The sequence below is a fragment of the Harmonia axyridis genome, chromosome 5, assembly GCF_914767665.1.
Source record: "Harmonia axyridis chromosome 5, icHarAxyr1.1, whole genome shotgun sequence".
In the NCBI taxonomy this organism is placed as follows: domain Eukaryota; kingdom Metazoa; phylum Arthropoda; class Insecta; order Coleoptera; family Coccinellidae; genus Harmonia; species Harmonia axyridis.
This window is the reverse complement of record NC_059505.1, coordinates 29846586-29909219: the sequence shown is the minus strand read 5'-3', so window position 1 is coordinate 29909219 and position 62634 is coordinate 29846586. Positions and strand designations below refer to the sequence as shown.

At 34.6% G+C, this 62634-nt stretch overlaps 2 protein-coding genes across 3 annotated transcripts in view; both read right to left on the bottom strand.

Moving 5' to 3' along the window:
• Positions 1-12405: 12405 nt before the first annotated feature.
• LOC123681034 (lipase 1-like) lies at positions 12406-45544 on the bottom strand. Of its 2 annotated transcripts, none has more exons than XM_045619198.1 (7): positions 45011-45544; positions 28247-28433; positions 27967-28081; positions 21829-22081; positions 13315-13467; positions 12655-12885; positions 12406-12593 (listed from the first exon to the last, which is right to left on the bottom strand). In XM_045619198.1, exons 1-7 carry the CDS (start codon positions 45161-45163, stop codon positions 12411-12413), a joined length of 1275 nt encoding a protein of 424 aa, XP_045475154.1. In that variant the 5' UTR covers positions 45164-45544; the 3' UTR covers positions 12406-12410. The 2 variants fall into 2 exon arrangements, with proteins under 2 accessions (XP_045475154.1, XP_045475155.1); XM_045619199.1 differs by lacking the exon at positions 45011-45544 and adding an exon at positions 42417-42524.
• A 10900-nt stretch (positions 45545-56444) lies between these two features.
• LOC123680915 overlaps positions 56445-62634 on the bottom strand; it is an 11475-nt gene continuing 5285 nt past the window's right edge. Inside the window, exons 2-3 of the mRNA XM_045619037.1 lie at positions 60172-60684; positions 56445-56599 (exon numbers count right to left, since the gene is read on the bottom strand). Of these exons, the coding sequence (XP_045474993.1) occupies positions 56445-56599; positions 60172-60684 (668 nt within the window). The remainder of the gene's footprint in view (positions 56600-60171; positions 60685-62634) is intronic.

Sequence of the window (62634 nt, the reverse complement as noted above, 5' to 3'; positions counted from 1 at the left end):
CCTATCAATAAATCATAAGTTACAAACTTTTGCAGAAAATAGTCGATAACGTCATCTTTATGTTCACACCATACATAAAAAGAATATCACCGAATTCATAAGTTGTGGAATAAAAATTGTTCTTTCTGATTCTTTATACCATTTATCCTTTTTCATTTCCAACATTAAAAGTTGTTTCAAATCGTCACCATTCGATATAAAATAAATATATCCCTAGATCATCTCGTTATTAAAGAACTACCTCATATAAAGTTTTCTACTACGTAGAAAATTCAAATTTGACGCCACAATTTTAGTACAGTCTTGAATACTCATAACCGGATATGTAAAAGTAACTGCTTTCATATTTCACCAGCGCCACATAACGTTCGAAAATGAGACTATCTCGGTGAGCTTTCACGACTATGCGGGGGTTGAAAAAATTAGTTTACGAGCGGAGAATGCCAAATATATTGCTCGCAGCCAGGTGGATCTTCTATATGAAGGAATCAGAATGAATTCTCTTCCGCGATCATGAAGTGAGAGTGTTTGCTTGGCAGAGAAGATTCAATGGTGTGAATACCTTCTATCTACAGTTTCATCTATTGTTATTTCTCGCTGAAGAATATTTAATAAAGTATTTTTGTCTACAAATCATTCATTGAAATTTTTCATTTTTTTAGATATTTGTCATTTTGAATTTTTGTATTTTGATTATGTTATTTAGTAGAGGGCAATTCCACAGTTTTTGTTTCTCACTTTGTATTTTCATAATGTTTTTCAGCTTTAATCCCAAATATTTGGGGTCCATGCGAAGCGATCCTAGTACACCAGGAGTTTCGAAAAATTACTTGCAGTACTTAAATTTTTTACTTCAATTAAAAATTGCAGGGGTTTCTTAGGTCAAAACTGATTTTTATCAGTTTTGACCATTTGAAGAAGGATCACCACCAAAAATGGTGGTGATCCTTCTTCAAGAAATCCATACGTCAACTTGAGAACAACTCTGTGAAAGAGGATTGCTGGCAGGTTGAGTACTGATAGATAACCTATTCAAGTCTTCCTTATGATCTGGCTTGTTATTTTGAAGAATCATTAGTTAGTAATGTTGAATTGCCTAGGAATGAGAAGTTAAAAGAATAGTTATTGCTTTAAAATTTTGTAATGTTTTCGTTATTAATATATACAAACCCCTTAATACTCTTTGGCCTGTGAAATTCAATATAATTTTCTCTCATCCTTCAATTCATGAGATTGTGGTGATTCCAATTGCCATCATTCAATGGGGTACATAATGGAAACTACAATATTTATTGCACCCTTTGTTTGTTTTTTCAGATTTGAATAAAATATAGAGGTATGTCGTCAACTTTTGGTGAACAAAAAAAGGATAAGAAGAATTTGTTTGGATGAAGAAGAAGCCCCACAATATAAATATGTCAGCTACTCAGCTAATTCTGTAAACAAATACACAAACCACTCACTACACCTATATAGAGAGACAGAGTTTTGCTGAGATTTTTATCTGTGATCTATCTATTGAAATGTATTATTATCCCCGACTTTTGCCTATACGCGTAGAATTTCTCCTCGCCGTCGGCTTCTCACTCCTCGCTAAGAGGAACATTCACTCAGTCCCAGATATTTAAAATATCAGAAGGGTAGAGCTTGGTCGTGTCCGGTCCTTGTGGTCCCTCTGGTTCTCGTCGAACTTCTGGTCCTCTTACATGCGATCCTTGGACCTGTCCTTCGCATCCTAGGAATTTTCTCACCGTCCTAGCAGTACCTAAAAGAACAGCTTTTTGCATTATATTACATATATACTCACTAAGTCATAGTTGCTTGATATTTCTCTTGAGATTTTTGGGTACTATTCCTGTTGTTGAGATGATAATTGGAATAGTTCTCGTTGATATCATTCCCCAATGGCGCTTTATCTGAAATTCGAGGTCCCTATATTTTGAAATTTTTTCGACCTCTTTTTGACGCATGTTGTTGTTATTAGGTATTGCTACGTCGATGAGTATTGCTGCCTTTTGAGGTTTATCAACTAGCAATATATCTGGCCTGTTGTGAGGGACTGTTTTATCAGTCAAAACTGTACGATCCAGGTACAGTTTATAGCGTTCGTTTTCCAGGAAGGTTTCCGGTCGGTACTTGTAGTATGGCACTTTTTCAGAATGAATTAGTGTTAATTTAGTTGCCATTTCTTGGTGTAGTTATTATTATTATTATTATTTTAACATGAAATGAGAGCTGAGATTTGGAACCTATAAAAGCTCAGAAATGAAAAAAAATTAAATTAAACAGAAGTACATTACTAAACTAAACTAAAGTAAATCAAAAAGCACGAAGGTAAATATACAAAGTCACCACCGAATACACCATCCATCGTATCTTGACTTGAACGAGTTCACAGAAGGGGCCCCAACAATATCCGCTGGCAGATTGTTCCAGACGTTGAACCCTAGATTTGGCAAAAACTTCTGTCTAGTAGTTGTTCTGAAATTTTGTTTCAGGAGCTTGTATTCATGACCACGTGGATGGTTGAAATTGAGAAAAAGGTGTTGACATGATCGATTCCGTAGAGCATTTGGTGCGTGGCTCTATATGTAATTATTAGATCCCCTCTCAAGCGATGCTCCGCAAAGGATTATAGGTGGATTAGTTTGAGTCGTTCTTCATAGGTTGGTCTAGACTCTAGTACGACCATATGGGATCCTAGTAGCCCATCTCTGCACCCTCTCTAGTGCTTCGACATCCCGCATTAGGTGGGGGTTCCATACTGGACCGGAAAACTCCATAATAGGTCGAATGTAGGCTGAATAGATCTTCGCACAAATACCCGTTCAAATTTCCTCTATTGATACTGAGATTTTTCTACACTTGCAATGCACTCAAAAGAATATACAGGTTGGTGCAAAGAAAACTTGTCACCTCTCGATTTGAGGGGAAGCAACTTTTCCGCTTATGGACATTTAGGGATGAAATTGGCCAGTGATCTTGTATCCGTACGTTGCTAACAAACCATGGTGTATTCACAGCTAGTTTCAGGATTGTATTGTGCACGACTTTAAGTCTCTGCTGATGGGCCTTCACGGCGTATACCCTAGCCGGCGTGTACCCATTCGTGAGTGTGGATCGGACGAATGATGAGCTTCTTGTCAAGTATTATTCTCAGATACTCGACCTCGTTTTTCATTTTGATCCTACTAATGAACATTACGACATGTCCGTAAGGATCTTTCATCTTTCGGTTGAAGAGAACAGCATTAGCCTTCTCAGAAATCAATTCGATTCTACATCGAATGAACCATGCTGGATATCTTGAGATGACTTCTTGCAGGTACTTCGTTGCCATTTCGGGACAAAACTAACTGGCAAGAATGGCGGTATATCATCAGCAAAAAATGCCAAGGAAGCTTTCTCCTTTTTAGGCTTGTCAGATACATCTGAGTTTAATGATAACGATGACAGCTCTGAGAGCGCCCTTTATGAAAGCAGTACTCCTCCAATTTTATAATAATAATAATAACGGGTAACGGTAGGTGAATCCCTAGCGATTCACCTATCAGGAAAGTTGAATCGACTCCTGCCCACCGCAGTTTCCAGGAGCTCCCTGACCCGGGAAGCTGAAACCTGTCGAAGGGTCCCTGTCCAGGGTAACGGACGAAGCCGTGTGGAAAGCAGCTCAAGAATTCTCCCACCGTAGCTCTGCGGATCGTCAAAAGCGATCAAAGGCCGCCCCCCACGACACGGAGGAACCCATGAATGATGGTGAATTTGAGGAATAGGAATATAGAGCCGCTACCTGAGGTTCGTCAGGGCGTGTCTGGAGCCGGCGCTGGACATGACAGTATGCGGGACGTCGGTGACAGAGTGCTAAGGAGACGGGCGTCTGTCGAACAAAATGCTACGCCTCCACAATCTCAACATTCTAGGAGAAGAAAAACACGAGTTTCTCCGACCGCTGAAGGTGCTGCGCAGGATCCCCAACCAGCACTCACCCAAGCAGGTCTACCAAGAAGACGCATGAAATGGACAAGTTCGATAAATGAAACGATCATGCGCATATATTATGAAGTGACTAATATGGAAGTGGATAAAATAGGCTACCGGCAAAAATTATTTGCAGAATTCCACAGAAACTATCCCGAACTCCAAGTTTCTGAGCAAAGAGTAGCCGACCAATACCGGGTCATATTGAGAAATAAACTTGTACCCGATTGGAGACTTAACACCATAAAAAATGAAGTCCAACTGAGGCTACAGAATAGAGACCTCACTAACAACGAAACGACAATTGAAGAAAACTACGACTGTGCTGAAAACCAACACAACATTAATGCACAAATGAACACTGAGGAACAAAACAACGCAGATGTGATAGCAATAAGTGATGCTCAACGACGGAATATATATGCTGCACCCGTCGAAAATCCAGAGGAAGACCAAAGAGAACTACTGGAGCGATTATCTGCCACAATGAATAGATGCGTTATAGATTTTGAGGGCACAGATCCATTGAGACGACCGATTCTACCAAGATTGAGGACATAATAGGACTTTATTGATTTAAATTCTTTACAAATGAACAGAAAATCAAAACAATCCCAGGGCGAAGTTCAGATGGCATTCGATGATGCCTCTGTTCTTCCACTCAAACCCTGATTATAACTTAAACATAAAATTGATACATCCAAAAAATAAAAAAAAAACTATGCAAATAGCCTTATAATAAAAGAGAGACACCTTTGTCTCTGAAATATCGATAATGAAAGTAATAATCATGAGTGAGAAACTGACCGCAAGCAGTTTGTACAGCATTACCATACTTTATCGAATCCAAGAATACATCACCTGTGACTTGTTTCCAGTTGAATCTATCTGTAATTTGTCCCACTAGTCGGAGGGCTTGTTGCATTGTGCAGTGGCCAGTGTTGGCTTTAACCAAACTGTTCCAGCTGTATGATCTTTTTCTGAATGACTATTTTCATTACCTTTTCTATACATGAGACAATACTGATCAGCCTATAGTAGAAGCAATATGAAACTACTGAAAGAACTAATAGGTCAGTGGTTAGATAAGCTATTAGACTAAAATTCTTCAGGCATCTGCATCTACCTCGGTTGGATTCTTCTTCGAATTAAATTTATTTCAGTACGTACCTTCTTATTACTTGAATAGCAAATATTTTGCCTTCATGAGTACTTCATTTTCTCCTCAATTGCAGCTTTATGACACTACCGAAAATATTTACAGCTCCATTGCTCCATTCACTATCGGGCTGTTGAGAGTAAATATTACTCAGAATTTCACAAAGTTAGCAAATCTTCTTTCTAATTCTGATTCAAGATCACTGATGAAAGTCTTGCATTGAACAACCTCAATCTCATTACAACTGATAACAGGGTCGACGTTAGGGGTGAAACAGTGAAGCTACCGTTTCAGACTCCTCTATTTGAAGGGCGGCGAATCGGCCCAGTTTGCTGATTGCCTTTTCATTTTTAATCCATGATTATCAAAAAATATAAGTTCATTTCGCTCCACTGCGTTTGTCAATATTCCCGCCAATAAAAACCCAACTTTACTAAGCTAGTCTTTTGGGTACAGGGTATAAAGAAATACAGATCAATAACGGCAATTTCACAACGTAGAGCGTTAATGGAGCATTTAAGAAACGGGGTAGTACACAACCCTTTATTAAAGGGCAATTTAAATTCCGCAATTTTTCAGCTGCCTCAACGACCATCAGCAGATTTCAATTAAAAGAGTACTATCATAAAATTTCACCCTGACCCCATAAAATTCTCTACATCAAATTAATCCCCTTTTCAACTTTTATACAACCCGGTATAGCATTCGTAATGGAAATTGATTCGCTTGAAAATAATAGGCAGCAACCCTCTACATATTCATGAAAGTAGAGGTTGTCATTTCGGGTAATCAGATTCTGCACTAATTGATCGGAATTTCATTTGTGCTTTGTTTTTATCGAAAGTCGTTTGTGAATTCGTGTTGTACCAAAGAGATATGGCAAACTTATTATAAGCCAGAATTGCCAATCTGTATTCATCAAGGTTTATGCGCTTTGTTATCAAATGAATACGAATTGCATTTTCAATTTTGTACCGTTTGCCAATTAAGGGGATGAAAGGTTTTATTTAGTACAAACAAATAATGGATATCGTGATTATTTGAATTAGAAATAATTGTTTCAGCGAACTCCGAAATTACTGTACAAAATCTGCCGTGCTCTGATTTTCATGGAACTCATTTAAAAATTCAATCGGTTCAAAAAATGTTCCATATGGATTTCATTAAATATGTTTTGTGTACGGATTTAGGAGCAGGATAGTCACTAGTGTCAATTTGCACCAACATCACCTGGATAGCTAATATGATTAGTTATTAGTTAGAGCAAAGACACTACAGATATAAATGGAATGAACACCAAATTTATCAAAGCGTTATGCAATGAAATAGCTCAACCACTCACAATGATTTTCAATGAATGTCTGGCTAAAGGTGTCTTTCCGTATGAACTGAAAAAAGCAAAAATCATACCAATACATAAGAGAGGAGAAGAATGTGACCCATCAAACTATCGACCTATATCCATTTTACCTGTCATATCAAAAATTTCCGAAGAGATTATAAAAACGAGACTTCTTAAACACTTTGAAAGCAATGAAATTTTGAGCAACCAACAGCATGGATTCAGAAATGCCAAATCGACTTCGACAATGCTCCTTAAGCTGATGCACCTAATTATCGAAGCTATGGATGAAAAATCGATCTCACAAATACTTTCCAAAGACCTAACAAAAGCTTTTGATACGGTAAATAATGGCATTCTGATCAGTAAGATGCGGTACTATGGTATGGATGGTACAGCTTTGAAGTTGATTTGCTCTTTCCTATCAAACAGAAAACAGCAAGTACAATGGAATGATCTCCTCTCGGAGGTAAAGAGCATATCAGCGGGGGTTCCTCAGGGATCAATTCTTGGACCTCTGCTCTTTATTATTTACATGAATGATCTCAACCTAAGTATGGAAACATCCAAAAGAACATTAAGAACCCTTCTTTTTGCAGACGACACCTCCTTTTTTATGAGGGATACTAGTGTTGAGCAGCTACAGCTGTTGGAGAGATATGTGCACTCGACTTCAGGCTAATGGTTCCACTCCAACTGTCTATCCATCAACGAATCCAAGACTCAACAATTACAGATAAGAAGTAAGAAGGAGAACACTATCAAACTCCTCGGAATAACTGTGGACGGAGTTTTGTCATGGGAGCCACATATTGAGGAAATGAAGAAGAAGAAGCTGTCCGTATCTATATATTCAATATCAACAGTGAATAAAATATCCTCCAGGCAAGCAGCTCTGATAACATATTTTGCCAACTTCCATTCTGCGGCAACATATGGAATACTCCTATGGGGTACCTCACCACTAGTCCATGACCTCCTGATTCTCCAAAAAAAAGCTATAAGGATAATCATGAATCTCAAACAGACACACAGCTGCAGGGCTCCTTTCCAAAAGTTGGGGATTCTAACCATACCAGCAGTATATATTCTTGAATGCGCTACATATGTTCATAAAAATCTGGACCATTTTCCATCCAATGGCCTATATCATCTTTTCAATACTAGAGGAAGAGATGAGCTCAGCATTCCATACCACAGACGGAAATTTTCCCAACAGGGTGTTGACTTCTGGGGTCCAAAAATCTACAATAAGCTGCCTGAATCAATAAAGCAATTATCAGAGAAGAAGTTTAGGAATAAACTGAAGCAGATCCTCTCAGAGAATACAATATATTCATTGGAAGAATTCTTCAAAAACTGAAATGTGTTTTTTTTTTCTTTTTTGACCTGGCATGTAATTCTTTGATGCTGTTGTTTATTATATTATTATTATTATTAGTTTTAAAGAAGGTAGGGGAGGCTGGGGACGGTTGATACATTTTTTTCAAAATTGTTAATGAAAATTTTGTGTTTAACATTTACCAATCCATTTATGTCAGAGTGAAATTTAAGGACTTCGCTTAACCTTTAGCAGTATTTAATAACTGAAAATGGGAATTTCAACCTTGATTATGAGTTCTTGAAATTGTCGATGTAAAGTGTCTCAAACCTCCCTAAACATGTGAGGCTTGAAACACATAAAGGGAGGTTTGATACAATAAAAAAGAAGGTACAAGAAATAAGAAGAAATCAATCTTTCATTATCATAACACTACCTAATTCCTGTATAATTCGCAAGTAGGTATAGTTATTTATAATACAAGTGCAGAAGGCATTGATATTCTTCCACGAGTTCAAAATTCAAAAACGAGCCACGAAGTGGCGAGTTTTGGAATGAACGAGTGGTAGAATGAGCCTTCTGTACGAGTATTATACATTATTTTCTCTAATTCATTGCATTTTCATTGAAATTAATGAAATATTTCCATAAATATAATTTAGTGATTTTTGCATTGACAAATGTTGGTTGGCAGAACTGATTTCTTCAAGGCAAATTAATGAATTGACAGATAAAGCCTTGGCGGAAAGTTCGGAGTACCAACATAGAATAATAAAATATAACCATGAAAACTGTGCGTTTCTGATATATTCTCGCACGATTTTGTTCTACAAGATGTGGAAGAATGAACGGAATAACCACAGAATTAGAGAAAACATTTTTATTTTACTACTGACACTTGCACAGGCTGAATGGCACTCCTTTTTCTGATGAAAATGACGATCCAGCTTGCATTTACTGCAATTCATTGTTTTCGGCGTTCATCGGAAAATTGATCTTTTCCAGTTTCGTCCTCAGGATCCAAGTCATCAAACACACTTCTTTTTGTTTTTGCATTTCTGTTTAAAACTTTTCTTATGTGAGGTTTACTGTATCAAACCTCCCTAGAAGACAAATATACAAAATATAGGACGTGAACACATAATAATATTCGATTGAAGATCTGTACTACTGCCGTCTATGTTCTAAATGAAATGCTCATCAAAAATGGAGTCATGAATTTCGTTAGTTTTTGTTGATAAAGAGATAAAGCCTTACGTTTGTTATGCAAATTTTTATATCGAATATGTAGAAAACACACTTTATGCTTAAAAACTCTTGTTCGTGACGCGATCGTTGCCAGTTTTGAACAGACACCATTTCCACACTCACGTGATTATGCCATCCTTGAAGAACCGAGGCAGGAAATTTCAACGTGCATCAAACCACCTCTTGTATCAACCCTCCCCAGTGTTCCCTACTCCTAAATTGGAGGTTCAAAAATTGTATCAATATAGGACGCTTTGTTTTCGGGATATAGGCTGTTTTTTTGTTCCTACTTTTTTGTCTTGATTATAGGAGTTCATCGTATTTTCATGAATCATTGCTACATATTATGAAAATAATCTTCAAAACCGATAGTTTTACAATATATCATGTCTGGAACTTGGAACTTCTTCCTCTTTTGCAGTCAGGCTATTAGCCTTTTACTGCTCAATCTCAATATAATTCACCTCTGGTGAGCTATTTTGATCTGCTCTATGCCAATATGCCACTCAGAAGGTTTGTGTAATCATTACACAATCTCTGTGCCAGTAAGAGTTTGGCTTTAAGACACACTTTCTAGAGAAGTGCCATCTTCGGTCTTTTTTGTTTCCTAGGGGCTTTTTCATTATAGTCGCAAGCCTTCCTTGCGGGTTTGCATGATTTTCCATTTTACCAAAGGTCTTCACGCTCAGATCTTTTAGATGGTAGTCTAGAAATGGTATTGGCAGGTCTTCATGTATCCGTACGTTGCTGACAAACCATGGTGCATTTACGGCTCATCTCAGGATCGTATCCCGCACGACTTGAAGTCTCTGCAGATGCATATTTGCTGCGTATCCCCAAGCCGGTCATGCGTAAGACATTATCGGCCGAATGATGGACTTACAGAGAAGAAGCTTGTTGGAAAGAGACATTTTGCTGCTTTAGCAAAGTAGCGGTTGCAACGCTGCCGCTGTTGTCTTTCCCTTCATCACAGCTGATGTGACGTGTTGTTTCCAAGTGAGCTTCTTATCAAGTATCACTCCCAAATACTTGGCCTCGTTTTTCCATTCGATCCTCTTACCGAACATTATCACGTGTCGTTGGGATATTTTTTCTTTCGGCTGAAAAGAACGGCTTCGCTCTTCTCAGGGTTTACTTCAATTCTTCATCGAGCAAACCACGGTTGAAGTCTGTTGATGGCTTCTTGTAGGTACTTCGTTGCCATTTAGGACACCAAGAATTGGCAAGCGTCTGCGTACACCATGGAGGTTCTCTCCGCTGTTATGTTATATCTGTCTGATATTTTCAATATTTATAATTTTTTGACAAGCTCGAATTGAAAAAATTTTGATTTTCCTATCTTGAAAGAGTCCAGATTAGCAACATATGATGCTGTGCTTTCTATTGCTATGTCCCTGATGGAAACATATATGTTGTCCCTTACACGGGACCTAATATATCTTATCAAAATAGGATATCCACCTGCATCCATCAGAATACTGAAGAGGATATCTTCAAGTTTCCACAAACTAGAATTATTTGATCCAACTTTACGCTTCATTACCTCACACCGCTTCGTTGAAACAACTGCCAAACTTTGTTCTTGCTTCGCTGTCTCTAACATGATTCGTCAAATTGGTAATTGCAATCAAAGTTTTACACAATCAAGAGATTCATTTGATGCGGTTATCGAACAGAATCAAGTCATGCATGCACTTACCTTATCTTACCTGGATGATGAGTTTTGCCTCTACTTAAGATTAATTGGACAGCTGATATTAAACCGCAGTATGGTTGTCGGAGTTCATTTCTTATTGTTGAAGATGTTGTATTTCAAGGAGATCAATCAAAATAATGGATTAATTAAATTTATTATAATTTTCGAATTTAATATTCACAACAAAGATATTAAAGTACACAACAAAGAACCCTGCGGTATTCCAAGTATCATTTATTTCTAGTTAGAGTATTAATATTTACCAGTATAAACTCCAAAGAGATCTCTAAAGCAGCGAGTTATTGGAATCCTCAGGCTTAAATAATTACATTGAGGGTAGGATTAATTCATTTCATTTATATTTGGCCTATTTAAAGGACGAATTCCTTTGTCGGTTATCTTAATGTCACAAATATATCAAGTCGTGTTCAGTCAATGTCAAGTGAGGAAGATAACGAAGTGTAAACCATCTCTATTGGGGCATTTAGATGAGTTTTATAGGGGTTCGTTCTATTCATCTCTCGAACAATTTTTTGCGAAAAACGAAATGTTACCAATTTTTTTTCATTCGAAAATCAAAAAGATTCACTTCCTCTCAAGTAGATTTTATTGTTTGAAGAGATAATGTGGAAACCTATAAAAAATCGTTGATTTGTAAAAACAAATATCTCTAATTTCGTTTTGAACTGAGCAACCACGTGGTGGTGTTCCCTCTTGAGGAAGATATCTAATGTTATTTTCGCTACCAGTAGCGAATTCACAGAATTGCCGCCTGTAAGCTATTCAATTTTTGTCGCTTCTGAATGTTGATACCTTAGTCCAAAACAATTACATTTCCTATCAATAAAATTCCAATTTTCTGTTTTGTGCTTCATCATCCTCGATACATCAACTTTTTCCTGGTAGTGAGTATCATTGAGAGCTAAGGTACCGTGTCAGATTCGTGATTATTTTGACAGCAAAGAATTATCAAAAAACATTATTTTTAGCAAAGCATATCTCAATTGTGTACCACTTTCTAAGTAAAGCGAGGAATATGTCTTAAAACTTTACAATATTTACATAATATAATTAAAGCTTATAGAGAACGTATACATTTGGAGAAAGTTGATAAATATTTTTTATCACATTCAAAGTTTAAAAACAATACAATAATTTTTTTTCTCAATGTGGAATCTGTTAGTATAACAAGTTAAATTAACAATTCCTTTTTGCAAGACTTTAAATTCTCAAAATCATCAATTATGTCATCGTATGAGATCTTGTTCATTAATATAATTTACAAAGGGTTTAGCAATTTTTCATGAGATCTTGAAATATTGAGTATTTGGCTCTGACTATATTTGAATTTTTGTTAAATATTTTAATTTCTCTCCAATTTTCGAAATTCGTACTCAGTGTGTAGTTTGTTTTTCAATTCTGTAATAAAAATAAAAATATGATAAGCCCAATCTGATGCCCCTAAAAATGTTCCACCCTAAGCTTCAGCCTACTGATAAATCCACCACTGTCCGAAGCAGAACTATTTTTGAAAAAACTATATTCATATAAATGACTCACTAGCCAGATCAGACATTATTTTGGAATCAACAGTCTGAAAATTTCAAGAGTCTTCGAAATTTACCGGAAAGCTCATTTTTCATGTGAAATAAAAGATCACAAAACTTCATCTTTTTTTATTTGCACTTGTAGAAACATTTCCTAGAAGCTCAGCTAGGTATTGATCCAACTTTATCAACTCTTTGGAGAATAAGAAATCATTATGGGTGAACAGTTCAGCATTGTTTTCTCCTCTGAAGTGTATCATATATTTTTCCGTCTTCAAATCCGCGAAAAGGATGTCGAGATCCTGTTTAAAAAAAGCAACCATCAAAGTTAAAAAAAAATGTAATATAACATCTCAAGATTACCTCTTCAACTGAAAGTAAATCAGCTTCGCCAAAAAGAATATATACAGGAACTTTTATCTTCTGAAGGTCGTAAGCTGGTGGTATAACTGAGTTGTAACGCAATAGATTCTCACGGGTTCCGTAGTCAAACATCTGGAATCGACCACCGGAGGAACGTTCTTGACCATAATGGGCAAGAGTCTTTATGGAGAAACTAGCTGGATACCTTCTGAAGAACAATGGCAACGTTTCCTGAGAACATAATTGAACAGATTAACCATTGAAAAATTATAAAAAACAGAATTTTGCAATGTTCGTTCAGTACTAGTTGAATATATTTCACTAATTGAATTGATAACTGATTGATAATTATGACAGGGTTGATTTATATCGTGACCTAAAGGACTATTAGAGCTGTTAGTACCATTCGCTTTCCAGTTTCAAAGTTGGATAATACATCCTCACTTCTACAAAACGAATTTTTGTGTTTGCTTAGTATATTGGGCATTCTATGAACAGATATTCAGAAGTTTCTCCCTCCTCCGCACATAATCTGCACTTCTCAGTGTTTAATAACCCTAAATGTTTGCTGACAAACCCTCTTCTCGAACAAGCATTGATATCAGGTAAGACTTCACTCGATCAACAACCAGAAAAGAAATTAATAAGGAGTCAACTTACAGCTTCTAAAGTATTCCGGTTACTTCCAACGAGACTTTCCAGAATAACTTGACATGTAGAAATTGTGGGATATGTTTTACAGGTATTTTCGACAAGCTTCTTCAAATGAGGGTACATGCCACTTCCATAAAAATCAATCATATGTAGTTCATCCTGTAAAAAATATTGAACATTTTAAAATCTCAAAGAATATCAACTTCCATTATTAAGCTGAGAACTCAAAAAAGTATCAACTACTGTAAACAGGGTGTTTCCAAATTAGACGTGAACCTTGGAGCCGTGTTAGTATTTGCTGTCGTTTGAGCCATATTTAGTGATAATCAAAATCAGCAGTTCACGAGATATTTGAGTACTTATGATTTTTGAAATATTTTTCACTTTACCTCATTTTTCGTCAATATTTTCTACGTTGACCAAAGTTGATTATAATTTTGGATTATTTTCGTGGCCAGTGAGAAGTCTGGATCTAACACCGTTTGAATAAACGAAGCAGCGAGAGGATTGAGGTGGAAAGTACCCAACAAGTGAAGAAATATGAAAAGGGGCAAGTGTTTGTAGAAGGAAAGGTGGAGGTCATTTCGAACATAATGAATACCTTTTGTACTGATTCTTTGAGTTTAATTGTAATAAAAATATATTTAATTCATTATTTTCCTTTCTTTGATTATTTCCCCTTTCAAATAAAAATCTGCTGAAAAAAACTAGTGTCTGCATCCTAACAAATCATTTAGGAAATAGAGAAGGAATTTGGAAAGTTTCTCAAATAATTTTGTCATACATAAATTGTGAAATTCGAAAGTTGCAGGCAAATTCATATAAGAAATTTGACAGCAGTCCGACCATTGGTTTATGAGATATTGCGTTGTGAGTGTAGCTAATTTTATTATTTGAAAAAAGATCGACAAAAAGAATTTCGTGTGTTGATAAAATATTGCTTTTTGAAGGGAAAAAATACAGTTAAAGCAAAATCTTGACTTGATTAAGAGTTTCCGGAGTCTGCACCAGGAAAATCAACCATCATTGATTGGTATGCTTCAAGTTTCAACGTGGTGAAATGAGCACCGAAGACGGCGAACGCAGTGGACGCCTCAGAGAGGCTGTCACCGACGAAAAAATCAAAAAGTTCTTGAAATAATTTTGAATGACCATCAAGTGAAGTTTATCGAGATAGCAGATATTGTGAAGATATCATCTGAACGTGTACATCATATCATTCACAAATATTTGTAGGTACATGAGGAAACTGTGTGAAAAATGGGTTTCGCGCGAGCTCACGATCGATCAAAATCAACTACGAGCTAATGATTCTGAACAGTGTTTGAAGCTTTTCAAGTGCAATAAACCTGAATTTTTGCGCCGATATGTGACAATGGATGAAACATGGCTCCATCATTTCACTCCGTAGTCCAATCCACATTCAGCTGAGTGAACTGCACACGATGAACCGAATCCAAAGGGAGGAAAAACACAACAATCAGCCCGCAAGGTTATTGCATCAGTATTCAGGGATGCGCAAGGTATAATTTTCATTGATTACCTCCAAAAGGGCCATATTATCTACAGCGATTATTACAAGCGTTATTGGATCGTTAAAAGAATGAAATCGTTAAAAAACGATTATTATATTATTAATGATTATATTAAACAAAAAACAAATCGTACCAAAAAAATGGTATCGAAAAGTTGGAAGATCGCATAATCGCTGTATCGCCTTCGAAGGCAACTTACCTATGTTGAATGATAAAATCGAATTTTGCCAAAAAAAGGTGATTTACTATGGTAGACCGGAAACTTTTTAATTGGCCTGTTAGTAACATCTCCTTCAATGTTTCCGTCTAATTTGGAATCACCCTGTGTAATATTTCTGGCTAATAATATTCTTCAATAATCAATATATCTCACGTATTTCAAAGATACACCCTCTGTATAATCTGTATAAACCTTTATTTACACCAGTTGTTACCACAGCATGGTCGGCATGCATTGAAAATGTAACCACCATCTTGCCAAAGAATAAAGTCGAAAAAGTCACATTTTGTGAGTCTACCATTTTAAATGTTACTGGAGGAAAGAATTTGATGTATCGAACATTCTAACTCCTCCATTCTTTTACTACTCAGAAGCTGTTGACTGAAAGTACAGATTTGTTCCACATTCAAATAGAAACCTTTCCAGAATAAATCGACTCAAATGAATAGAGGAATAGAGGGAAAGTTATATTGCTTCGAATCAATCAAAGCCTGGTGGCTGTTAATCAGAATGGTATCCAGAATAACACACATCGTTCGAAGTGTGTCACGGGGATTCTTTGTGCTAGTAACGGGAAAGCTCCCCTTCAATCAGGCACAAAGTTCATCGTCCTTGATCCCCGTAAATGACAATTTGGGATGTGATCTGATGCGTACACGCGTCACAGGATTGAAATCTGATAGGAGCATTAATAAAGATTGGAAAGAAATAGGTGCTTGCTACGATGAATTAATTTGATCATTCCGTTGATTTCGCTATTGGTAGAAGCTTATGGTTGATCGAATTTTCATGGAGAAATTTGTATCATATTAAATTATCAAAAGTAATATTTCAGGACAATCGAAAAAACTCAGCCTTCTGATTCGGGCTGTTACCAAGATACGAGTCTGAGTATAAAATATGGGGCATTTGTCAATGCTAGAGGGATATTCGGCGGAAAATTTTCAAAACTATCGAAGAAAAAATCATATGTTTGAATCAGCAGCAAAGAAGATTGACTGTATTGGCTGAATTCCTATAATCTGAACTATCAGCTGCGGCAGTCAATCTAATAGTTTGCTGTCTAGTAAAACAAATAACAATTCCTTTCTTATTTGCGCGCTGGAGAGGTTTCCCCAAGCGTTTTGTAGAAAAGGATTTGAAGAAAGTAGGGATTCCTAAATTAACCTTTCATGAAAATTGCGAATAGTCAACACTAATGGCTTTTGCAAGCGGTCAATAAAAGAGACCTAGATATTTTGAAGGAAATGAATATTAAATATTAGATGGATTTTAACGACAAATTTGGTATATTTGCAATGATTAAATACAATACTGAATACATAATCTTCATAGAAATATATAATACTCCATAATAGTCAATATATTCAAAACGAACTTATTCATTCAAGAACACTGCTACATTTTGTTTATACATATGATATTCCAACTTCGGAAATAAAATGCTCTGCAGTTTTATTTTTATGAGTCTCTTATTAATTTGTTATATTTTCAGAAACTGAAAGCAAAAGAATATAATAACATCATTCTTGAAAGGCAAACTATCCAACAAGTATCTTAGCTCAGAAGCAGGATTCAGCCGGTATGTTGCGACTCTGTTAGCCTTCTGGGAACTGCTACCAAATTGATCTTATGTTCTTAGTCCTACCTATTCGTACAAACCCAGAGAGACCGTCGATACGGTTAACGAAACCGACGACACCCTTATAAGCCTTGACAACTAGGCACTCAAGTATCCAGAATTGACTTTTCCATTTTAGTGGTTCTTAGGCTAGACAGTCCCGAACATTTGTACACTATGTGTTCGGCTGTTTCTTCTTCTTTCCACAGAGCCAGCAAATTTCATCTGCTCATCTGCCCAAAACTCAGCTCATGGTAGCTTCAAGAGCTTCCTGGTATAAGTCGGAAAAGCACCACAAATTTCTTTGCCTCAGTCAAACAAAGAGTGTTCAATTCCCATTGTTGGACTTATATTGGTTTTTTCCAGACCCACAGAAACCTCCAGACCAACAGGTGATTACCTCGATGTTCTTTTGGGATTTCATCGGCTTTTTCGTTTCCTTCAATACCACAATACCCCAGTAACCATTACTATTTAACATCCATATTGCATATTCTACTGCTACCTCACATTCAATATTGTTCTGAATTACATATTACATTATATGAAATTGAATTGATCACTTCTGAAATACAATTTTCCTTTTCTCAAAAATAAAATGCTGTTTCTATTCACTATTCTGAATAGACATCCTGTATAGATTGGAATACAAAAGGGATCAAATAAAAGATAAAATTTTCCCAACAATATAATGAAACTCCACTTGCAATGAAGTTGTAAATTCAAAGGCGTCAAATCCAACCTGCAATCGTTCCACTTCCGGAAAGTAGGGGATAAATCTGAACTTTACAAAACTTCCGGTCAGTTTGGAAGATGGATGCACCCCATCTGGTACAGTAGAACGAGTACGGCGCTCGTTGCTTACATATCGGATATTACAATCCTAACCGTATCGAAGTTATTGAACTGTTAAATTGTCAATGTAATATTTCTAGTCTGAGTTAAGACCCTGCCCAGAAAAATGATTGCATTTCTCAGAAATGAGAGTAGAACTTCTTTTCCTCCACTCTCATTTCGATTCCGAGTGGGAAATTGGTTTTTCACTTGTCTGGGCGGATCTTATGTCGCTGATAGGCATCTGGTTGATATTTCATGATTTTTATGTCGAATAATAAAAACGAATGGAATTCATTTCAGTTTTTCGAGTTTGTAGGAGTGGAAAATACTTTTACTGTCATGGAAAATCGATGGAATTTATTGAAAAGTGAATAATTTCGATTTCCATCTTTATTTGTGGGGATTCACCTCTGAAATTATTCGGGCAAAATTTATTTTTGTTTCTTTCTTTTCTTATACAGAATATCAACCGTGCAAAGCTTTCCAATTGATTTGAATGAATTCTGAAATGTTTGTAATAACTGATCGATGCTGAATTCATCTACTTTGTAAAGCAATTTGCTCACCATTGAAATGACACAAAAACTTGCAATTTAAAGGGTTCAGATCCCAAATGCAGCAGTTGAATTTGTTGGACGTAGATCGACAATTTCAAGCCTCATGCTAAATTTCATGTTGATCGCTTAACCAGGTGCATTCCAGAATATGTAAAAAAATCAACAAATATTTCCGTTACCATGAATCGATAGAGTTGAGATTTTGGGTGATATGAAACAGGAATCACGCAGTAGTTGAATTATTGGTCTGTTTTTTCATGAATATACAGGGTGAGTCAATAGTACTCGATCGGTTGATAAGTCCTGTGACTTTTGGGCTAGGAGAATGTTTCAAAGTTTGAAGAAATGGACAGCACTCAGCGTATAAGCTTTAATTATTTTTGACTCTGCAGGTCCGAAAGAGGGGGGGAAACACGATACCATTCTTTTTTTTAATGGTAAAGCCGGATTTTTATATCATACTCATAATCTCCATGGACTTTGAAATACCCCACTTGTCATCATTTATTTGTAGTACTTTTTGACGTGGGCACTTATTTCGAAAAATTTCATACTCACTAATACTATTGGTTCCAACTAATGATAATATCTTGGAAACTATTCGAGATAACTGTGCGATTTATTTTTATTGAATTCCGGAAGAGTGTTCAAGTCATCTGCAAATTTACGGATCAGTCTAGAGATGGTCCGAGAGATACTGCAATTTCTGAAAAATCATTTTTAAAAAATGTCAATATGTCCATTTTTTCAAATGGTATGCCCTGAATTTTTTGCATCTATCGGATAGCCTAGTGAGTAGTCTTCATTTTTGGTCTAGGTATGTTGTGCCTTGAATGAATAATTTTCAAAATGCTTCGCATTTCATGTTTTTAACTAGGGCTGGCAGTATAATTTTCAAGTAACAATTTTAAAAGTATAAGATTTCTCAACTCAGTCAACTCTACTGAATATCTACTAGTAAAATATCAATTGTATACCTACGGAACGGAATATTCAATAGTTCAACTTTGTACCAATAAATTAATAGTCAGTATACCTTTTTTTATAATCCCTGAAGGACTTTTGGTGTTATCGATAAATGGTTAGATCCTAGGATAAATTTGTGTTGTGTTGATGTATTTCTGCTGTTCGCCAATTGAATATTCATGAAAGATAATAAATAGTCATTCCTCAAATCTATATAATAGATTGCTGAATGAATCAAGTGAGAAACACAGTCGAACCAATCGTGTAATTAAAATATAAAACGAAGAAATTGATTTCTTCATTTATCATCTTCATGAGGCTGCGTAGTTAGTTCATTTTCATTTTATTTTTTCTTTGTATCTAGACTAAATTTCACGCTCAACATTCAGATTATTCAAATCAAATCAAACTTTATTCAATATATTATAATACACTATTAATCATCAGTATCATTCTCAATGTATGGTTGACTGGTTATTTGTTGAACTATTTATTGATATTATGGTAATTAAAATATACTGCTCCGCAAAGGTTATGGAAGTTCAGACATTTTGGGACCAAAAGTTTTTTTTTCATCATTTTTTTTTAAATATGGGAAATCTAAATGTTTACTCACTCATCTAAATCTTTTTTCCGATCATTTCTTTATGAGTTTCACAGTTTCTGTTGAGAATTTATTTTCAATATATGTAATACAAAATTCACTTGCTCATTTGCCCATTCCAATCGCAGTCGCATATGATTTTGAGTTGATGGAATACTTCTCAGAAGTCGTCGAGAATGTAGATTAATGCTTCGAAGTCTTCGACGAACTGTTTCAATCGAAACCAAAATACCAGACGCGTTCAAAAACTGTTGTTGCATGATTCGACAGAGAGTACTTAAAGGCTACCTACTTGTAGACAGAGTCAGAAACCGATCTTGTGAATGAGTGGTAGATCTTGGACTTCCACTTGGTCTTTTTGTGGCGTTTCCAGTTTCTCGATATCTAAGGACAATAGTCTGAGATCGGTGTGTCTTAAAGACGTGTAAACAATTATATTAAGCAATTTCAAGTTTACTCCGTTGACCGCTCATTAGTACCTAAGAAAATAGACAATTTCGAGTAAATCCTATACCCAAGGTGAAGAAAGCTTTGTAATCACTTTTCGCAAAAATCAAACGAGGAGCAAAAAAACATTCAGATATAAGTAAGTAAACATTTTAGTTTTTACAAATGATCATTTGGTAGAAACGGTCACAAGATTTTCTGAACTTTGTTAACTTTTGTGCAGCATTATAATCAGAAATAGAATAATATATTCTGAAACAAGTTGCAGAATGGGATTCTATTCCAACACGAATGCGAAATTCTAAAACGAGCGACGAAGCATGAGTGGTTGGAATTGCCTTCTGCAACGAGTAGTTGACGATATTTTCTTCACTTCAGTCAAGTTTTGTGAAATATTGTTGAAATTCTATGAAAAATTCAGATTAAACATCCTTGTGACTTTGGTATTTTATCTCTGCACTTGGTGCGACTGTTACGAAAATTGAAAGATAACGGAATTTGAATTTGAATCGTACTTTTCGAATTTTGAAATAACTTATAATTACATTGAATTCGTGAATTACGTCTGACTAAATGATTGGCAATTGACGTCTGTTGAAACTTGATAGGATCGGAAGTCAGTGCAGACAACCCCAAAACGACAAATAAACCTGAAAACAAAACAGTAAGGAGTTCATTACAGCACTGTTCTCAGTACTGCGATGAATTCATCACGATTTCGAAATAGAGAAAGAAATAACGGGTGTTTTTTTTCGAGGTATATAACTTTAAGTTGGCATTACTGTTCAAGATGGTGACCGATTTAACAGCTGTCAAGTGATTTATTCTCAGTTTGGTTTAGCAATTCATCATGAATAGACTCACGCCTGAACAACGCTTTCGAATAGTGCAATTTTTTTTCTAAAATAATGGTTCTGTGCGGAATACGTATCGCGCACTACATCCATTTTAGTTTGTTTAGCGATGAAGCGCACTTCTGGTTAAATGGCTACGTCAACAAACAAAACTGCCGCATTTGGAGTGAAGCTAATCCTCAAGTGTATTTCGAAACACCGTTACGTCCAGAAAAACTGACTGTTTGGTGCGCTTTAGAGGCGGGTGGAATCATTGGTCCGTACTTCTCCAAGAACGATGATGGCCAGAAGGTTAAAGTCAATGGTGATCGGTACAGAGCCATGATTACTAACTTTTTCATCCCTGAATTGAACAATCATGATGTCCAGAAACTGTGGTTCCAACAAGACGGCGCAACATGTCACACAGCTCGTGCCACAATCGATTTATTGAAAGACACGTTTGGTGATCGCCTAATTTCACGTTTTGGACCTGTGAATTGGCCTCCAAGATCTTGTGATTTAACACCGCTAGACTACTTTCTGTGGGGCTATGTAAAGTCATCGGTCTATGCGGATAAGCCACAAACCCTTGACCATTTGGAAGACAACATTCGCCGTGTTATTGCCGATATACGGCCACAAATGTTGGAAAAAGTCATCGAAAATTAGACGTCCAGATTGGACTACATCCGAGCCAGCCGTGGCGGTCATATGCCAGAAATCATATTTAAAATGTAATGCCATAAGATTATTTTGCGGATAAATACAATTCATGTCAATCGAATAATCCATCGTTGTTTTATTGCAATTTGAAGTTCTATAGCTCTAAAAAAAAACACCCTTTACAACACTTGCAGATCATTTTATGAGACGGTCAAGAGGTAATTTCATACGTACCAAGATAAATCCAGTATAATCAGACAAAATCCTAGGCACCTCGCTCTTTAAATACTTTGTATACACGACAGGAGCCAAAGAGACAATGGCTTCAACATTCTCCTTGGCGTGGTCCGGGAGCATGGAAGAATACACGAATTGGATGGTGCCTCCCATGGAATGACCCATAAAATTCACTTTTCTCTTTCCGCCAGTTTTCTTCCTTATGTAATCCAACAGCGCTGGTATGTCGAATACGGCTATCTCGTGGAAACTGCAAGAATAGAATGCGTTATTGCGATTGATGACATCGTCCGATAGGATATTGGACTATTTCGACTGACGTGATGGCGTATCAGAATTTGTCGATGCAGAATATGAGATCGCCAGGAGAATTTGGTCCGATATTTCCGATGTGTCTGTTCGGATTTGTGTTATATGGACCAATATAGTTTCCGCTGTAACTGTACATAATTGCAAGCTTTAGTCACAACGTTCGAATGGGATTCCTGATGATTTTATTCGTTGAAACGAGAAGATACTGATGAATTTAGAATAGTGTTTGAATTGGTGAAAATTGAGGTTTGAATGCATACATATTGAAAGGAGCTGTTAGTTTATATTAGTGGTATTGGCGTGTGTGTAATTTATACTGGTTGTTGATTCAGTAAAAGCAATACCATCTGTCATCTCATTGTGTTAACATAAATATTATATGGTTAAAATTTGTTTAAAAAAAACAATAATCAGTTATAAAAACAATAATGTTAGTGAACGAGGTTATTAGTGAAATAGATGCTTGGAGAATCTCTAGTTTCCCTCTGCCATACTAGTTCCATGACAAAAAACGTTGAAATTTATTGGAAGAATACTGGACTGACTTGGGGAAACAAAAAGGAAAAACTACTCCATATTTTTTTCTATTCAATGTTCCAGGCAAATCCACTATATGCGTCAAATCGTTATTGTTGTTGAAATCACGCTCATAAAGTTACAATACCTCTTCAACGTGAGAATTTTCTTAGAGAGATGATGAACGCATAATAATTGTGAAGCTCTTATAGATCTTAGGCTTTCATTATTTAGTCACCATCAATAGTAGAAAGTGCTCCAGTCATTTGCCAACTGAAGAATAATTAAATTTAGAAAAAAAAAGTGGATTGAAATGATGATTGATCATGATTAATTAACACCCAGAAGAAGCTGTTTAAATTCAAATTTTTTTTTTTTTGGTAAAACATGGATAGCATAGCAAGGAGTGAATGATTGAAATTTGGAGATGAAGAAGGAAGGTTTGCAATTTTTTCAATAAATTTGTTAATTTTTGATTTGTCCACCGTGATTATCTATACACTCCCCAACACGTCTCGGTATTGATGCAATAAGATGGTCTATTACTTCTTGAGGGATGCTATCCCAAGCTACCTGTACTTCATGTCTCCGAGTCGCCAAAGTCCGTGGAAGCTGGGGTAAATGTCCAAGCCTTCTACCCATGATGTCCCAAGCAAGCTCTATGGGCGAAGAATCGGGGGATTTGGAAGGCCATGGCAAAAGTTTCACTTGGGTCGCTTTGAAAAAGTTCAAATCAACTCTGGCAACATGAGGTCGGGCATTATCTTGCTGAAATATTGGATTCTCGAGCCGGTTGAGGTGAAGGAGAACATATGGCTCCATTATTTCTTGAAGGTAAAGCAGCACTGTCAGTTACCTCGATTAAAGAATTAAGGTGACCTATTTGCATGCGCAATAGCACCCCATACTATAACATCAAACGGAGGTTAACTTCTTTCTCCCCGACGTCGTCTAACCCTTCATCGGCCATCATGTGCACCCAGGAAGAATCGATATTCATCAGAAAAGACGACCTGATGCCATTCCACATTCCAATGTTGACGTTCTCTGCACCACTGTAATCCTTGCCGGCGATGCTCAACCGTCAGAGGTAACACAAGATGGGGTCGATAATGCTGCAGTCCAAAAGACCTTATCCGGCGGTAAACCATTCGGACAGTTATAGTTGCAGGATTGCCTTGCTCTCCTAACCACTCATCAGCCAAAGATCGAGTGGTCGCAAATCGGGCTTTAATGGCCATCGAAGTCTTAGACGTCGATCTTGAACTTCATTTGTGCCCCTTCGACGTCCGGTGCCTCCTACTCTTCTTCGATTTTGGGCATTATCAAACCACGCTTGACAACATCTCATAACAGTAGTTGGAATACAGTTCGTACGGTTAGCGATTCCTCGAAATGACAACCCCGCCTCCCGTACACCAATAATTCGACCTCTTTCAAATTCACTTAGCGTGCTATAAATGCCGCGTAGGTACACGCGTTCTCTAGGTATTTTAACAACTAAACATCGACTTTGGATCTCCTCGAACAGCTGGTTTGTTGTTAAATTTAAAAAACATGCAAAAAACGACTACGATATTCGAGTAACGAAAACTGTCTACATGGAAAAACCATCACGATTTTTTTTTCCAAATGCAATCACTTACTCCTTACCAAAAAAAAAAATTAAAATTCAAACAGCTTTTTGTGGGTGTTGCAGTTTCTTTGTCAGTTAGTATACAAGCAGTATTTATTCATAAACTACTACTGTACTAGAATTATGAATAGAATGCGTTATTGAGATTGATGATATCAGGGCCCCCGCAACCGCGCGTTCAACGCGTGCACCGCACGCGGGCGCCACTCTAAGGGGGCGCCAAAATCCCTTATAGACCGCATGAAAAACCGAAAGACCAAAGGTTTTTGAAAAAGTTTTTTTTTTATTTTTTCAACAATTTTCAACGTGCAAAGACATCTTTTACACATCCAAACAAGTTCCCGAACCCGAACGTCGCAATCCCCATAAAATAACCTCGGCCACAGATTGCAAATATACGATTCTTTTCGAGTAAACAAATCATAAACAATCATCCCTTTGTCGGTACGGGATTTTTTTATGGACCACCTGCACCGGACGGCGGGCACCATTTCTTCGATCATCACTAAAACGCATATAGTACACATAAACAATCATAAATACCGAGGCAATAGCTTTTAGCCATGGGAATTACTAAAACTTTCGCCACCATCTGTAGGAAAAATACTACAGGTTACAGAGAATTTCTGAAACTACCAAAATCTGCTTGCTATGCTATAACAGCAGAAACCTATCCAAAGAATAGTTATTTTGTTTCGAAACGTTTAGGGGTTGAGGTCAAGACGCAAAAAATTAAAATACTCAGATAATTAAAAAGATTTGTATTTTGTGTAATTGTGGTTTGTTTAACTGTTTCTTGTTGTGATTGAATCAAATTTTATGAAATGGTAAGTAGGTACCTATCCACATACAGTATTAGCATTTCTATTGGTCTATAAAATTCGATATTTTTTTTTCTGTTTAAAATGGTGCACATCCTAAATTATCCCATACCTATATACTATAATATTATTTTTATTTGCTTCAAATAGGGAAGTATTGTTTGTAATCGTGAAAAAATTGAATCGACTTTGATATTTTGAATTTGTTACCTGGGGCCACCATCATATTATACTTAATTTTTTTTTAATATGCACCCTGGATCTGTATTATTTATTTGATGTTCGTAGCCGAACATTTCACCTTTGCCAAAAATTAATTATTATAACAGGAACAGGGTATGTGCTTCAGATCGGTCTTAACTTATTATTATTATTAATATTAACTCCGTTTAGGTTTAAAGGCTCGGATTTAAGGTTTAAATTCATAAAAATGAAAACATACGGGTTATTCTCAAAGGGATGGCGCAAAGTAAATCATGGGTGAATGTCCTTACCAATTTTGGATCAAGTTTTTCTTAAATTCTAGGAGCCATACAAGAGAAAACGACCTTCTGATGCAAAATTTCGAGAGCAAAAAAAAGCTAGACTTCAACAAAGGGAGAAGATGGCTGGGAGTATGGAATAATATTTAATAATTATTAATATTAATATTTTAATATAATATTATGAATAAATTAAAGAAGAATAAAGCTCAGGTTTTGAAAACTCTGCAGTTTCATTACAAAATTAAAATAAAATGCGGTTTTGATCGAATGCTTGAATAAAATAATGAAACATTTAAAAAATGTATTATGCAACAACTGACAGCATAAAGTTCTTAAGGCATTCAATAAAGGTTGCTGATAGTTTTTTTAACCCTTCTACAAATAAATTCCTAACAAAAACTGAAACATTTTTTGCCGATTATCCTGCGACGTTTTTCTCCACTTTCCCCCCTTAAGGGGCGCCAAAATATTTTCGGCACGCGGGCGTTGATGACCCTTGCGGGGGCCCTGGATGATATCCTTCAATGACTATTTTGACTGTCTGGATGGCGTTTTAGAATTTGTCGGTGCGGAGAATTTTGGTCCTTTTGTTCGATGTATATGTTCAATTTTGTGCGATGTGAACCAATAACGTTTATACTGCAACTGGATACAACTGTAAGCTCCGGTCAGAATGTTTGAATCGTAATCCTGATAATTTCATTGGAATCATATTGGGTCAGAAATTACGAATTGATGACAAATAGAAGCAATCTTTTCATTTAAATTGTGAGGCAGAACCTCACAATATTGTAAAAATTAAATTTAAGACTCCAATATTATCTATTATATGGGTGATGACCTCCTTGGGTTTCCATGAAGGAGTAGGGTAGAGAACGAAAAAAAGATCTACAAGGTCGTAGTTCCAGGAAGGCTTATCGAGCCACAGTTCAAAAAATAATAATAAAAATAGTATATAGGAACTTATATTGTGGCCATATATCATGGTGCACATTATCAATGAATGAACTGTATCACACAAGTTGAAAAAATATCAGAATTAGACCCAATCTCGAAATACACACTGAATGAACCTATGAACTCATCTGATTTTCGCTTAAATATTCATGTATTCTCTTCACATAACAATAATGTTCTTGAATGAGGTTATTAGCGAAATGGGTCTATAATTGCTTAGAGAATCCCTTGTTTCGAGCTTTCATACTGGTTTCAAGTCAAAAACCTTGAACTTTCTCGGCCGAATATTGGAGTGAACGATATTGTTAATTGATTATTTTTTTCTTGTCAAGGTTTTATTCAAATCTTGTTCATATCCACATTATTCGACATATCTTCAATATTTTAATTGTTGAAACCACTGTATATATAACCAAATTTATAATATTCACGTTATATAGGTGTTTTTTAGAGACTGTTCTCTGAACTAATCGCTTCAATATTTCGTCACAATGTCTGCGTTTTTCAAATGTTGTTCCGGGAATTTTAACAATAAGGTTCAACACACTGATGAGGAATCCGTAAATGAATTCGATTCTGTTCGTCCGGCCTATTACACAATAACTTCCATTCTGAAAGATTTTGAAACTTGAAATTTGCAGGGTAGCTTCAGATTTTGAATGGGTTTGATTTTACATATATATGTAAAATGGCTACTCAAAATTTTGTTCTCCTGACAATATCAAAACAGTAGTTTCGAACGGGATGAATATTTGCACTTGAATGTGGAATGACAACAATAGCGTAGTAGGAAATTCAATGTTGGTAACAAAACCTTTGAGAAGAGTATCGAAAAGAAAATTACCCAATATCCCAATATTTTCTTGATCTCGAAACCAACGACGTTGAGATTTCCATTGTTGATTTGTAATAACAATCTCTAGCTTCCTTAGAAATTTCAAGCCGATCATTTCATCAGAACAATAAAAAAGGGTTAAAACAAAATGGAATAACACTTTTCACAAATAGATTCAAGAATGTTCTACGGCATGATCAGTTCAAAACATAGCATTAAAATAAAAAAATTAACATGAAACAAATAAAACAGTAAACAGGTTTAAAATGAGCTGTGGAAGGATATTCACTCAACAATTGAAAAATATTATCAACAATTACTGTAAATGAATTTCAAATTGATCACATTACAATGAATATTTCTGACAACAGATGGGTATGAGATTTGGCGTGTGTATTTAGAATAATAATAATTTAAAACTACGTGCAAAATTTCTTGTCGATAGCGTTCTACGAACCATAACAAAATAAAGAAAATATTGAACAGATATATCCAATACTTCCGTTGCAATTAATCCGACCTAGTTCAGATCTGGAAAAATCATTTTGGCAAAAAAATAAAGAGGAAACTTACCTAAAGTCCCAAAATTTAGGATCAGCAGCTGTCATATTAACGTGCCTCATAGAGACCTCGGTACCTCTTGCATTGGACAACCAGACGTCAAATCCAACACTGACTAGGTAGAATGCTGTAATGTCATGCAAAATTGTGGTATTCTATGTTTAGAAGATGAACTGAGCTGGTCTCATGAAATGATGATGGTATAGTCGGAGAATGATTCGAACAATGTGCTTTCTTGCGTCTGGATGCTAAAATCACGTGAGTAATTATGAAAGCGTATAATTTTACATACGTATGGATTTTTTTCCATCTAACATCCAGAATGCGCCATTGTTGCATATACCGTGCTGTAACAAGACAGGTGTGTCTCCTATTGTTCCATTGCAAGGTACCACCCTGTACAAGCTCAAAATGTAACCATCTGAGGTGGTCACTTCGTGGACTTCTAGCTTGAATCCATATCTTCTAGCTATCGATTCCTGAAACCAAAAAAAAGTGATGAGAACTTGTAGGATATTCATCATTATGGTCTAAATGAAATCATTAATATGAGCTGAAGAGAGTGCAGAGTATAGTGGGTAAGGCTATGTTTCGATAGACAATATTGACAGTTATGATGGTAAGTATCAAATCTTTGAATAATATTGGGTTTTCCAATAAGAATTAACCCATTTAAAATTGTAAAAATACTTTGTATTATTTGTTGTCATTTTTTATGTCATGTGTTCAGTAGGTTGTGGTAAGACGAGAGCCTCAACATTGTCGTCTATGATACAGCGATATATGTTTACCATTGGTATTATTGTCAATCTTAACGTCACGAATGATGAAAATATCTGAAGATACAAAAGTTTTAGCTCCAGACTTTAAATGACTCATTATTTAATATTGAGTTATCAATAAGTACACCCACTCAAATAATTGGTAATGAAGCAATGATATCATCAAAATATTAAAATAACAAACTGGTATGAAATAAAAAGTATATGACACGAGTTTAAAGAATAATATGTATCTTATAGATCTTCCCTGAAATCCTAATCTGGACGTCCAATTTTCGATGACTTTTTACAACATTTGTGGCCGTATATCGGCAATAACACGGCGAATGTTGTCTTTCAAATGGTCAAGGGTTTGTGGCTTACCCGGATAGACCAAAGACTTTACATAGCCCCACAGAAAGTAGTCTGCGGTGTTAAATCACAAGGTCTTGTAGGCTAATTCACAGGTCCGAAACGTGAAATTAGGCGGTCACCAAACGTGTCTTCCAATAAATCGATTGTGGCACGAGCTGTGTGATATGTTGCGCCGTCTTGCCACAGCTCCTGGACATCATGGTTGTTCAATCCAGGAATGAAAAAGTTAGTAATCATGGCTCTATAACGATCACCATTGACTGTAACGTTCTGGCCATCATCGTTTTTGAAGTAGTACGGACCAATGATTCCACCAGCCCATAAAGCGCACCAAACAGTCAGTTTTTCTGAATGTAAAGGTGTTTCGACATACACTTGAGGATTAGCTTCACTCCACTGCGGCAGTTTTGTTTATTAACGTAGCCATTCAACCAGAAGTGCGCTTCATCGCTAAATAAAATAAAATCGACGTAGTGCGCGATACGTATTCCGTACAGAACCATTATTTTCGAAATAAAATTGCACTATTAGCAAGCGTTGATCAGGCGTGAGTCTATTCATGATGAATTGCCAAACCAAACTAAGAATAAATCACTTGACAGCTTGACAGTTATATACCTCGAAAAAAAAACACCCGTTATATTTATTGTCAATTTACATGAATCTGTTTCAAATTAATCATAAATAAAGGACAGGTTAGCCTGGAATTTTCCCATCATAATGTGAGATCACTTTTATAGGGCAAAGAGAGAAGGTCAAGCCTGTTCGAAAATATTCATCGGATATGCTCTACAAGTTCTAAACTTGAATGTTGCTGGATGTATCCAGAAAATTAAAGCTTTAACTCCCGGAAACTATAAAATTATATAATTAAATTCGGAAGTTTTATAATATCATGTTTCTGTAGAACTTCCGGAAGAAAACTGAGAGGTTTCTCTCGAGAAATTATGAATTTCTGCGACCTAATAAGTTTTTAATGTGTGGAAACTTTCAAGAAACATTTTTATGCTCCGAACCTGAAAAATTCATCCATGATACTCATTAGTCATTCTTTTATTTCTTGTGTTTTTCTCTCTATAATTTAGAATCTGATGCGAATCAAATGGAAGCAGTATATTCATCAAGATTTAAGGTATTTATCAAATATCTATACATAATTCAACTTGACAAGGGGTCTTATAATTCTTGGGGTCAAATTGATTTACTCAGTGATATCAGAAGTTTCATGCCATTAGGATTAGAACGATAACCTTTGCAAGAAATTAGATTACCTTGAATACTGCAATAAAAATAATTAACTGTTCGGCGACCCCACAACAGAGACTGTACTTGGATAGACTATTCCTCAACCTGTCTAGACGAAATGAGATAGTCTATGTTCGTTTTGGATTATCTGTGGCGAAGTATGCGGAGGTGATGGAAAGTCTCCTCTTCTTCATATCCTATAAATGTTCAATAGGATTCAAATCATGCCAACAGGGAGGCCATGGAAAAGCTAGTAATGGATTATATAAATACCTACAATAGTTATATCCCAACAAGAGTACTCAACGATTCATCAGGCAGATGATATTGTATATAATATCATCATAACAATCAATAATAATTATAATTTGACAATGAAAGGAATACTTAGTTCGGTCCCGAATTTTTGATTATGTATCGATATGTCACGATAAATGTTTTTTTCAGTTTGAATATTGCATTTTTCATTTGAAAAATAATCGAATTCATTTCCAATCTAGGGGATCACCATTATAAATCAACCGATTCCCTAGGATTATTGAAATCTGGAACTTTCTCTGAAGGATCAGTGAAAGACTTTTGTTGAAGATATTACAAGAACTCCATTCCGAACGCCAAACTTCCTTACGACTTTCATTATATTGAGGGAAAGTATCAATGCATATAGGGTTGCGTGATTCTAATTTGGTAGTTCTAGTATCTTGGAGGAAATATTGGATTCGGGTAGAAATTAAATGTGTCCCAAGATTTCTAGACTGCAACTTGTCTACGAATATGAGGCGGAACTATATGTGATAACACTGGAAACCCAATGTACCTACAGGTGTAGACCTAATAATTCCACTGATAATTCTTTTAGAAACGTCCAGCTGTGCATCAATTTCATGAACATGAGCACTATTGAACCGAACAGAACAGCAGTATTCAGCAGCAGAAAAAACCAAGGCCAAAGCTGCCTCACGAAAAGGGCTTGCATCAGCACCCCATGAAGAACCAACTAAAATTTGAAGAATATTATTCTTCAACTTTAATTCAATACGCAAATTATGCAAGTGGACCTCGAAAGTGAGGAAGTAGCCTCCTTGAAACCATTCCAGATACTGGAGTTCATTAGAACTTTGGAACTGTAAGGCGCGCTGTATATCACTTAATGTCGAGAAAAGCTCTGATGGGTGGCACAATAGACCATTAGATCCCAATGCAATGAAACCCCCTCAAATATAGATCTAATCTAAATCTACTGCTGATAGCAACATCAGAATAAAAACAAAAAATTCAAGAAAAATTCCAAAAACAAAATAATGAAAGCACTAGTGAAAATTCTTAAACTTTTGAGCGCTGGTTCAATCATATCCTATTTAGGCAGATGGAGATTTGACAAAACTTTAAATTAAACAGTTTGGTTATCCCCAAGGACAAGAAGAGCTAATGAAAAAAATTTCGCTTAAAAGCTCCTGACTTCATATCAGTGCTATCCTCAATTTTTTTTTTAAGATTCAAAAGCTTCTTCATCGGAATTAAGAAACTAAAATGGAACTGTTGTGATTGGCACTATATCTTATACTAACTGACAAAGAAACTCCAACACCTAGAAAGAGCTGTTTAAATTTTCAATGTTTTTTGGTAAAACATAGATAGTATAGTAAGGAGTAAATGATTGAAACTTGGAGAAAAAACTAAAGGTTCACAATTATTTTTAATGAATTTTTCAATAATGTATTTGTCCACCGCGATTATCTATACACTGACGCAATAAGATGGTCTATATTTCCAATAATGTCAGTTATATAGTCAATAAAATCGAGATCCTGATAATTAATGATCATTATATATGATCATTATAACAGAAGAGTTAATAGCATGAAATCAATTTTTATGACACAATATTAAGTGAACCTATAAAATATTGTTCATAAATTTTTGAATCCAAACCAAAAAGAACCACATTTTCATGAAAGTATAACATCATTGAAGCAAAAACCACGATTGAGAAAATAATATTTGAAATTAACGAAACAACTTGGTTTTCGATCATTTCAGTCCTGTAGATGAAAATGCAATAAATGCGATGTCATAATTAATATGATGATTAGTATTTTCAATTGATCACCATAAAATGTTCTCAATATCATCTTGCAAACTGAACTTGAAGCGACTGTAAATAATTATCATCTTTCCTAATATTATGACTAATTCGTTCATTCTACCACATTATGTATAACAAGATCGTGCGTGAATATCACAGATTCGCAAAGATGTCATGGTTATATTTTATTGTTATATGTAGGTTCTAGTAACTCTCCTGAAACGGATTTATCTATTATCTGTCAAATTTGTTAAATAGAATCAGAAAACTGTTCTACCAACCTACATTTTTCAATGCAAAAATCATTAAACGATATTGATGGAAATATACTAACTGACCAAGAACCTGCACCCAGAATGAGCTGTTCAAATTCAAATTGTTTTTTTGGTAAAACATAGATAGTAAGTAGAGCAAGGAGTAAATGATTGAAATTTGGAGAAAAAAACGAAGGGTATACAATTTTTTTTTTTAATATGTTAATAATGTGTTTGTCCACCGCGATTACTTAAACACTCCCCCCAACACGTCTCGGCATTGATGCAATAAGATGGTCTATTTCTTCTTGCAGTATACTACCCCAAGCTACCTGTACTTCATGTCTCAGAGCTGCCAAAATCAGTGGGGGCTGAGGTAAATTTGCAAGCCAATGATGACTTCAAAATGCTCTATGGGCGAAAGATCGGTGGATCTGGGAGGCCATGGCAAAGGATTCACATGAGTCGCTTCGAAAAAGTTTAAACTTACTAAGGCAATATGAGGTCGGACATTATCTTGCTCAAATATTGGATTCTCGAGCCGGTTAATGTAAAGGAAAACATATGGCTCCACATGTTACCTGGAATAAAGACTTAAGTTGACCTACTTGCATGAGCAATAGCAATATCACCCCATATCATAACGCCTACTGTCCGGTGTACATGACGCTCAACATCAAACCGAGGTTCACGTCTTTCTTCCCGACGTCGTCTTACCCCTTCTTCGATCATCATAAGCACCCAAGGAGACTCAAGATTCATCAGAAAAGACGACCTGATGCCTTTCCACATTCCGATGTTGACGTTCTTTGCACCATCTTATCCGGCGGTAAACCATTCGGACAGTTACAGGATGGCCTTGTTCGTCTAACTGACCTAGCCACTCATCAGCCAAAGATCGAGTTGTCGCAAATCGGTCTCTAATGGCCATAAGTCTCAGAAGTCGATCTTGAACTTCATTTGTGCCCCTTCGACGCCCGGTACCTACTCTTCTTCGATTTTGGGCAATATCAAACCACGCTTGACAACATCTAATAATAGTAGTTGGATTTCTGTTCGTACGCTAGGCGATTTCTCGAATTGACAACCCCGCCTCCTGTAGACCAATAATTCGGTCTCTTTCAAATTCACTTAGCTTGCGATAAATACAGCGTACACGTGTTATAGGCATTTTAACAACAACTAAACATCGACTTTGGAGCTCCTCAAACAGCTGGGTTGTTGTTAACTTGCAAAAAACGACTACAAAAACAAATTTTTCAACTTGAATATTCAAGTAACAAAAACTGTTTACATGAAACAACCTTCAAGGTTGTTTCCTCCAAATTCAATCATTTACCTACTTCTTGCTATACTATCTTTGTTTTACCAAAAAAATTCAAAATTGTGTTGCTGTTTCTTTGTCAGTTAGTATAAATCACCTTAATAAAAATAAATAGAACACATGCTGAAGCTATGGAAGGCCGAAAATCATATTTCAACGGCATTTTTATGTATGAATTCGCACCAACATTCCTGAAAATCTGATAATTAGAATAATTATAGGTTTGTGCGTTCGTTCTGGTTTTTCGCGAATTCAACAAGTACTGTATATACATATTTCTCAAAATTGAAGGTGAACCTCTGATTCGATTGTGCGAGATGTGTATGGAAAACCCGTGTTATAGGAAGACCTACTTAGTAATTTGCATTCCAACCTTCAAGTGTGCAGATTAGCTGTGATCGATTACAGTAATTAATGAAGTAGCATAATTACAAATTCATTGGCACAAAAGTACCCATAATTCTAGATATTGAGATGTGAAACGATTCATGTAAAGTACAATAGCTTTTGGAGAATATTCAATCAATAGTTTTTCGATTTGTGAGTTGTGAATACTTCGCAAAAGATAAAAAATTAGTTAATGATTCCTGGATTTTCTGTGACTCAAATGTGATAATTTGTTAGTTCACAAAGCCATCGAGGTGAAAATGCACTGCCACATTACAAAAGATGATATTGTGTGTGAAATAGGGATAAACTTCTTATGGTTCAAGGATCTCATCTCCAATCGTGGCCAAAAGTTCAAATATTTCCATATCATTGAGACCTAGCGTATGAAAATTTGTCTTTCTTATATGAATTTAATCAAAATATTTTGGGCACGATTTTCCTCGGAAAATTCTCGAATGTATTCAATAAAACCCAGAGAGTGCAGAATGTGCATAAAACTATTTTCCATTTAAATTCATATATATCCCTCAATAATCTGCTAGATTATTTTCTGAATAACTGGAATTAACGCTGAGAACATCCTTTGATTTATTGATATTGGAATTGGTGAATTCCTTACGTTGAAGACGTATAACATTTCGTGAATAAGCCCCGGTGCACACATACGACTTTTGCAGTCACGACACCGTTGCTGTGTCGTACTTGCGGCCTGTGGTACGAAGAATCAAATGGGAGCATGCACACTACCCGCCGTGCCGTTGCGACGTCGTAACTGCCATCATGCGGGCTGTGGTACAAAGAATCAGGCCCGGTGCACACATCCGACTTTTGCAGTTACGACACCCGTTGCGGTGTCGTACCTATTCAATGCACACTACATACGACACCGTCGTGGTTGCGGAGCCGGATCAATTCACTTCAATGAAGAGCTCAATATCCAATTCCCTCTCTGCCATTGTTCGAACTCACGACAAACGTCGTATGTGTGCGCAGGCCAATTTGGAATAGAGTACTGAGAGATCGCATGTACGACTGCGGCACAGTTGCGGCCTAGAGGGACATGCTACCAAAAAACGACCGTATGCTGGCAGTTACGACGTCGCAACTGCACGGCCGGTAGTGTGCATGCTCCCATTTGATTCTTTGTACCACAGGCCGCAAGTACGACACAGCAACGGTGTCGTAACTGCAAAAATCGGATGTGTGCACCGGGCCTCAAATGGGAGCATGCACACTAGCGTACGACACCGCAACGGTGTCGCAACTGCAAATGTCGGATGTGTGCACCGGGGCTAAGAAATGTTATGACCAATCAGTTATGTTAATGTCGAGGTTCCCTTGATTAAGCATCCTAATAATTCATTCAAAAAGTCATCTTAGCAAAATTCCCTTCAACAGAGGCTTGTTCAAATCGACTGTCACAATGTTTTGCCAATAGAAACGAGGGCTTCTATAAGAAAGATATAGGTAATGATATAACCTTCAAAATGACAACAAAATGTATACCTTCAAAATTCATAATATTGTCAACTCCTTGTCAAAATATTTATTTGAGAAATCAATCAAAATTGCAGTTTTCAAATGTAAATTTCAATTCAGGTCGATCGAATTAGAAAGAAATGGTCTAAAGGATAAATATATATTATTATTATATTATTATTAGTAGAATATCTGAAATAAGACAAAATAATTTAATCACTATGAAATAGGTTTTGTACATGTTTCACTCATTAAAACGAGATTGGTTCGAAAAATGATGGTCTCTTATTTTAATTTTACAATGAGGCCAATAATCACGATCCATCTTTATAAACGTGTAATGTACTTGAGTTGCATTGAGTTAGAGGAAATTCTCCCAAGGATTATAGTACAACTACTACAACTTTAACTAGTTATGTCAAATTTGACATTAAAAAAATATATTTTGTTCTATTATTTTAATATTATTATTATTTTATTCTCATCAGTAATTGTTTCAAAGTTATTACTAAAAAAAAAGAGTGAATATCTAAAATGTGGCAATTCGAATTTTTGAGTTGAGTAAAAAGGCAATCAATTCGCTTTTCATCAATAATGAGGAATTTCAAACCTTTCATTGAAGTGTTTGTGGATTACACCAAAGGTCAATTGGGATAACCATTAGACTCTAGGGTAATTAACACTTGAGAGAAGCACTGACCGAGTCAGGCACGGATACTTCACTACAAAATGAAGATGACAGGAAATACTAACAAAACCTGCAAAATAATACGGAACAGCATAAGGATCAAGTAGCAACAGGAGTGCCCCAGATTTCCGTTCAAGGACCTCTACTCTACAACATATATACATACGACGTCCCAAAACAATCAAGATCTCTGTTAGACCTATATGCAGATGATACGGAAATAGTAGTCAGAGATCGATGAACAGTCGTCATATGCTACAAAAAGCACCACTAGAATATATAGACAAATGGCTCATTAAATGGAAAATTTAAATAAAAGGCATAACAGAGTCATGCTATTCTCCAATACAAAAGGATACTAGAGATCAACTCAAATATAAAGATAGATGGAGAAGGCATAAAATAAGAAAATGAAGTCAAGAACCTAGATGTAACACTAGATAATAGACTTACACCGAAAAACCATATAAAATAGGCAGTGGATAAAACAAACGCAGCAACGAGCAGACTTTACACACTTATAGGAAGAAAGAGGCAAATGAACCAAAATACAATAAAACTTAAAATGATCAAGTTAATTGTAAGACCTCAAATAATATATGGATCGGCAGCATGGGGCTATGCACCCAAAAGTATATCAAGAAGATGCAAGCAACAGAAAATAAACTTTGAAAAACTGCAATGAATATGAAGTGGTTCGTAAAAAACTAACAAATCCACAAAGATTTAGAATGATAATGACTGAGAGATTTCGTGAACAGAAAGGCTGAGAAGATTTTTAAAAAAGCCTATGAATATCGGAATGACCTATGAGAATACTAGTCGACTACAACCATCTTGAAGATTGAGATTATCCTAGAGGTTAACAACGAAGGAAGAAAAATTGAGTAAAACCCAATTTCAAATATAAAACAAGACTCTCTTATGAAAGACAGGTTAACAACAATACCGCACGACAGGCATTGTGACAGACAAACAAAAATAGTCAAAAGGTTAATAGGCAAAGCGATGACTGGAACAGCAGGTTATGTTAAGTGAGGTAGGTCGTGTTCTTCAAACGCGGAATACCACAATGGTCGACCTTTTAGGAGATAGTCCGTTCATGAGGATTATCTACGACTAAATTATTAATTTTCGATTTTCAACGAACGATTATATTAGGTGTAGTAAAAATAAATCCATTATTTTCTTAATAGATGGTTTTAATTATCTGTATCTCCCGTTGTCCGATCTCTTGAGTCTTAGTTGACTCAATTTTGAAGCAATTGGAGACTGATGATGAAAAGTGGATCATTTACGACAACGTCAAGCGAATACGGTCGTGGTCGATATGCGGTGAGCCGGCAGAGCTAGGATTGACGGCAACTGTTAACTCGGAACTGTACTGTCAACAATTTGACCGTCGAAAGGAAGCAATCACCCAGATGCAGTCAGCTTTGGCAAAAAAGGATCCTTTCCTTTTGTATTCAATCAGGAAAATGCCAGGCCACTCACATCGATAGTGGCTAGTGACTGATAGGTTGAGAGGTACCTTTTAGTACCGACCTAGCACCAAGTTTACCATCTGCTTCTTTCCATGGCAAACAATTTTGCTGGTGAAAATTTCGCTTCAACAGAGGCTTGTGAAAATCGCAATTTTTTGCCAATAAAAACGAGGGCTTCTATGAGAGAGGTATAATAATATAACCTTCAAAATGGCAACAAGTTATCGAAAAAAAAGGTGCATTTTGACCGGATCATTCTACCTATGGTTATTAAAGCCTGGTTTTTCATGCAAAAATAATGTATTTCTTTTTACTACACCTTATATTTGACATTTACCTCAAAACCGGTGCCAATCCATATACGGTCTTGATCGTATTCCAAAAAGTAGCAGATATCTAAAATGAATGTATTCTCTCACCAATAATTGACACTTTATCACAAGAAATAAACCTGCCAAATATTTTCGGAAATTAATTTGTATGGTATCGTTAGTCTGAGGTTACGCACCTACGTTTTACCATAAATATAGATTTCGATGTTTCTGGTATCAAGGTTGTTGTTGCAGCTACCTTCTGTTACCTACAATTTTTGAGGCTTACAAACGAAAGACGAAGATTTTCATCGATTTTAATACAAATACATAAAAACTACGCTTTTTTCACCAACTCTTTTGAGTTTATTTTGCTTTCATATTTTGGTGAATAAAAAAAATTTTGTGATTGGAGATGAGGGGATAAAAACTATTCATTTCTGTAGATAATAAATCCTCAAGGAATATATGGCATTAAGGTCTACCACTAATACATATTAGGACGATTTGACTTCAAGCTCTTCATCAGGATGTGAATTTTCTGGTTACAAGGGTACGTACGGATATGGTTTTATCAATCAAAAATTTCAGAGTCATCAAATTTCAAGTATAACTGGAATAATTCAGGTATCTCAGTTGGTTTCTTAGATAACATTTGATTCCATATATTTTTTATTCAGATTTAGAAATAGTAGGTCATAAGTTTCGTTATAAAAAGATAGGTTGTTAAGTAAGAAAAAGAAGGAGGGACTTTGAGTGACAGTGCCATAAATAGTTCATAGATGAAATATGGAACATCGAAGAGAGGAATGAAGATGTAAAATCCAGGATAGCCACAAAAAAAAAATTAGAGAGATTGGAAGGATATTATTTTTGAGAATTTGATTTGATATTGATAGAATTGAAGAAAGTAAGGAGTTTGAGAAGAAAATATACAGGGTGGCCATTTGAAAACGAAACAGACGAGATTACAGACGAAATAAAGTTTTTCGATAGAAATGCTCGGACAGGTCGATTTCTGTTTCGAGGGGGACAACTTAAGATGTAGGTTACGGACGCATAGCGCTTCAACCCTTGCTGCTACAACCCCCACCCCCAATTTTTGAATAGGGAAGATGGGGTGAGTGATACCTCAATTTAAAGGTATTTTTATACTGATTTCAGCACATTAATTGTTTTGTTGTTTTATGCATTAGTTCTCGAAATATTCATGCGTTAGTTAGTTAGGAAGGAAGCCACAGTCATGGTTGTTTTGAAGCTCAAAATGTCGATTTTTCACAAAACACTACAAGTGCCATGAAAACACCACTTCATTTTCAAATAGTTAAGAATATATCGAGAACTAATGCATAAAATGAAAAAACAATAACTGTGCTGAAATCAGTATAAAAATACCTTTCAAATGAGGTATCACTCACCCCATCTTCCCTATTCAAAATTTGGGGGTAAGGGTTGTAGTAGCAAGGGTTGAAGCGCTATGCGTCCGTAACCTACATCTTAAGTTGTCCCCCTCGAAACAGAAATCGACCTGTCCGAGCATTTCTATCGAAAAACTTTATTTCGTCTGTAATCTCGTCTGTTTCGTTTTCAAATGGCCACCCTGTATATAAAGGAGTGAAGATTATGATGATATATAAATATAAGTCGAAAGTGGAATTGGAAAGACTATGGAATTTGGATTTGGAAAGTACTATGAAATAGGACTATATGTAAAAGAACATTTTTTAGATAAGTGTTTTTTTCGATTTTTGTAATGAATTTCATTTCAATAGAAAGATTATTAGTTAGGTAGTTAGGTAGATAGAGTTTGCTGTTTGATTAAAAAAAATGAATTTAATATATTTTTCTCTGAACCCACCTGAGAGAGGGAATTATTTTCAAGTAGAAATATAAATTTTTTGGATCTATTTCAGAAAATATACCAAATTCATATTGAGGAGATCCATATCACTCGCTGTAGAGTAAAAAAACAGTGATATGCCTAAAGTTGCTGTGACAAATAGTTACTCAATTACTCAACAAAACTGATTCTTCTGACTCGTACAAACACGTACAAAACAAGTTTTTGAGGGGTCTGACAGAGTCCTAGGAGAGTCGAAATAGACAACAAAAAAAAAACAGAATATATTATATCATAGATAAATGAAAAAAATACCTAACAGCCGTAGAGATATCCTTCAAAGACATTCAGGAATCATATCTCAGTTCGAAGAAAACAGAACATTGTCTTCTGTCTGGAATTATTCACTTCCTGCCTCTTCAAATCGAGCTCATGCGTTTGACATGAAAAAATGCATGACAGCAGTCTCAAGGAAGGAAAGCAGACAAAAATTCTCGAGTACTCAATCAAGTGGGGCTCTGGAAAATGGTAGGAGACAATAGTGTGCAATTTGAGGGCCTGAAGAGCGATTTGTATCAGCTCCAAGGGACAATTCAGGTCATGTGGAAACTCCACTTCCTGCGTTTAGAACAGTGATGAAGGAAGACATGAATATCGAACTGTTATAATTTTGTATTCGCGCGAAGAAAACATTCTCAGTAGTCTGATCCCAACTCTGTTAATATTCATGTAGAAATAATTGTTTCCGGTAGAAAAAAATATCCGTTTTTCTTATGTATGCAAAATTGGCGATACTTGAACTACAACTTTTTAACTCAGAGAGAGAGGAAACTGAATGAAACATTATGATTTTTTTTTGACAAACTCAATACTCCTTCAACTGCATTTTTTTTTTTTTGAAGTAAAGGCCAAAATTGAAATTTGAGTGATCTCAACATTATCATAATGTTTATAATAATTTATTTTCGATTCGAAAACTATCCTATATTATGAACCTCAGATATTCGTTGATATATCATGAAAAATATTGTGTAGGTGCAATTTGAATTAATAAATATTAAGTAGGCTGAATCACTGAATGATATATCTCAACGCATGGGTTATTATTATTTTGCGTTTGAATATTATATGGACTTTATAACTCTTGATCGTTTGATTTTTGGTTGGAACAACTAATTAATAATTCATGTACAGGGTGTTTTATTGAACCCGAAAGAAAAATTTAAAATATTTGGGTCCTTGTATGCACTCTTTTGTTGTGGTTCATTGAAATAGTTTGATCGTTTCAGAAAATAATAAATGCCATTCAAAAATGAAATAAAAAAATATATGTACTTTACTGACCACAATAAATAGAATATTGCTCAGAAATGACGTTGAACACACTTATCTTGCTTATGCTTCGAAAACTATGAATATGTCTTAGGCAAAAAAAATTCTCCCAGTGTCATCTACGCCACTAAATATGTTTGTCCAGTTTATGAAATATCTTGGACTGTTGGTATATACAAAAAAAAAAACTTCGAACCTTTCAAACATGCATTATTTTTACAAGCTTCTTCAATTTGAATATTTTTTTCAACAAAGTATCGAATGACATTGTGCTTCATGTCATTCTATGTTTTCGTGAATAGTGATTCGTTATATGTCAGAAACCATCACATTTTGACCATAGATTTGTGTTTAAAATATTAAATATGCTGAAGTATCTACATGCAACATTTCATGAAAAAAAAACATTAAATGAATTTGAAAAATCAGAAAAGAAAAAGAAAGAATTTTTGGCATTAGTGCATTTTTCATTTTTCAACCAAATTGTGAATCTAGCTATCCTCCATAATAAACTAATAGGAAAAAACTCAACAAATCCCTTTGATCTGACGCAAGTCAAAACGGCTTCGTAAATTGATGTGTTTTCTCCCACCAAATACGTTTTACTCTCATTTCTTTGTTTTCACTTTGAAATTCTACTATTCATTGAAACCGATACATCCATGTGAAAAACTGCTTTGATGGAATTAATATTGTTGAGTGTATATCATGAATTGGCATAAAAAACAGCTAAACTAGAGATGGCGAATGAACCAACAAGCTTCAGAAAACCATATTCTGTTCGTTTTTTAATACCTCTGGATTTTCTCTATTTAACTTGAAAATTATATTTTTATAAAAACACTAGATTATCGATTGCCAAATTGGGTGTTATTATTGAATGGTCTAATTACCTTCAGTAAACTAATTGTCAATCCTTGAGTTTTCGCATCACCTCTGACGATACAAAAACTAACATGTAATTGATGTATACTACGTATGTGCATTGAAATTATAATTCCACGACTAATAACACCGTTTAAAAAACAATGTTCTTCGATTTCATTATAATATGGACATTCTTCGTCACTATATTTAGTGTTTCCTAAAAAACATCGAAGTAAAACTTAATTATGTATAGAATTTATTTATATCCAACTTATTAGGTCGATATTATATTTCATTATTGCAATTATTTAGAAAAAATTCTTACTCACGGTAGGAATGCATTCAGCAGAATTTCTTCAAATCATTTTATTGATTTAAAAAAAAAATTAGTTTATTCAGAATAGATTACGAGCTATCACTCAAAATTATTTTTGTATTATATTTTCAATCCTTTAAAGAAATTGATAATAGATAATATATTTTTAAATGAAATCTGTGATTGAATTGAAAACACAATTCAAACAATAAAAAATGAATATATATAAATTTTTTTTGAAACGAAGGAACACATTTGAAACAAAAATTTTTTGAAAATATATGTAGTTCCGAACTTTCGGGGCTATTGACATAGGAAAAATAATTTCTATAATCGAAATTTTCATTTTATATGCTTTCCTACCCGCCAAAAATTTTTTTAAACAATTCATTTCTTGATTGTCACCAATGAATATTGAAATCGAGTAAAAATTCAATGACATAACAAATAAAATATTCTTCTCTTAAAAAACCTGTACCCTTATTTTCAATAGTTGAGGACCATTGAAATGTATGTTTATGTTCATAGAGTCCATACCTTTTAAAAGTACAATATATCGTCGGCTTACTGCCAAAACCAGATAAGTAACATTTTTTTAATTCTGTCTAAATGAGGTTTGAAAGTATCTGCCTGTAATAAAACAACTTCATGCAAGAAAACGTTTTATAATAAGTGAAAAAATTAGATTGATTGGGTTGCTGTGAACATAATTAATGGCAGAAATCAGGAAAATTTGGTCACGACAATAAACTTGATAAAAAATGTACTTATCTTGTTCTGGCAGTAAACTGACTGGTGTCAGATTAATTTAATTGAAATGAATAAGGAAAGACAGGAAAAACTTTTATTTAATGCAAGATAAGAGAGGTGTGAAATAATGAAGACTCATAGTAAGTAGGTTCATAAGTGTAGGTTATATTGAAAATTATTCTCGGAAGCTATAGCACCTGAAAAAAATATGGAAAAATCTCCATGAGGATTAACATGAAATAATCAAAATTTAATATTGATTCACTCTGATATATTTTTTGTAGTTTTTTTTAAGGTGAATTTTGACTAATTTTTTCATCAGAAATAGTTGCATAGGCAATTTCATATTTTAAATACTCAAAAGTTGAAAAAAGTTATCGATCAATAGGGATGTTGCGTCATTAAATAAAATCAAATGAATATAGGTTTCCACATCAAAGGCCGTTTTTAAAATACCAAAATAGCATTTTCATTATTTTATTTCTCGAATGGAATTTAATAAAATTGATTTAAATTGTGTTAATTCTTATCGACTAGAACGTGACTGCTAACGCCAATCAGGGCAATTTGACGTCATAGCACTGAAACGTTTAGAACATAGACAAACTAATCTTATCTAGAACTAGTTTATTTATGGTTTAGAACGTCAGATGATATAATCAAACCAACTTGACTGTCGATATCAGGTGATATAAGTTCAGTTTAAAAGACCGTTAGCACGTGGTGATCGTAGATAAACTAATTAGTTTGTATATGGTGGTGACTCTTTTATGCAGTGACGTCACCATAATACCGTGAAAGAATATTTTTTATTGGTAATTTCTATATTTTTCCTCGAAAATATTTCTTTTCGTGTTTATATAGGGATTATCTACAAATTAGAAGCAATTTCAAAATATATGCAACATCCCTATTAACAAAGACTCAATTTATGATTCGAATTAGGGACTTTATCAAATTTAATGATCATGATTCTAGTTCTTAGAGCAATAAAGCGATCATATTCAATACAAACCAGTGCAATTAGCAGAAGTATAGATATTTAAATGTCCGATAAATTAAAATCCAAACATAAAAAATAATGCAAATAAAGTTTCACAATGAAAAATTGAGATTTTCATTTGGAAAAGAATTGCCCTTTCTTGATATTGCATCTAGAAATCACAAATCCGTTGAAAAAAACATACGAAACCAGTTTAGAGGTCACATTCAATAACCTGTAATAGGAATGTATTTTTGGGAATTAGGTATCATATTATACTTGTTTTTCGAAATACTATATGTGGGTACAACCAAATTTTTTCATGGTGGTTGTCACGATCAAATAATTTTTTATGTATTGTCATTTTTGTATGCACCATGGAATTTTCCCTGAAATCCATGAGCTGATGGGTTGAACAAACCTGCATTAGACGCTTAAAAAAATTTGTAAACATCTTGAACATTGCATTATCGATTTCCCGCTAATGAAAATAATTGCCCCCCTCTTTTTTATCGGCCTTAAGGAATGCTGATCATCAACCAATTAATGATCAAGAAATCGATTACACTCACCGGCTTAGAGTTGACGTCCGGGTTGTACCAGCATCTTTCGTTAGTTCTGATAGTGGCATAGTCCTTAAGGGTGGGACACACATTATTCTCCTTGTTCCCTCTACCTCCCACAACAACCAACCCTACAAAAACCAAAAACTTGAACACCAACATCACTCTCGGCTTGTGACACAAGAATAAACTAGCTATTTTGAATTCCGCACTGATAAAATTGTTATCGTAGACAGCCAGACAGTGGCGAATCCCAATTATTCCCCCGTCTTACCGAACTTGTTAATTGTTTTTTTTTTCGGCAAGATTGATTTTTAACTACCTCGACATTCGAATTTTTGTGTCAGCCAGTAGGACTTCCTACTTGCCGACTCGCACGAAAAACAATTGTTAATTAAGTCGAATATCGATGCAAATTCGTTTGGGAATATGTTCCATCATTTGATCGAAGGAGGTGGATTGTGGAAGGTCGAGGAATACGAGACTTTAACGATGAATTTATGATAATTCGCCGTTGAGCGATTTTCAAATTCGACATTCTTGATGCGATCATACGGACAACATTTTTTCTGGACGATAGATTAATGAATGGTGCCTTCCTTGATTTGAGGCTGTTTGTGTTCATTCCAGCGTGAGTTGAAGGTTAAATATCAAAAAAGTAGTGTTAATTTTTTTTCGAGAAAAGGATCATAAACGAAGTTGGAATATATGCCATAAATCTTAAGTTTCTGAAGTATTCAAACAATTTTATTTTTATATAGAAGCTCATTAATCATTTCGATGTGTCGTATTTGAATATCTTTTCAACGGTTTTTCCAGGTAACTAAAACATTTTTCGCTATGAATTTTAAATGAAAGAAATTAATTCAAAAGCTTGAACAAACACAACTTCATTCCACTGATTGCCCAAATTTCCAATTGCTGAAAAATAAAGTGAGTAGGTAATTTTAATTTGTAAGTGAAGAAGTAATTATGATTCAACTTCTAGAGTACCTAGGTATATCTCAGACTTTGACATCAGTTTTATTCATATATATATTTCATCATTATAAGTTGTTATTTTCGAAAACTGCTTTTAAGTCGTAGTTTCAATATGAATCAGATAACTTCAAATATTCCTTATTTTTCATTCAATACAATAGAGATTATTGCTATTGACGATTGCCAATGAAGCATGAAAATTATCAACAGAATTGATTTTTGAACTCACCCAGATAATCATTGTCAATAGTAGATTACACAGCAATAAATGGATTGAAAACCTGTGAAAATATATGAATTAATTGTCAATATCACATTTCTAATTTATGAACATAAAAATATAAATCATAGGTATACAAAATAAAATTTGATCGAAATGACTATTAATGAATAAGGATAGCTACATTGCTTTTGTGATATTGAAAAAGTTTTCTCGTTTTTCAAAATGTATATTCCAAATTTCTGATTTAGCTATTGCAGAAGCATTACAAAAATTTTGGTATGTTTATTGCTACAAAAAATTAAGGAAAAGACCCACAAGAAATTTTGTTTTTGATTTCTGTTGAAACAAAGAGATGAAATTCTTAGCCGTAGTGTGTTACTAGTATATTTTGCGAGAAGGCAAACCATTTTAAGATTAACACACTCTGGTCACTTTATTCGAGTTGAAAGCCAGTCTTGCAATCAAAAGAAATATTGATACCAGCAAGTATTCAAAATATGAACATTTTCGTTGGATAACAGCCAAACAAATTTTTATCATGCAGGGAATTCATCAATTATAAATCAGAACTCCAAATGAAATGTTCCTAATGACTTAGATAATTCAAAAAAATGTGATTCTAATTAAAAAACAAATTCCTTCATTTTCAGGTAGCATTCTTGAGGCATGAAGATCTTATCAAAATTTTGGTATCTATGAATAACAACAATAATACCACTTTTTATGTGAATAGAGTGTTTCCAATGGTCTCTAAAGAGAAGTGTTTGATTGATTATGTGGCCATTTATGAAAATTAATACATGATTTTATCTTTTTTCTGCGAAAAGAGAAAACGTAACATATACTTCTTTTGTGAATAGAAGAAATAAATAAGTAAAATTATTTTTGGGGTATTGCCAATCAAAATACCTCAATACCTCAAATTATCATCTTCATCTACATTAGCGCCAATGCATACGGCACTCATTATATTAGCTGGCTAATAACAGATGCTGATAAGTGATATTAACGTTATAAAAGCCAATTCGATTCTTTAGTACTGGAGTTTTGCTATCTAATAGCTTATAATTGCATTCAACCTCATATGAAATGACCTAGTTGTCGAAACAGGTTAATTTAAATCAAACAAAAATATTTTTTTCATCATCTCAAAAACTGTTACCTACTATTTTTGTCAATTGATCCCTTGGTTAAATCTTGAATCGAAAAAAACCCATGCATAATTCCAATTTCTATTGGAAAAACAAATACAATACAATTTTTAATCACCATGTTGGAATTTTCAATTGATGTTCAAATGATCAATTTCTTATTATCGTTATTCGAATAAATTTATAGTCTCATTAATTTCATCTTTCTCCGTTTTTATTTTAATTAGTCATGATGATTATCTATTATATTTTTTGCAATATCCAGCTTCCTCGATTACTTTGGTATCTGTTGCAAAGACTGTAAATTGGGTAGGTACTTACCTTGGTCTCCATAATAACAAATTCACTTCATTTCGACATTTACAGGGTGAGTTTATGACATGTTATATTTCAACCGAATATTCCAGAGGTCAAAATAATAGTAATTTACGTAACAAGTCCGGAAAATAGGGTTTTTTTGGACGAATAGACAAAATTACAGGACGAGCGTAAGCGAGTCCTGGAAGTCTGTGAGTCCAAAAAAAAAACATTTTCGGGCGTGTTGCGTACAATAATTTTTCGGCAAACGTGTAGAATAACATTATCGCTGGTGCTTTCCATATTTTATTGCGATTGTGATAAAAAAACATGCAATATTTTGACAACTAATTTCATATGAGCTGTCAGCCGTTATCTCGGTTGCTATGGTAATGATCGACTGCATTTATTAAAAATATACCTACCAAGATTTTCATATTCACAATGACACAAATGACGTGATTCTTTTCCGGCCTAGTCCGGGAAATGCTACTTTCTCAGAGAAAACGCGTCCGGGAAGTGAGCACTTCCCGGACTGTTTCCGAAAAACACTTTTTCCCTTTACAATTTTTTTCGACTTGACTTTTTTCTCACTTAGTATGGCGGGCATTTTGGAGTTGACCAGAATTTGATGGAATTTTTGGTTCAGGAATAATTCATCACATCCATAAAAAAACCGAATTATTTCCTTAGATCTCATTTCATTTGCGAGATACCTAAAAAAAAAAATTTTTGTATGGATTTTCTGAAGGATTTTCAATAGCTGAATCGGATATAATGGTAAAGAAAAAAAGTGTTTTTCTTGACCTCCGGAATCTTCGCATGAAATATACGTACAAGTCAAAGACTCACCCTGTATATTCATTCAGAAAATGACACGAATATAAACGTATTAAACAAATAGTTAGTACTATACTTAGTACTTGTTGATGGAAACACCTCGAATAATGGAATACACTTAAACCGATGTAACACCGATGTTAACGTTACTTTCGACTCTTCATTAATTAGGAGGAAATAAGTTGTTTCAAATGAAGAAATGAAATCATGGAATCATGAAAAAACTTGTACTGCCATGAAAGTTAGAAATATATACGGTATAGTCAATAATAAAAATTCTTTTCGATCGGTGAATATGGCTCACGTATCGAGTGTTCCCCATACGTTGTCTAATGAGGAGATCTGAAAATCCCTTCGAGCTGGAAAGAAATGAATGACCCATTTCGGGCTCAATTTTTGAGAGAATTAATCTGGTGACAATCGCAATCTTATGAATTCAACTGTTTTGAAGCTTTGGGAGAAAATTGAAAAATTGCGTGAAATGAAAAGTTCTCATAACTCCTTTATTACTGGTGCTATTAACAAATGACTAAAGCAATGGATTCTGCTGAAACAAGCGCGCCAAACAAAGTGAAATAACGGATGACACTAGGAGAGCAATAGTTGTCAAACCTTAGATTTCAGCAGTTAGATACAGAAAATAATAAATATTCTGCATACTATGAATTCGACAATTAGGAAAAATATCGGAACCCAAATATTCAAATTTGCATATTTAATTGAGAATCACTCAAATAAATATACATATTTCATTCAATATAATATACATTGATAATGATATAGTAAAATTCAAATTATAAATATATCACAACCTGACAACGTTATCTAACCATGTTGGGGACATGTAAAAATTGCGTATATTTCCTCTACCTATCTATGTTTATTACTCTATGGCTCTGATATTGAAACTCAAATTAGAAGAACTAAATCTTTGAAATATATACTTTAAATGTATATTTGACAGCATTTCAGTTAAAATAGTTGGATAACTAATTTTCTTTATTTCAGTGTCGTAATGAGTTCATTACAGTTCTAAAAACAGTGCTATAATGAACTCATTACATTATAGTTTTCAGTTATATTTTTTGTTTTGCGGTTATCTACAAAGACTTCCAATCCTATTAAAATTCAAGCAATTGTCAATACAATATAATTTGAATTAACTGAAAAAATTTGCGACATTATTCGCAATTTCTCATAATTCTGTAGGTGTAGAATCGATTTCGGCAGACATAATTCACGAATTAAATGCGTAATTATAAATTAATTCAAAATTAGAAAAGTTTGATTCAAATTTATATTCCGTAATCTGTCAATTTTGGTGACTTAACAGTCACACCAACTGCAAAGATACAATACAAATGTCACTAGGATGTATAATCTCAATTTTTCATCGTATTTCGACAATATTTTACAAAAACTTGTCTGAAATAGAGAAAATATCGTCTAATACTCGCTGCAGAAGGCAATTCCAACACTTATGCGTTCGAATTTTGCATTCGTGTTGGAATATGAGCCCATTCTGCAACTTGTTTTAGAATATACTATTAACTATTATGGATTTTATTAGATTTTCCTTAATCCAATATCTTTACTATCTATTCGTTAAAAGCAATCTTACAAAAGCGACTTTCGTAAGCACAACTGATAATAATAATGTAGTTAACCCATTTCTTTTTGAGTTTGCAAAGAAGAATTTTCCTCTTGCGGCAGTAGTGCAGTGTTAGGTAATACAATAGGAAAAACATTCCAGATAACTTCGTATGTTTCCTCATATCTGAGATTAAATTCGATATGTAAACAGTACAAACTTCATACAACCTTCACCCATATTCTAACAGCTTGAGACTTATTGTATTTATAGCTGCATGCGAAGTTTATTATGTCGCGAAAGAATTATACATTGCATTACGTACCTTTATGGTACATCATATTCGATGAAATGAAACTGGTAGAGCTGCTAATAATGAGAAGGATACAGAACCGAATCAGTTTAGAAATTTCTTGTTGGAGTTGAAAGAAATAGAAGGATTTTTTCACCTATCTGAATTTCAATTATTTGGATCATTATAATATCCAAAATTTTGATGGGTTCAGGTGAACTCTAGGAATTTTTCAAATTTTAAATGTACAGGTTGTTCGTTAATTGGAGGTACAAACAAAATAGACAGATTTCTCGGATCATTTAAAAAAAGTCCATCAACATGAGCTTGTATACGTTTTGTTTTATACAGTGTCTTAAGGTTTAATTTTTCAACTTTTCTTATAGCACCTTCCGTCCACAAGATATTCAACTTAAATTTGGCATAGATATTCCAATTTGAAGGTTTTATCATGTGATATGCCAATTCTGAATGCAAATCAGCAGAATGATATTTTTCCAGAACAGTGACCGCTTCCTGTAAAAAAAAAATCTTGATTCAATACCACTTGTTTTGGTTTCTTGCAGTTTTGTCGTATCTGCTACTGATTTCGAAAAAAAAATCAAACAATCCTCAGGAAATCCAAATAATAATGAAGACTCGCTTTGCTCGCCGAAGAAAAAAAAAATTTAGGACACCTAGGATCGTGAGTTGATTTTAGATGATCCACCTGGTATACTCGTTTGATTCTAGGAGGGGTAAGTACTCCATATGACTTTTTTTCCTAGGACCTATCGTTCGGCCCCTGCCCACATGAAAATATTTGATGCAATTAACTTTTCATATTGACAAAACTGGTTGAACGAAAGAGTATCAAAATTTTTATCATCGAAGAAAACATCAAACCTCAAATATGAGATTGTGACTCTCAGTAGATTTTTCGTCGTGGTCATTTCAGATTGTCCACAGAGGAATGAGACTTGAATGTAAAAATAATCCGCAACCCTCCGTATACTCGAAAACCACGAGGATAATCGAAAGTTTGGTAGTTTTCCTGGTTCTTCGAAACGATTTTGATGGGGGTCTTATTCTTGTCATTTTTGCTCTAAATGGTATCGTTTAGGCTTTGATTTTGTATGACTACATACCTGTATTCTTATCGGAAGGCAGATATTCATATGAGATCCAGTCAATAGTTGGTACTCATTTATCCAATCTGTAGCGAATAAACTGGTATAATCATCAGAAAGAAAAAAGGACTACAAAAAGTACCCTGTATCTCGAAAACAGAACCTTTGCAGGTTCATCTTCATGAGACTATCATCAGAATAATAGAAAATTCAATAAGAATATTGAAGAAAAGTGCCTAATATTTCCATATAAAATGGATTCTTTCCTTACTTGACGGAAATTCATTATAAATAAAATAAAACAAAATGATTTCCACTGGATTATTAATTATTCAATTCAGTGGAAATTGTTTCGTTTCTTTTTATTCCTAATATTTCCTTGATAAGGTATTTCATTGGGTGAAAATTTGCATGTACAGGGTGGGCAAATTTCGATGTTTCAGCACTACAACTTTTAAACCATAGAAATATTGAGACTATTATTTTTATCATTACAAACCATACGGTGTTAAATTTTTCGAAATCAGGAAAAATTAAGCTTTCAAAAAATGACACAGAAATCTAGTGTTTCCATTTGAAAAAACATAACTTTGGGTCATAGCATCGTAATTAAAAACCCTTTTTAAAAGACGAGCACGCCACTGGATTCTCTGTAGAAAAGTGCCTGTATGATATTTTAATTTCAGGGCTCTATTATCAGTATTAGCGGATATATAAATGTTTTTCGATATCGCCATTTTCGCTTATAACTCGAAAACAAAAGAAGGTGGCCAAAAATGAATACTACCCTTGTTAGTTTCTCAGAAAAAGAGACCGAGAATATGGTATCAGATTTTGTCTATCTCCTCTGGTTTAAAAGTTGTAGTGCTAAAACATCGAAATTTGCCCACCCTGTACATGCAAAATGTTCACCCAACCTTATCACGGAAGCATTAGGAATAAAATGAAACAAAACCATTTCCACTGAATTGAATAATTAATAATTCAGTGGAAATTATTTTGTTTTATTTTATTTATAATTAATCTCCTTTGGTTCAAAAGTTGTAGGGCTAAAACATCGAAATTTGCCAATCCTGCACATATACATGTACTAGAATGTAATAGAATTGCCATGTGCAATTTCATGATGATAGAATTGAAGGACTATATGGATTTCAAGCAGAATACTGTAAAAAAAATGATATTTCAGTGACAACAAAACCAATTCAATTGAGTTTTTGAATATACAAAATAATAATTTCAAACCCCTTGCAAAATGTTGTGCTGGTCATCATCAGAATCATGAAAAATTCTATACAAATATAAAAAATTAGGAAAGTAACTTTTATGAGCCAATTGAACCCTTGAGCACCACATACCCTTGTATACAGTTGAGTGGTCCCCAAATAATGTATGGAGCCAATAGCGTATGGATGAATGACAGTAGGTACTTCACGTCAATATTTTCCTCATTTTATTTCTTTCATACTTAAAACACATACAGACAATGATTATTGAATTTGTAGATTTGGTGAACACTGTCAGGAAATAATCCGGATCTGGAATGTAAAACCGAAATTTGTGCCACAAACGTAAATTAACTTTTAAGTTCAGAAGGCACTAGGGATTTTGAATTATGTACTACGGTCCATAATTCATAATACACGTGTCTATAGACACGTGTATTATGGTACGAAACTTTAAATTGTATTAACATGGAGTACACTGTTACGAAAGTTGTAATTTGCTAAATGGGTAATGAGATTTGACACACGAACAAGCAAAAAAACAGAACTGCAATTTCAGAGAACCAATTATATCGGTATTCAACTGAATACACCACTGGATAGCTAAGAGGTTAACATGTATTGAATCCAAGTAGATTTTAACAGATACAGTGAAGATCTTGGCCCTTTCAAGCACTTGCTCACCTCGATATTGGCTCCAATAAATTTAATCATCGTGGAGTTATATCGCTGTTTCGACTCCTCATATTCTATTGAATATTGCTCCACGATGTGGGACGACAACGATAAAATTTGGGGAATTTTCATTATCATATAATTCTTGGAAATATCGATATTTGAAATTTTTACGGAATCTATTGATCTAGATAATCAAGGTTTCCGAATACGTGGAAATAGAGAAGGTTACAACTAGTTTGAAATTGAATTGATCCTTGTTTGCTTTGAAAAGTACAACGATCAAGAACGTCTTCACAGAGAAATGTATATATTTTTTATAATCCTAATGCACACAAAGTGTTTGTCGTTACTTTCAACCATATCCTTCAATTTTCTGATTATTATTTTTCTCACTGGGTTTTAATTTTCAAGTTTTCAAGACCAGTAGGAGATTCAAATTAGTTTCTTCAAATATTGCGAAACTATTATGATAGCTTATTAGTCTATGAGGCATTTTGGTAAATGAAAAACCAATTTAGGAAATTTTTCAGTGGTAAATATACTAACTGACAAAGAAACTGCAACACCCAGAAGGAGCTGTTTAAATTTTAATTTTTTTGGTGAAACAGATAGTATAGCAAGGAGCGAATGGGAAAAAAAAACGAAGGGTTTATAATTGTTTCAAATAAATTTGTTAAAAATGTGTTTGTCCACCACGATTATCTATACACTCCCCAACACGACTCGGCATTGATGCAATAAGATGGTCTATCTCTTTTTGAGGGATATTGTTCCAAGCTACCTGTACTTCATGACTCACAGCTGCCAAAGTCCATGGAGGCTGGGGTAAATGTCCAAGCCTTTTACCCAAACTTGCTCTGTGGTCGAAAGATTGGGGAATCTGGGCAGCCATGGCAAAAGATTCACATAAGTCGCTTCGAAAAAGTTGAAACTAACTCTGGCAACATGAGGTTAGGCATTATCTTGATGAGATATTGGATTCTCCAGCCGATTAAGGTGAGGGAGAACATATGACTCCACTTCCACTATTTCTTGAAGGTAACGCATTGCTGTTATGTTACCTCGAAAAAACACTAAAGGTGACCTACTTGCATGTGCAATAGCACTCCATACCATGACGCTCAAATTCAAACTGGGGTTCACGTGTTTCTCATTGACTTCGTCTAACCCTTCTTCGGCCATGATGTGCACCCAAGGAAAATCGAGATTCAGCAGAAAAGACGACCTGATGCCATTCCACATTCCAATGTTATCATTCTCTGCACCACTGTAATCGTTGCCGGCGATGCTCAACAATCAGAAATAACACATTATGGGGTCGATAATGCTGCAGTGCAAAGTACCTTATGCGGCGGTAAACCATTTGGACAGTTACAGGTGGCCTTGTTCTCCTAGCCACTCATCATCCTGAGATTGAGTTTTCGCAAATCTGTCTTTAATGCCATAAGTCTGAGACGTCGATCTTGAACTACATTTGTGCCCCTTCGACATCCGGTGCCAACTCTTCTTCGATTTTGGGCATCATCAAACCATGCTTGACAACAGCTGATAACAGTAGTTGGATTTCTGTGCATACGGTTAGCGATTTCTCAAAATGACAACCCCGCCTCCCGTAGACCTATAATTCGCCCTCTCTCAAATTCACTTAGCTGACGATAAATTCCGCGTACACGTGCTCTAGGCATTTCAACAACAACTAAACATTGACTTTGGATCTCCTCGAACAGCTGGTTTGTTGTAAAATTTAAAAAACCTGCAAAAAAGAGTACAAATATTTAAGTAACAAAAATTGTTTACATGAAAAAATCTTCTCGATTTTTTTCTGCTAATTCAATCATTTACTCCTTGCTATACTATCTTTGTTTCACCAAAAAAAAATTAAAATTCAGAAACTCCTTCTGGGTGTTGTAGTTTCTTTGTCAGTTAGTATAATATTTATAAGAATTGTTGAAGCGACCTCCATAAAGAAAAGATCATGAACAGTATTTTCGGAAATAAACGCAGGTGTATTCCCCAAGTTGCAGATATTCGGAGAATTCAATACATAGAAAATAATTGGATTGTGTTTAAATAAGTGACATATGCCATAAAGAGAAAAGTATTCGGTTTGGATATATTATTTATTGAATCTAAAATGAAGTTTTTCAACAGAGGGGTGATAAACAAGTTGTTTTATGGATATTTTCCTTCCAAGTTGAGATCTTTTTCAGAAGGACAATTCCTATAAAGAAATAAAATAATGAATTTTGTATCAAACTTCTGAATAAAGTATGGAAATAAAACGTTGTGTAATATCGTACTCAATAGCGTCTAGAAATTAAGAATCAGTTCATCTTCATTTAATTATTTGTATATTGAATTTTAAAATGTTTTCTTGATGTTTTGTCAGTTAAAGATATTTGAAATGTTTATTTATATTTCCGTAAAAGCAGTAAAATGAAAAAATTAGCTCTGAAAAAGCCTAGAGATTATATTCGGAAATGTAGAAAAAATATGAATGGTTTATTCCAATTAGAGGCTTCATTTTGATAATGAAAAAACTTGTATCTATCAAGAGGAATCAATGGATGTTTATTTCATCGTAAAGCGAAAGGTATGCCATTAAAGGTGGAAGCGATATCAGCAAAAGAGCAGTTACGATTACGGATGCATCACCACATATTCCTTTCAGAAACTTTCCATGACCAATTCGTACATTTGCAGGTTCATGTTCTCGATAATTTCATGAATTCTATCTCTAAGGTCTTGATTTCTCGATTGTGAAACATTGGCATATTGAGCATTATCTTTCACGTGGCCCCGGAGAAAAAAGTCAAAAGGTGTTAAATCACAAGATCTCGGTGTCAAATTGTGATCACCTCTTCGAAAAATGACATGGCCAAAAAACAATCGCAATTATACAAGTTCGAATTGCTGGTGTGGCTCGTAGCACCGTCTTGTTGAAAATAAACGTTAAACCCTTTAAGCAAAATACCATAAAATGTCGTTGATATAATGCTCAATTTCCAAGATCGACGAGGATTTCATATACTTGGGTTTCCTTCAACAATACGGGCTACAGCTCAGTTCTTCGTTTGCGACGCACACGGTTTCGATTCTTTACATCACAAACTTGTCCCAACAGCTCAATTTTCTTCTCCAGTTTCACTTCTACCGGTCGAGAAGCTGCTTTACGACTACTCAAAAGTACTTTAGTTCCACGAACTGTAACTGCAAAATTTTCACCATTTTGTAGTGAATTCAAACAATTTCAATACGTTGTTGATGCGTGTATCGTTGAATTTTTGGTAATGACGTAGTTTCTTCATGTTGAATGTCGAAAGATGACATCTTCAGATGTGACTGCCCAGAAAGCTGACTAAATAAAACCTCTTATTGAAAAACCCTATGTTATATTGTTATCCAAAGATATTTACCCTTTTTTATACTCATGTTGATAAACATCTGAATTCATGTTAACAGAAAAATAGGGATTGTTTTTCGAACTGTTCAAATGGATGTGTTCAATACCTCGCTGTTGATGAGAAACGTGGGTACACTGATGAAAAACGAATTGATATCGTTTGTTTTTAATGAATTACATTTCAGTTTATTTTTCGGAATAATTAAACTTCAAAATCGATCGAGCAAAAAAACCAGACATCCTTGAAATTTTCACAGTCCAATTGTGTAGATATTCGAATTTATAGAATTCTGAGTTTTTTTCTCAAGCTCTAGAAACTATTTCAATATGATGTTGTGGTTGCTTCACTACAGTTATTTTTTCATTTGATATTCTGAAGCTTTTAATGAAACCTTCAATAACCATATTCCGGAAGTAACAAGTATACAGGGTGTCCCATAAGTGGCACTTCACAGTGACACCGGAGGTAGGTCAGCTAAAGAGGGACCTAACCAGCCTAACATGACCCCAGTAAAAGTTGCATGGTTTTCGAGTTATTACCAAATTACGTTTTTTAGTGAATTTTCACCTTTTTTAACATTGTCAGGTTCAGAATTCTGCTGGAAAGCTCTCGAAGCTTATTTTTTTTGTTGTAATGGAATCTTAAATAGTTAATTAAGATGACATGAGTATGATTCTGTCAAAAAGTTATGTGGATTTCCGTAAATTAATGGATAAATCTTGATTTCAATTGCTAGCAAAACGAGAACTTCGACTTTGGACACCTGCTGTGAAAAAAAAATTCTTGAAACAAAACGAGCAAGTAACATCAAAAAATTGGGCATTTTAGACAGATTTAGAAATGGTACAATACACGAATCTTATGCCCATAAAGCTAGGTATTTTCATCATTTTACCGATGCCCTACTTAACTAAGTTGAAACTAGGAACCCCGCTATCAGGTAATTTTGCCGCTTGCTATGACATTACATTTGATACCGGGCTTTGTTATTATTTGTTAAAGTCACAATAGGGAAAAAGATGGATTAGGGGAAGCGAAAAAAGAATATTATTGAAAAAAAAGGTAAATTAATTAAAAACAGACTTAACTTTCGATTATTTATTTAATTCTTAAATCTAACTTACAGTAAATGTTCAAACTGTTTCCCTCGGACTCTAATGCATAAATGACACCGTTTTATAAAATTACGATTCAATTTTCTTAAACTAATTTCCGATATGGTCCGGGCTGCGTCGAATACGCGTTCACGCAATTCTTCCTCGCTTCTTATTGGTTTTGCATACACTTTGTCCTTTAAACATCGTAATTTTATAAAACGGTGTCATTTATGCATTAGAGTCCGAGGGAAACAGTTTGAACATTTACTGTAAGTTAGATTTAAGAATTAAATAAATAATCGAAAGTTAAGTCTGTTTTTAATTAATTTACCTTTTTTTCAATAATATTCCTTTTTCGCTTCCCCTAATCCATCTTTTCCCCTATTGTGACTTTAACAAATAATAACAAAGCCCGGTATCAAATGTAATGTCATAGCAAGCGGCAAAATTACCTGATAGCGGGGTTCCTAGTTTCAACTTAGTTAAGTAGGGCATCGGTAAAATGATGAAAATACCTAGTTTTATGGGCATAAGATTCGTGTATTGTACCATTTTTAAATCTGTCTAAAATGCCCAATTTTTTGATGTTACTTGCTCGTTTTGTTTCAAGGATTTTTTTTTCACAGCAGGTGTCCAAATTCGAAGTTCTCGTTTTGCTAGCAATTGAAATCAAGATTTATCCATTAATTTACGGAAATCCACATAACTTTTTGACAGAATCATACTCATGTCATCTTAAATAACTATTTAAGATTCCATTACAACAAAAAAAATAAGCTTCGAGAGCTTTCCAGCAGGATTCTGACCCTGACAATGTTAAAAAAGGTGAAAATTCACTAAAAAACGTAATTTGGTAATAACTCGAAAACCATGCAACTTTTACTGGGGTCATGCTAGGCTGGTTAGGTCCCTCTTTAGCTGACCTACCTCCGGTGTGGAAGTTTGTGGCACGAGCCTGAAAGGCAAATACCGCAAACACACGAGCAAGAAAAGGACTTTCTCCACATGTTGCACACTATAGTTTTCCTACAACTGCACAAATCTCAATGATTCAAGTAATGGACTTGATTCAAATCAAAATGGCCTTCGTTGACAGTATATGCTAGTTTATTGCGTTTCCATAGAAACGACTCGAAAGCCCAATTTCATTGATCTACCAAGCGAGGTGTGGGCAAAGTGCCGTGAGAAATAATATTTCCCACAGTATGAGCAATACATAGTTTAGAAATTGAGTAAGCTGTTGAGAATACGCTACTCTTCATAGCAGTTGTAGGAAAAATGGTTCATCTACTCCTATTGAATTATATATTCATATTCAACTGCTTTTGAGCAATTGATAGCATCTATTAACAAACAGCGTGAGTTATAATAACTCACTACAATAACTCACTATAATAAATCGGAAAATATGGATCTCTGCTTCTATACTTCTCTGCTTCAATTCGATTGGCCGAAAGGAAACATTCCATTCTTGTTATTGAGGGGAGTAATGTCCGAGGGAATGTCACTTTAATCATTTTGACGTTTTCAAATTGAGTTGTATCTAATTATTGTGAATGTTTTGCTGAAAACGATTAATAATAATAATAATAATAATGATCTTTATTCCGAAAGAATGTCCAATATAATACATTACATACAATACAGTACATTAGATGGAATAGTGTCAACTAACAGAATTATTAAATCCTCACTTCTTGAATGTTGTATTCATGAATGGAATAAGGTTCCATATTAATGAGTTTAATTTTCACATCATTTTGAAACTTATTGAGTGTTGTACTTTTTTTTATATCATCTGGTAATTGGTTGAAAAATTTTATTGCGGCATATGTTGGATGTTTCTCATATTTGACCAATCTATGTTCAGGATAAAGAATATTTACATGTCTAGTACTATAATCATGGACGGAACTACTGTATACAAACTTATTTCTATTCTTGAATAAATAAACCAAACATTCATATATATACAATGCAAATACTGTCATAATCTGATTTTTCCTGAATATTCCTCTACATGATTCTCTGTGTTTGAGTCCAAATATAGTTCTTATGACTCTCTTTTGTATACGGAAAATCTCCAACACCCCTGAATCAGATCCGTAGAAAATCAATCCGAACCTCATTAAACTTTCAAAATTAGTGAAATAAAAAATTTTCAAGCAATTTTCATTTAAATATTTACTAATTATTCTTATACTATAGCTGACTGAATTTAGTTTTTTTCCTATACTTATAATGTGGTTGTTCCAGTTTAGATGTTCATCAATTTGCATACCAAGAAATTTAGTACAATGTTCAGGTGTGATGCTCAAATTTGACAGTTGTATCTGAGATGGTGTTGTGATCTTTTGTTGTTTGGTTCTAAAGAGAACAGTGGTAGTTTTCTCCTGACTCAAAATAAGACCATTCCTTTCAATCCAGTTTTCGATTTTCTTATACGAAGTGCTGGCCTCATTTATCAAGTTTGGGTAGGTAGATCCAGCAACCAACAAATTTGTATCATCTGCATAATTGGTGAGAAGACTCGAATCAGACATCAGTGCTCGTTCCATATCATTTGTGAACAAAATGAACAAAATAGGGCCCAATATGCTTCCTTGAGGTACACCGGTATAATTGGTTTTTATGTCAGATTTTGTAGTTTTTCCGTTTTTCATAACTTTAACCCTCTGCTTTCTATTATCCAGATATGATTCAAACCATCTCAAAGCAGTTCCCCTTATTCCATAAGCTTCGATTTTTTCCAACAAAAGTGGTTGATTCAGGCAGTCAAACGCTTTTGATAGATCTAAAAATATTCCTAGAAGTATATCATTATTTTCGAACGATTTGATTATATTTTCAGTGAATTGAATAGTAGCTGTCATTATCGATCTTCCTTTTATATATCCATGTTGGTTATCATTTAGTATATCGTTCACCAATAGAAAGTTAACTAGACGGTTACACATTGCCATTTCAAAAAATTTTGAGAAACTTGGTAGTACACTAATGGGTCTGTAGTTTCCAAGCGACTCGCGATCACCTTTTTTATAAATTGGTGTAATTACAGATATCTTCAATTGACTAGGGAAAATACCATATGTGAGGGAATTGTTAATTATGTAGCATAGTACTTCTGCTAAATTTTGTATACAAAATTTTATCAAGCTGATAGGTATATCATCATCTCCACTAGAATGTTTATTTGTAATTTGTTTATTCAGTTCTTCTATTTCTCTAGGTGTAACAGGTGTCAAAAATATTGATCGTGAAGCTCTTGGGATATCACATGATAATATGTTTACGGGCAAAATCGATACATTTGTTGTTAGGTATTCATTAAACATGTTAGCTACTCTTTCAGGATTTCCACTGATGAAAGTGTCATTTACTTTATCTCTACCTGTAATTTCATTGAAAATATTCCACATTGTTTTCATTTTATTATCAGAATTGGATATACTGATTTCATATTTTTCAGTTCTCTTCTTTGCCAGTAATTTCTGATAGTTTTTCTTGGTATTATTATATAGTGATTTTAGTTCAGGATGATAATGCATAATGACACCTAATATACTCAATCTATTTTTAAAATCCAGTATTTCCTGATCGGGTTTAAATTTTAATGATTTTCCGGTGACACACTTTTTTTTGAGTGGAAAGCATTCATCAAAATGCATTATGAAGGTATTCACAAAAAGATTCCATTGTTCATCTACTTCATTTGCAGCGATGTTATAAATGTTGGACCAATCTTGTTCTGCTATTTGTTTTTTAAATATAATTTTATTTTCTTCGGAAAGCAACCTAATGTTTTTATATATTTTATTTTGTTTTGTATTTGTTGGAAAATTTATTTTGACTCCCATATGATCAGAGATATTAGTCTGCATGATATTCACTTCATCTATACTAATACAGTTAGTAAAAACATTATCCAAACATGACTTACTTTTATGTGCAATTCTTGTGTACTCATTCACTAGGAAAGTAAATGAATATCCATTTAAAAGCAGGTTCATTCTGTGAATATTCACAGCATCGTCTTTTAGATCGATATTGAAGTCACCAGCAATGAGGATGATTTTCTTCTCATTCACTAACAGTTCTAGTAATGCCGATTAATTCAGACAGTGAAGATGAAATATTATATATGTATACATTTCAAAAGAGTTTGAATAAATTTTCAAGATTGGTGTAGCAGTAAAATCATTAAGTCACCGTTTACAGGGAATGTTTTTTGGTATATTTTAATAGGCAACTATTAAGGTTTTCAATAAAGTTCTATGTCTATACTCTGTACTGGATTCGAGCTAGCCGAAGCTAGTTCGATTGTGATTGGTGACACTAAGTTTCCATCTCTCTCGTACTCGGGATCGAGCACATATGTTTATTTCCCGTTCCTTCTGCCTATATTCTAAGTCTGTATTTTTTTCTTAGTATTTATTGATATAGTCGTAGATAAAGTATAGTATTCAACTTGCGGTAATGGTCATAACTCACGCAGATGAAGTTTGCAGCACGAGCCGTAGGCGAGTGCTGTAATTCATCATAACTCACTTGATGTAATTCATCATAACTCACTTCATCTTCGTGAGTTATGACCTACATTACCGCTCGTTAAATAATATACTATTATACTATAGTATGTTTTTAATAGCATAAGATCTTTTCATTAGCATATTTAGTAGGTTCAGTACAAATAGTATTATATTGTTAACAATCCGCATTTTCGCGAATCCGCGGGATTGATAAT

What these genes read in the sequence shown, in the direction of transcription:
- LOC123681034 (XM_045619198.1), bottom strand. Translation starts at nt 45,163, where the DNA reads ATGTTGGTGTTCAAGTTTTTGGTTTTTGTAGGGTTGGTTGTTGTGGGA. An exon ending in AGATGGAAAAAAATCCATAC is followed by an intron (nt 28,082 to 28,246) that starts GTATGTAAAATT and finishes ATGACATTACAG; the next exon opens with CATTCTACCTAGTCAGTGTT. An exon ending in CCTAAATTTTGGGACTTTAG is followed by an intron (nt 22,082 to 27,966) that starts GTAAGTTTCCTC and finishes CTATTCTTGCAG; the next exon opens with TTTCCACGAGATAGCCGTAT.